Source organism: Apium graveolens, chromosome 4 (assembly GCF_009905375.1).
Source record: "Apium graveolens cultivar Ventura chromosome 4, ASM990537v1, whole genome shotgun sequence".
NCBI lineage: Eukaryota > Viridiplantae > Streptophyta > Magnoliopsida > Apiales > Apiaceae > Apium > Apium graveolens.
In genome coordinates this window covers 64,952,851-65,024,939 of record NC_133650.1, presented here as the reverse complement: position 1 = coordinate 65,024,939, position 72,089 = coordinate 64,952,851, and the positions used below count along the sequence as shown (strand labels likewise).

The 72,089-nt window shown below is 37.6% G+C and overlaps 2 protein-coding genes, 1 long non-coding RNA gene and 1 pseudogene across 3 annotated transcripts; 3 read left to right on the top strand and 1 right to left on the bottom strand.

Annotated features, from left to right (window-relative positions):
• Positions 1–27,610: 27,610 nt before the first annotated feature.
• LOC141716751 (uncharacterized) lies at positions 27,611–30,572 on the top strand. Its single transcript, XR_012573336.1, has 3 exons — positions 27,611–28,372; positions 28,455–29,689; positions 29,787–30,572. It is a non-coding gene; the product is annotated as an uncharacterized LOC141716751 (long non-coding RNA).
• A 479-nt stretch (positions 30,573–31,051) lies between these two features.
• Positions 31,052–43,392, top strand: LOC141716750 (cytosolic Fe-S cluster assembly factor NBP35-like; annotated as a pseudogene).
• A 691-nt stretch (positions 43,393–44,083) lies between these two features.
• Positions 44,084–47,035, top strand: LOC141718024 (glyceraldehyde-3-phosphate dehydrogenase, cytosolic-like). The gene is made up of 11 exons (XM_074520354.1): positions 44,084–44,223; positions 44,311–44,411; positions 44,546–44,661; positions 44,754–44,853; positions 45,072–45,218; positions 45,295–45,355; positions 45,445–45,542; positions 45,829–45,971; positions 46,263–46,346; positions 46,565–46,654; positions 46,748–47,035. The coding sequence occupies exons 1-11, from the start codon at positions 44,199–44,201 to the stop codon at positions 46,788–46,790; spliced, it is 1,008 nt and encodes a 335-aa protein (XP_074376455.1). The 5' UTR covers positions 44,084–44,198; the 3' UTR covers positions 46,791–47,035.
• Positions 47,036–47,321: 286 nt separating this feature from the next.
• Positions 47,322–51,185, bottom strand: LOC141718025 (prohibitin-3, mitochondrial). Its single transcript, XM_074520355.1, has 2 exons — positions 50,251–51,185; positions 47,322–47,579 (listed from the first exon to the last, which is right to left on the bottom strand). The coding sequence occupies exon 1, from the start codon at positions 51,096–51,098 to the stop codon at positions 50,256–50,258; it is 843 nt and encodes a 280-aa protein (XP_074376456.1). The 5' UTR covers positions 51,099–51,185; the 3' UTR covers positions 47,322–47,579; positions 50,251–50,255.
• Between the last annotated feature and the right edge of the window lie 20,904 nt (positions 51,186–72,089).

The following is a 72,089-nucleotide window of genomic DNA, read 5'->3' as shown; positions in this document are numbered from 1 at the left end:
AAAATCAAAGCACAAAGTAATAAAACACAAAGCTTTAAAACTTTCTGGTGGATTTGAATTTATCCACCAAAGAAATATATATAAAGATGAGAACTCTGTGATGCTTGAATAGCACACAGCTGCTTATAAGAGAACTTACAGAATTACCAAGAGATTCTTAACAAGTACTGCCTTTTTTATCTCTTTGAAAATTATGCTTACTCTGTTAGTTTATTCTACTTGCTACGCTTGGTTTATATGTTACCAAGTTACATGATAGTAAGACAAGATAATAAGACAAACTAAATCTAGTCTAACTTCATGCTGCTACATTACTCTATCCAGAATCTTTGAATATATTCATAATTGCATGGAAATGGTAATGCTTCTTTGTTCTCTAAATCCTGCAATTACGATGCCATATTCCATTTGCAAACACCCAACGCATGTGACTGTGTTGTCACTATCAACTGCTAATTTGAATATTATCATCCATCGGGACTGTGTTGATCATTCATCGGGAGCCTTGTTATTACCTGTCGGGAGTCTTTGTAGATCATCCGCCGGGAGTCTTTCTGTCACTTGATTCTGTTTCACTTATGCAGAATTACAAGAAATATTATATTTACAATTGGCCAACCTATTCTGCATATCAATCTAGTAGTCAACATGGCTTAAAGAATCCTACAGTGTCTACTCAACTAAAACATTGTTGTTTGCAGAAATGTGTTAAAATACTTATTGTTACATAAGCTACACTCTCGATGGATGTTTAGTTGACATCCATCGGGACTATAAAGTTCATCCGTCGGGACTACATTAGAACATCCGTCGAGAGCTATAAAAACACTAAGTTAAATCTACTAAGGTGTTTTGTTCAACCTATCATCAAGTTCACAACATATTCCTAACAATCTCCCCCAATTTATGTATACTAGAATTGTAGCCATAAATTAAGAGAAACTTGATAATAACCAAACACCCTAAATGTACAGATTGAATTATGGTAGATAAAACTATTAAGTGCTACAATTTATTTGAAAATTGAACAAAGTAAAGTGTATAAAGAGTTCTCACAATCATTATCAAGGTGCTCCTTTAGTCTGAGCAGATGTTTTCTATTTCCTTGATTTTCTTGATTTCTTCCCAAGCTTCCAGTTGTTTTCTTCTATTTGATTTTTGAGTTGTCTGTGAAATTCAAATTCTTCAGCATTTGATAGATCCAACTTTGCTAGTATTTCCAATAGAGTCTCATTGCTTGAGATGTTCAATTGGTCATCCAATCTGAAAAATCTTCTAACACCTTTGTCATCCATGAATTCCATCAGCCAGTAAGGTCTCAAGTGCATTGTATTTCCTGTGAAGGGAATGGATAGAGTTTTTGGAAGTACATTTGAGGCTTTTCTGCTCCTGAGTTCTTCTATCTTGTTTAGAACCAATTTCTTGGCTGTCACATTGAATCCAAAATTTTTCTTGAAGGATGAGAAGATCTTTATCAAAATAGAACAACTTTCTTGAAGAATTCTATGAAGGGGCCATATGATCTCTTTCCCACCTTTGTATTTGATCACCAGTCTTTCAGGGAGATTCCTGTGAGCATCAATTCCCCTCACTTCTTCTAATTCATCCATGTAGAGATTGATATCAGAAAATTCCTTGATATCACAGATGTATAGAAGATCTCCCTTCTTGACAGTTGGTTGAGCTTTTGTTAAGGTTTTGGTTCTGAGTTTCACAGGCTTGACCTTCTTGATTGCTCTTGTCTTTGTCTTCTTTAGCTTGTTGAGGATTGGAAAATTAAGCTCAGGAAGAGGAAAATTATTCCAGTCTATATGTAACACCCCCAAATCCGGGGTCGGGGATCCGGGTTGTCACGAGTTCCATTTCCCTTAATAACACCTAATTCTTAATAAACAATCATCTACTGCGTACTGTGACCCCACAATATACACACACACCATAAGTTATAGTCTCAGAGATGAATACCAAAAATAACACAAGTCATTTTATTCCACAATTATAAGTCATTACACCTCAAAAGGGTTTCTGAATAAATTTACATATTATTTTCCAATATTAGAATTCATAAATGTACATAAGTCTTGTACAACAAAAGTTGAAAGCCTAGCCTATTCGTAGTTCCTACCTCAGCTATAACGGCATCAATGCCTACAGGAAACTGCGGAACGTTTCCTATCCGCTCACGAATTGAGAGCTTGGTCATGTTCATCTTTTCTATCTGTTATTGTGTGATGAAAGAAGAAAGCAAGGGTGAGCAACAAGCCCACCAAAATAATATGTATAATAATTAACAATATATGAGCATTCTTATAGTACTCATGAAAGTCTTGGTCAAGAAGAAATGAACCAAGCTGATATCTTAACGCGACCAAGTCGCAAAATATTCAGTATATACATACATATATACTTTTCACAACCTTTGAAATCCTCTGACATGTATAATATACACAGAGTTCCAGTTTATAACTGTATAAAAATATCGTTGCAAGGTGATCTCATATATCTAACCTTGTCTCAATATTTTTCTGAAAATATTTGATATGCATAAGATAATCATTTACTAGATATAAGTTTAAAAGATGAAGTTACAAGATACTTTTATATACTTATATCTTTTCCAAATACTACTTGAACTACCACCGTTCAAGTTATAATCAGTTTCAAAAGTTCATCACACTGATAAGACTACAAGATAAGACTTGAATAGATTCAATCTTTGAAATATCATTTGAAAGAAATGAAGTTACGAGATACTTCATTAAGTCCCGATATATATATACACCTATATATATATATACATTTCATACACTCCTTAAAAACCTCTGTTATGAAAATTATAAACAGAGTTGCAATATCCAATGAATTTTGAAAGGAGAAAACCTTGGCATAAACCTGATATCTTGCTGATCAGGCAAAGATACCAATAAGTAACCTTTTCTACTGTAGATGGATGAATTCATCGCCGGTCATCACCCAGGCCGCATTAGGACCTCGCGCTAGACCGTTACCCGACCACTCACGCGTGGATGGACTGTCACCCAGCCTCTTACACCTTCATAGACCGTACCCCGGCCTGTCGCTTATGCCTACTCTATTAGATGGACTTACTTCCCGAACATTGGGCAAGTAATCAAATTGTTTTCTCAAAACAGCAAACTCGTTGCGAATATAAAATACACCACAGAGCCGGATCCCTAAGATTTTTGAGCGAATATTCAAATCTCCTTCGAAAGGAAGATCTTAAATCTGGAAACGAGTTTTTGGGATCCGCTCTAACTTTTAAAATCATTTTGAAGACTCGAAAATATTTTTAAGAATGTTTGGAGTAATGCTGATTTAATGAAATAAATCAATCCCGATATATTAGAAAATATCTGAATATTATTATTTAAATAATATTCCCATAAGGATAATCCTTATAAAAATAATTGAAGTAAAAGTTTTAAAACTCATACTTGAAATGAATAATAAATAACCAAAGATATACTTATACGAAAGTACGATCTTTATTTGAATAATCGAAAATGAGTTTGATTATCGAAACATTATTCTTTAATAAAATAAAGAATATTATTTAATAAATAAGCGGAGTCATAAGTCCTCGAATGAATATTCAAAATAATATTTATTAAATAAAATAAACGGAGTCATAAGTCCTCGAATGAATATTCAAAATAATATTCATTAAATAAAATAAACGGAGTCATAGGTCCTCGAATGAATATTCAAACTAATATTCATTAATTAAAATAAAGTTATCGAATAAACCTTATTCGATTAATAGTTTTGAAAACTATATCTATATATATATATATATATATTATACTCGGGAACATCGACTCCCGGTTTAGCAATATGTTCACCTTTGGGTCCCCTATAATAAGGGTATACGCAACTACTGCTTATCTCTAGCATAGGTATTATGCAACTTAAAGGCATTGAATCAACAATTAGATATCAAGATTACGAAACAAGCATGCATATAAATATCATATCACATGCTCCAATATATCGTAAGATTTGCTAATAACAATCATGCACTTATCACAAGATAATGCATATATATATATCACAATAACAGTATAACGGGTAGAAAACTTGCATGAGTGCTCCCGGATAGACTTAAGCTTAGAGTGGATCCGATAACCTATGAACAACAACATAAGTCGGAATTAAACCTCGGTCGCTTAAGAAACTAGACTTTAACCAATTGAACCCTAACGTTTGCTTTAGCGCTTAACGATTCACTTAAGTCGCTCGTGTACCCTCGGCTCCACTATTTTTAATAAATTAACCATTAAGAGTTTTAAGGCGATACTTTCGCGAGCACCTTACCAACTGCCTAATCCACTTTACATAAATGTTTCATACTCCAATTAGTCATTTAAGGGCCTTAACCAAGGTTTCAAAGTAAGGCGAGGGGAAATGGTTCGGTCGCGAAACGTCGTTACTTAAAACGGTCGTTTCTCCTAAACCGTACATCGGATTCAAATGAACCACATATCAAAACGAAGCTTGAAACATGAACTATCTAATTATGGCAATGGTCAAAACCTATAGTGAGTTCAAGGGTTCTGATGTTAAGAACAAAAACAGTCTACGGTAAATCGGGCATTACGACGGCTATGTTTACGCGATTACCCAAATTTATACCACTCCAAATCAACCCACAATCAACCCACAATCAACATCGCAACCAAAATCCATTCATACTTCACCATAACAGCCCCAACAACTCAATATTATCAACTTATACTACTTCCCAATCATGAACTAAAAGCTTACTTAAGTTCTTTAACTAATTATCAAGATTTATAACTCCAAACACATCATAACACCAACCCATCTCTAAATACACAATAACCAAGCATCTTATGAACCATACAAAACACAAAACTCTAAATATACAAAAGTAGGTCTAGGGTATGAGGTTATACCTTCCTTGGTGAGTAAAAGTAACTAAGGAGCTTGGAATCACCCTTGAATGTCCTTACCAAAGCTTAATCTAAACAAAAACTTAAGAACAAAATTTTAAGTTCTTGAAAAACACTATTCACCCTCTTCTTCCATGATTTTTAGGAAGAGATTGTGAAGGAAAATGAAGTTTAAACTTATAGGATATTTATATCTATACACAAGGAACCTTAGATAATTACCTTGCTAATTAACAAAGCTTGGATCTAGGATTTTGACTTTTTCTTTCTTTGAAGAAGAAGAAAGCCGAGAGCTTTGATGAAGAAAGTGAAATTTTGAAGAAGAAGAAAGCCGAGAGCTTTTATGATCCTCTCTTATAATCCTTGAATTTAAATCCTTTTAATCATGTTACCTTATACTCAATTCTTTCGATATCTGGTGGATTTTCGGGAAAAAATCAAAGTGTCCGGATTCGAATTCTGACGACCTTTACATACACTCATTTACTTTATGGAATACCAATACGATCTCAATCAGCATCTTGAAGAGCTTCTTCCACACACTGTAGAGGGGGTGAATACAGTGTATAGTACACTCTTCCTGCATTGCTTGCACCCAATCAGCATCTTGAAGAGCTTCTTCCACTTTCTTTGGCTCAGTCTGAGAGAGAAAAGAATTGTAAAGACATTCATTTGAAGTACCTGTTCTAGTTCTGACACCTGCATCAGGATTTCCAATTATCAAATCAGGTGTATGTGATTTTGTCCACTTCCTTGCAGATGGAAGGTTTTCTCTAGAACTGGATGCTCCCCCAAGATCCATGTTATTTTCATTTTCTGATGCTCCCCCTGAAACTGTGCTCTCTGTGTTGGATTCTTCAATATTTAGATTTTCAGCACTATCAGAACTTGGCTTATCAGAACTTGACGAATCAGAACTTGAAGAGCCAGATGTATGTTCTGATGTTTCTTAAGCTGTGGTAATATCTTGAGTATGCTCCCCCTGCATAGGTGCATCTTCCTTTGACGTAGTTACCATAGTTTCAATAACATCAGAGTTTAATCCATCAGAGTTTACAGTATCAGGATTTAGACTGTCAGGATTTTCAGTATCAGAATTTGAGTCTTCATTTTCAAATCTCAGCTGATCATGGTCAATGAAATCTTCAAGACCAGTAATCTTTTTGTCATCAAAAGAGACATTGATAGATTTCATGACCACTTTTGTTCTCAAATTATAGACTCTGAAGGCTTTTGTGGAAAGTGGATATCAAACAAAGATTCCTTCATCAGCTTTTAGATCAAACTTTGATAGCTGTTCAGGATGAGTCTTGAGAACAAAACACTTGCATCCAAATACATGAAAATATTTCAGATTTGGCTTCTTTTTCTTCACCATCTCATATGGTGTTTTTCCATGCTTGTTAATGAGTGTTGCATTTTGAGTAAAACTAGCAGTCTGCATAGCTTCAGCCCAGAAATAGGTTGGAAGCTTTGCTTCTTCAAGCATTGTACGTGCAGCTTCAATGAGAGTTCTATTCTTCCTTTCAACAACTCCATTTTGCTGTGGAGTTCCAGGAGCAGAAAATTCCTGCTTTATTCCATGGCTTTTGCAGAACTCTTCCATTATCAAATTCTTGAACTCAGTGCCATTATCACTCCTTAAAACTTTCACAGAGTCTTTGACCATTTTATCCAGATGTTTGATATGATCAATCAAGGTTAATGCAGTTTCACTTTTTTGTATGCAAGTAATACACCCATGTATATCTGGTGAACTCATCCACTATGACCAACGCATACTTCTTCTTTGCAATAGACATGACATTTACTGGACCAAATAGATCAACATGTAGTAGATGATAAGGCTCAAGAATTGATGATTCAGTCTTGCTCTTGAATGAAGATTTTCTTTGTTTGGCTTTCTGACATGAATCACAAAGACCATCAGGAGCAAATATTGTGTTTGGCAATCCTCTCACAAGATCTTTCTTGACCAGTTCATTTATATTGTTGAAATTTAAATGAGAGAGTTTCTTATGCCAATTCCAGCTTTCTTCAATTGATGCTCTACTCATTAGACAGATTGCAGAACCATCAGTACTTGTTGAAAGCTTAGCTTCATAAATGTTACCACGCCTGTATCCTTTCTAGAACAACTTTGCCTTTAGATTTATTCACAATTTCACAGTGTTCTTCAAAGAAATCAACATGATAACCTCTGTCACAGATTTGACTTATACTCAGTAGGTTGTGTTTAAGTCCTGAGACTAGAGCTACTTGTTTAATTATGACATTTCCAAGATTGATATTGCCATATCCCAATGTTTTTCCAATGTTGCCATCTCCATAAGAAACACTTGGGCCAGCTTTCTCCACAAAGTCTGATAGCAGGGCCTTATTTCCAGTCATATGTCCTGAACATCCACTGTCCAGAACTAGAATATTTTTCCTGTTGCCCTGCAATCACAAAGACCACTAATTATTGATTTTAAGGACCCAGACTTGCTTGGATCCTTTGGCCTTATTAAGTTTGTTAACATTTGCATCGGATTTAGCATCAGAGTTTATGTTAACATTTTTCTTATCAGAACTTACACTATCAGACTTTGAATCAGAATTTACACTAGAAGGAACAATGGAAACTTTCTTCAAAGAAGGTTTTATTTGATAATAATCATAGTACAAACTATGATATTCCTTACAAGTATAAATGGAATGCCATAAACTACCACAATGAAAACAAGGATTTTGTGGTTTGTATCTAACAGACTGACTCTTAACTCCTGATTTTGAAGGTAAGGAGTTAATATTCTTATTCTTCCTGCAAAAAGAAGCCAGATGGTTAGAACTTCCACAGTTATGACATGTTTTCCTAGGAGCATCAGGAACAGGTTTATAATCATTGCTTTTATGCACACCTTCCTTTCCATTCCTATTTTTCCTAGGTGATTTTACCTTGTTTGCATTCTTGACATCTTTCAGCTTATGCTTAAGCTGCTTCTTTGTCATTAAGCCTATGTTCACTTCAGCTGTCTTTTCTTGTTTTAGTTTGTCAGAAGTTGATTCCTTTGTAACTTCTGATTTTTCATTTTCAGACTTTACAGTTACAAACTTAACAGGTTTTAACTTTGGCTTTTGCTTATCAACAGACTTAATTTCTTCAGTTCCTTTATCTTTCTTATCTTCTCCATAACCTAAGCCCTCTTTCCAGTTTCCACTACTTAGCAAATTTTGAGTTGTTTTGCCAGAGTTAGTCCAAGTCCTGATAATCTCTCTTTCCTTTTCTAACTCAGTTTTTAGAGATTCATTTAATTTTAGCACTTCATTCCTAACATAAAAAGCATCATCTCTATCCTTCTGAGTTTGATGGAACATGACTAACTCTTTTTCTAAGAAATTATTTCTTTTCTTAAATGCAAGATTTTCAGAAGTTAATCTTTCACATGTTAAAGTTTGATCTCTATAGCTAACAAACATGGTTTTATGATATCTTCTCAACTCATTAATATCATCAGTATGAAAAGCATAAGTAGTCTGAGGTACCTTTGTTTCAGCAGCTTCAGAACTGCTCTCAGCACTTTCTTTATCAGCATTTGCCATCAATGCATAGTTTTCCTCACTTTCAGAGTCTGAGGTGTCTGTCCAGCTTTTCTGCTTTGTGACAAGAGCCTTGCCTTTGTCACCCTTTACCTTCTTGCAGTCAGGAGATATGTGGTCTTTCTCACCACAGTTATAGCATTTAACATTGGTGTAATCTCCTCTGTCAGACTTTCCTCCTCTGCCTTCAGATCTTCTGAAATTCTTTTTATCAGAACTTATGCCTTTCCTGGAAAACTTCTTTCCCTTCCTGAACTTCCTGTATGCAATCTTTGTGATTCCTTTCACCATAAGAGCACACAGCTTCATCATCTCCTCATCAGCATCAGTCTCAGGCAAGCTTTCAGAATCTGAGTCATCATCACTCTCAGAACTTGATGACTCAGTATCAGACTTTATGAAAAGAGCTTTACCCTTGTCTTTCTTTGAGGAAGCTGCTTTGGGGAATTCTTCTTCAGCCTTAAGAGCAACTGTCCTTGACTTTCCTCCTTTCCTCTTGCTTCTTTGTTCCATCTCCAGCTCATGAGTCTTGAGCATTCCATAGATTTCGTCAAGAGTTGTTTCATCAAGATTGTAGTTGTCTCTTATTGTCGTTGCCTTGAAATCCCAGCATTCAGGAAGAGCTAACAGGAACTTAAGGTTTGAATCTTCAAGATCATACTCTTTATCAACCAATGACAAATCATTCAAAAGTTTGACAAATCTATCATATAAATCATTCAGTGACTCATTAGTCTTTGAGTCAAAGTGTTCATACTCTTGAGTGAGTATTGTCTTCCTGTTCTTCTTAATTGTGTCAGTTCCCTGACACCTTATTTCCAGAGCATCCCATATCTCCTTAGCAGTCTTGCATTTGATTACCCTGTTTGACATTACATTATCAATGGCACTATGCAGTAAGTGTCGTACCTTAGCATCCTTAGCAATTGATGCTATGTCTTCAGCAGTATAATCACTCTTCTCCTTTGGTACGGTCTTTGCTGCTTCACCTGCAACTGCAACAGCGAGTTTGGTTGGTTTGTGAGGGCCTTCCTTGATTCTATCAAGGTATTCTGGATCTGTTGCTTCCAGGAACATGGTCATCCTTACCTTCCATATGGGATATTCAGATGGTCTCAGTATGGGAACTCTGATGGTCTCATACCGAATCTGAATTTGTGTCTTTGGTGGTTCCTCAGTTTTGGTAGGCTTAGTTAGAGTTTCTGTGTCCGACATGATTGTGTTTGGATCTTTAACTATATGTATGTTAACAGATAGGCTCTGATACCAATTGTTAGGTCACACACACACTGTAGAGGGGGTGAATACAGTGTATAGTACACTCAAATCGAACTTTAAGAACTTAAGTAACAGAAAACAAACTTTATTGAAACAATAAACTCTGTTACAGTATGGAACTGTTACCTCTCAGTGATGAACAAATATCACGAGAGCTGCTAGGGTTACAATGAATAATCTTCTCTAATAATGATAACACTTATAGTGTAAACCCTATATCTGTGTTTATATACTACACAGTTACAAGATAATCGCTAATTGATATGGAATATAATTCTGCTTCCTAAAATATATCAATCAGATATCTTTTCTTCCAAGTATTCCATTCTTTACAGAATTCCTTCTTCATGCATATCTCTTCTTATGTTTATCTTGATCTTTTTTCCTTTAATCAGCTACTGTCCTTATCTGATTGTCCTTCAGCACTTAAGTTCTGATATCTATCTGCTGACGATTATCTCCTGATAATATATGTATTGATATCCTTAAGTCCTGACTTCCAGTATAAGTACTGATCAACAGTTAAGTATTGATTTATCCTGTTCAAGTAAGATCTGAAAGTTAAACATAAAACATATTAGCCATGACATTATCAAATATATCTAACAGTTACTATTCATCATTGTTTCAAAAATTCCAAAAATTGGGGTTATTACACTATAGGCTCATCCTTGGGAACTATAGGCTCACCACGAAAGTTCTTTGTAGGATCTATCTTAAATTCATACTGCACTTCTGAGGGCTTGGATGTTTGAGTTGAAGTTGTAGACTATTTGGGAATGTAATCTTCCATTTCCTCATCACTGAGTCCAATTTTCTCTTGATTCTTTGTGTATATCTTGGTTTCTTGTCTATTGAGGTTCCTTGAGCATTTTCTAATCCTGAGTTTCAGATACCACAGGTTGTTTCTCAGAAATGTCAGTTGCAGTTTTCACAGCTTGAAGTTTGGCTACAATAGCAGCTTGCTTTTTCTTCTATTTCAGTTTCTTAGCATCTAAAGTAGCCTGCTTCTTTTCTTGCTTGATTCTCCCTTTTTCTTCCTTCTTAGCTTCTGCAAACTGAGGGTGTCCAGCCACCACACAGATTTCCTTCCCATTCCTATAGATCTTAGTTATTCTTCTTTTTAGCACTGAGTCAGTTGGACCTTTGAAGAATGCAATGGACCTTGCCAACAGCTTCTTTCCATCTGGACTTGGAGTCTCAAACATAAGATCCAAAGGATTTTTGTCAGATGACTTTGGATAATTCCTTTTGGGCTTCAAAACCAAGTTGGATTTTGGAAACTTTATGCATGAAGGTTGGCCCTTTTCCAGATTATCTAGACTCGTGTCATTCACAGAAATTTGCTTGACTTGAGAGAAGTGATGAAAGGTCTTGTTTGGTTTCTCAATTGGACCAAATTTCTTTATGATTTCTTCATCAATCTTTCTCCATTTGTCATCCAATTCCTTCTCAACTGCTGCAACATCAAGCTTCTTGAAATTAGTCTTTGAATCCAACTTAGCAGCTGCTATCTGGATCAGATCAATGTTGTCCAAAACTGGTAGCTTAGGATAAGCAATTTCTAGAACAAGTACTTGACTAACCTGTATGTTTAGCACATTATCCCCCTCACTGATTGGCTCTCCTTGACTAACTGGGATAAGTGAATTATTATCCCCCTTTTTGTTAGCATCAAGTTGAGTGGAGGTAAAAGTTTGTGCAACCACTAACTTTTGAAGCAACTGAGTTTGTTGGGCTTGATGTAAATGAATTACAGTGAGAGAAGCTTCTAGTGCTTTTAGTCTTGTATCCAGGGAGTCTACCTTCATGGTTAGATCAATATTTTTCCTGAGTTGTCTCTGTATGTCAAGCATGGTTGTGTTTGGAAACTTGGAATCCAATATGTCAGAAACAGCCTGCTTGACTTGATCTATTTCAGTTTTAATGGTAGTGACATCCTGATTATATTGAAGAGACTGGATTTTGTACAGTTGGAGAGAGTTGAGATGTGCTTGTAGAAGTTTCTTGGTGTTCGAATTGGTGGTGGCTTGAAGAGCTGTCCGTGTTTGTTGAATGATGTAGAAGAAGGTAGACTTGAAGTGCTGCTCATCACATTCCTTGGAAAACACCCAAGATGGAGTATTTGAACTGGAGCTAGGGCCTGCTTCTCCCCCTATATCCATAAACTCTTCTTCATCACCATCTTCATCCCCAAAAAGATCTTCAGAACCACCAGTTCCATAGTCAACATCATCACTAGCTGGGGCTGGCATGGCTGTGATGGCATTTTTAGCCCTCTACATTGAAGATGTAGTATACACCAAGTTTAGTAGCTTCTCAGCCTCCTCATTGCCCTTTCCAGCCAAAATTTGATATGTTGTAATAGGATGAGTAAATGTCTCACCATCCAAAGAGATGGAATCAATTACAGCTTGATATTCTTGCTGAAATAGTTTCTCTTTTTCTGCATCACTGACATTCATTGACTCATTAGTAATGGATTCCATCATTATCTCTCCTGTACATGCCTTTCTCTCATTTTCTCTCTCTTTTTGAATCAAGGGCTCCCCTTGGCTCACCACCCTCACCTTCACCTACTAAGGTGGAACTCCCCTCACTCACTTTTGTCAGGCTGGAAGAAATAGCCTGCATATTTTCTCTCATTTCCTCTCCTTTTTCTTAAGAGCAACTCAGCCTCTCACTCTGTTCACTCCCTTCCCTCAAACCTTAGAGTGATTGTACAATACTAACTCATCTACACTTGTAACAATTGTTGAAAAATTAGCTTGTGTAGTGAGTACCGACAGATGAGAAACATCCATCGGGGTAGTAGTTAGGATAGCCGACGGATGACTGCTGTTAGGCACATCCTTCGGGATAATATCATTGGCCGACGGATGAACAATATCCACCGAAATAGAGGAAATGATAGAGTTTGGAGTTGAAACTATTGTGGACTCTGTGCAGATTGATGATAGTTTAGGCACAGAAGTCTCAACGGTTCCTGAAAGAATTGGCAAGTGAGCCAACAAATCATCGAGAAGATGATGCTCACCTGCACTAAATTTTGGCTTCTCCAACAAAGTTAAAGAAGGAGAATTAGGGATTAATGTGTGTATCATATCCACATCCAGAAAATTGGTGGGAGAGTTTTGTGTGATTGGTGCTTCAATTATTAAAGATTTTGGAAATGACTCCACATTTATTGGAGCCACATCAAACTGACTTTGAGAAGGTGCAGTGACTGAGTCTTTAGCTGCAGTTTGCACTGTGTGTGATCCCTGTGTATCCCTGAGTTTTCTAGCTTTCTTCTTTCTTGTATAAATTTGGGGTGAATCTATGTCCCTTACCCTTTTGGCCTATGCTCCTGGTTGGGAGCTTGTTTCAATAGTAGCATCCTTTTAGGATGATGAAACCAGAGATGTGCTAATTTCCTTATTAAGCACCACAGTTTGTTGGGAAACTGTGTTATGGCTAGGTTTGGGTACACTCACCTCTCCATCCTTATTCTTAGGGTTTCTTTTATATTCACCCTGTCCCTCACCAACCTTACCACCCTTCACACTCCCCTCTTTGGTTTTGGTAGATTTTGAAACTGGCATCTTTTGAGAGACACCAGAGTGTGGTTTCTTTGATTTTGATTTTGAAACTTTGGATTTTGTGGCTTGGGTAGACATATGTTGGGTCATTGACACAGATGTCATAGCCACAGTCAATGGGAAAGAAATTTGAGAGGTAGGATGAGTAGAGATAGAAGAATTTACCTCACTTACCTGAGGACCCTCCATGACAGGCAGATAAACAAGAGGCACATCCTTGTGGTGATTGGATATATTTAAATCTGCAATAATTCTTCTTTCTTGAAACCAACAATCCAGTTTATTGGTTAGGTTCTCAATCTCAAGATTCCCACAAAGATTATTAGCAATAATCATATAGAATCTAGCATAATAGACACTTCTAGGTCTTTTCTTAATCTCCCCTAACTTATAGCCTAACTCAAACATGACAGCATCACTAAAATTATAGTGATTATCAGTAACTAGCATGTAGAGCATGTTAAGCATGGCAGTATTGATAGAATCAAAGTTACTTATCTTACCAGAAAACACCTTTGTAACTACATCACAGAGAAAACTCCACTATTTCCTACGACCTAGCCTTCTAATTTCACTCAAGTTAGAAGTAGAAATAGCATAGCCAATAGAATTAAGCAAGTTAACTAAATCAGCATCTGTGTGTGGTTTAGTAGTATATTCAGGAATTTTAAAGCATGCTTGGATAGTATCACTGTTAATGCAGAATTCCTTACCTTTAATGGAGAGAGTTATGGTTTTGTCAGATGCATGATATATTGCAGTAGTCCACATCTCCTCCATAACTTCACAGTAGATTGTGGGTGATTCCAGCATGGCATAGCTAAGTTTGCATCCCTTCACAAAATCCATCATTTTGTGATAATCCTCAGAGGCAGGAATCTTTGTTCACAAGAGATACGAAATTGTTCTTCTCATAACTGAATCATGAATGAGACATGATCTTGACTACTTGTGCCATTGTTAAAGCAAGCAAATTTGCAAAAAGAAAGGGATTTTGCTTTGAGAGAGAAGAAAGCAGTTAATTGTAATAGAGAAAGATAAAAGCTAAAATAAACTTGAAGTAAGGCTTTTATGTATTCTCAGATAAAAATTAAAGGTAAAAATTAAAGACCCAATAAGAATTTCCCAAAATAGCCGTTTAAAAGTAAAATAAACTGTCAAAATTCTGTCAATTATCCGTCGTGATATACTTACAGAGTGTAAGTAAATCCAATGGATAATGTTCAGAATTTTAACGGCTAAGATGTAGACAACTCGACGGATGAGAATAAGGCAATTATCCGTCGGGTTTTAAAATAATCCAGAAAAATAATTGATTTTTACCATGTTATTTTATTTCGACAGATTATCAAACTCGATGGATAATGAAGCATACCTAACTCACTTACCAACCTAGAGAAGGTGGATTCATCAAGTGGCTTGGTAAAGATATCTGCAAGTTGCTTCTCACATGGAACAAAATAAAGTTCCATAATACCATTCATCACATGTTCCCTAATGAAGTGGTACTTGATATATGTGCTTTGTTCTTGAATGATGTAATTGATTTTCAGTGATGGCAATTGCACTTGTGTTATCACAAAAAATAGGAATTTTATTCACATGTAGACCATATTCCAACAGTTGATTTTTCATCCATAAAATCTGTGCACAACAACTACCAGCAATAATATATTCAACTTCAGCTGTAGAGGTAGAAACTGAATTTTGCTTTTTACTGAACCATAATACTAGCTTGTCTCCTAGAAATTGACAGGTTCCTGTTGTACTTTTTCTATCAATTACACAACCTGCATAATCTGCATCTGAATAACCAGTTAGATCAAAACCAGAATCTCTAGGATACCAAATGCCAAGTTTTGGTGTCCCTTTGAGATATCTAAAAATTCTCTTAATAGCTACTAAATGAGATTCTCTAGGATCAGCTTGAAATCTAGCACAAAGACATGTAGCAAATATTATATCTGGTTTACTAGCTGTTAAGTATAAAAGTGAGCCAACCATGCCTCTATAGCTTGAATTATCCACAGACTTTTCAGTAGTGTTTAATTCAAGTTTAGTTGCAGTGGCCATGAGAGTTTTTGCAGATGTGCAATCCATTAGATCAAAATTCTTTAAAAGATCATAAATATATTTGGTTTGACTAATGAATATTCCATCACTAACTTGCTTAACTTCTAAATCAAGAAAGTAAGTTAGTTCTCCCATCATGCTCATTTCATACTTACTTTGCATCAATTTGGTAAAATTTTTGCAAAGTTTTTCATCTGTAGAGCCAAATATAATATCATCTACATAAATCTGAACAAGTATGCTAGAGCCATTAACACTTCTAAAGAATAAAGTTTTGTCAATAGTACCTCTTGTGAAATGATTTTCTAAGAGAAACTTTGACAAAGTATCATACCAGGCTCTAGGTGCTTGCTTCAATCCATAAAGTGCTTTCAATAAATAGTAGACATATTCTGGAAAATTTGGATCTTCAAAACCAGGAGGCTGACTTACATATGCTTCCTCCTCCAAATCTCCACTCAGAAAGGCACTTTTGACATCCATTTGATAGACTTTGAAATTGGAATGGGCTGCATAGACTAAGAAATTTTGATGGCTTCAAGTCTTGCAACTGGAGAAAAAGTCTCATCAAAATATATTCCTTCTTGTTGATAGTAGCCCTTAGCAACCAATTTAGCTTTGTTCCTGACAACTATGCCATTTTCATCCATCTTGTTTCTGAATACCCACTTGGTGTCAATTGGATTCTTTCCTTTAGGCTTGGGTACCGGCTTCCATACCTTGTTCCTCTCAAATTGGTTTAGCTCCTCTTGTATATCTAAAACTCAATCAGGATCCAACAGAGTTTCTTCTACCTTTTTAGGCTCTTCCTGAGATAGAAAGCTGCTATATAAACAATCTTCTTGAGTTGCTTTTCTTGTTTGAACTCTAGAAGATACATCACCAATAATTAGCTCAAATGGGTGATCTCTAGTCCATTTTCTCTGTTGAGGTAGATTAGCTCTAGATGAAGAGGCCTCATTATTGTCATGATGTGTGACTGAGTTTTGATTAGAAGAAACTCCCCCTGAGTTTGTGGATCTTTGATTTAAAGAAGGGGTTCTTTCTGTAAGTCATCTACTTTGACTCTCAGCTTCCCTAATTGTTCTGACAGATGATGTACTTTGTATCTCGACGGATGAAGCTAATTGTCTTCTGATGGATGATGCATTTTGTAACTCGACTGATTCTGAATTTTGTGCATCATTAGAGATGATTTTTCTGCATTATCCTTAGCCACTATTTCTTGACCACTATCATCATCACTGTCATCACAAATAATCTCAACATTGTCAAATTTGAGGCTATCATGGAAACCTTCATCTTTTAGTCCTTCAATCTCCTTATCATCAAACACAACATGTACAGATTCCATAACAATATTTGTTCTAAGATTGTAGACTCTATATGCTTTCCCAACAGCATTTCCAACAAAAATTCATTCATCTGCTTTGTCATCAAATTTTCCATGATGTTTAGTTTGATTCCTTAATATGTAGCATTTGCATCCAAAGACATGAAGATAATTTAGAGTTGGCTTCATATTCTTGAACATTTGGTAGGGAGTCATGCATTTTGCTTGATTGATCAAAGAAATATTCTGAGTGTAGCATGCAGTATTCACAGTTTCAGCCCAAAAATATGGTGGTAACTTTGATTCTTCCAGCATTGTCCTTGCAGCTTCAATAAGAGATATGTTTTTCCTTTCCACCACTCCATTTTATTGTGGAGTTCTAGTTACAGAAAACTCATGCATAATTCCATTCTCTTTACAAAATAATCTCATCACAGAATTCTTGAACTCAGTTCCATTGTCACTCCTGATTCTTCTTACTTTGAAGTCGGGATGATTGTTGACTTGCCTTATATGATTGATGATGATTTCACTAGCTTCATCTTAGGATTTTAGAAAATATGTCCAAGAGAACTTTGAGAAATCATCTACAATTACTAGGCAATATATTTTCCTTGAGATGGAAAATACATTGACTGGTCCAAACAAATCCATGTGCAAAGGTTCTTCAATTATTGAATCAAGCTTCTTTTTGAATGATGCTTTAATCTGCTTTCCTTTTTGGCAGGCATCACACAAACCATCCTTTCAAAACTACACTTGAAGAATCCCTCTAACCGATTCTTTCTTGACTAGCTCATTCATGGTCTTGAAGTGTAGATGGGACAGCTTCTTGTGTCATAGCCGACTTTCATCTTGACTTGCTTTACTGAGAAGACAAGTTACAGATTCTGCATTTGTTGAGTTGAAGTCAGCTAGATACACATTGCCTTTTCTCACTCCAGTGAGAACCAATTTGTTGCTTTTCTTGTTAGTCACAACACAGGCTTCTGCATCAAAAGTAATTGAGTTGCCCCTATCACAAAGCTGGCTGATACTCAACAGATTGTGCTTGAGTCCATCCACTAGGGAAACCTCTTCAATGATGACATTATCTTTTGAAATCAAGCCATATCCCACAGTATAACCATTGTTGTCATCTCCAAAGGTGATACTTGGGCCAGCTCTTTCCTTGAACTCAGCGAACTGGGTAGAATCTCCAGTCATGTGCCTTGAGCAACCACTATCCAGATACCAAATATTCTTTCTGTTTCCCTGCACATATCAAAATCAAATCAAGTTGATTTTTGTACCCAAGTTTCCTTATATCCCGCCTTGTTAGCCTTTTTCTTTGGTTTCTTAGGTTTGACCTCATTTGACTTGGGTATTTCAGATCCATCCTTTGTCATTTGAGTTGGACCTTTGAAACCATTCACAGAAGCAGAATTGTCATGCATATTTTGATTAACATGAAAAGGCATATTATGTGGAAACATGTTATTCCAGTAAGGCATTCTAAATGGCATTTGAGGCATACTAAATGCAGCATAATAAGGATTAGGTGCAAATGGCATATTAGCAAATTGAGCATTTAGATTCTGTGCAGGAAAAACATTAACAGGCATTGCAAGCATCTTTTAGTCCTTCAATCTTCTTATCATTAAACACAACATGTACAGATTCCATAACAATGTTTGTTCTAAGATTTTAGACTCTATATGCTTTTCCAACAGCATATCCAACAAAAATTCCTTCATCTGCTTTAGCATCAAACTTTCTATGCTGTTCAGTTTGATTCCTTAGAATGTAGCATTTGCATCCAAGGACATGAAGAAAATTTAGAGTTGGCTTCCTATTCTTGAACAATTGGTAGGGTGTCATGCATTTTACTTGATTAACCAAAGAAATATTTTGAATGTAGCATGCAGTATTCACAGCTTCAGCCCAAAAATATGTTGGTAACTTTGATTATTTTAGCATTGTTCTTGCAGCTTCAATAAGAGATCTGTTTTTCATTTCCACCACTCCATTTTGCTGTGGAGTTCTAGCTGCAGAAAACTCATGCAAAATCCCATTCTCTTCACAAAGTAATCTCATCATAGAATTCTTGAACTCAGTTCCATTGTCACTCCTGATTCTTCCTACTTTGAAATCAGGATGATTGTTGACTTGCCTTATATGATTGATGATGATTTCACTAGCTTCATCTTTAGATTTTAGAAAATATGTCCAATAGAACTTAGAGAAATCATCTACAATTACTAGGCAATATCTTTTCCATGAGATAGACAACACATTGACTGGTCCAAAAAATTCCATGTTCAATAGTTGCAAAGGTTCTTCAATTTTTGATTCAAGTTTCTTTTTGAATGATGCTTTAATCTGCTTTCCTTTATAACAGGCATAACATAAACCATCCTTTGAAAACTCCACTTGAGAAATACCTCTAACCAATTCTTTTTGACTAGCTCATTCATGGTCTTGAAGTTTAGATGAGACAGCTTCTTGTGCCATAGCCAACTTTCATCTTGACTTGCTTTACTGAGAAGACAAGTTACATATTCTGCATTAGTTGAGTTGAAGTCAGCTATATACACATTGCCTTTCCTCACTCCAATGAGAACCACTTTATTGCTTTTCTTGTTAGTCACAACACAGGCTTCTGAATTAAAAGAAACTGAGTTGCCCTTATCACAAAGCTAACTGATACTCAACAGATTGTGCTTGAGACCATCCACTAGGACAACTTCCTCAATGATGACATTATCTTTTGAAATCAAGTATATCCCACAGTATAACCCTTGTTGTCATCTCCAAAAGGAATACTTGGGTCAGCTCTTTCCTTGAACTCAGTGAGCAGGGTAGAATCTTCATTCATGTGCCTTCAGCAACAACTATCCAGATACCAAAGATTCTTTCTATTTCGCTGCACACATCAAAATCAAATCAAGTTGATTTTGGTACCCAAGTTTCCTTGGGTCCTGCCTTGTTAGCCTTTTTCTTTGGTTTCTTAGGTTTGACCTCATTTGACTTGGGTATTTCAGATTCATCCTTTGTCATTTGAGTTGGACCTTTAAAACCATTCACAGAAGCAGAATTGTTATGCACATTTGGATTAACATGAAAAGGCATGTTATGTGCAAACATGTTATTCCAGTAAGGCATGTTAAATGGCATTTGAGGCATACTAAATGCAGCATAATAAGGATTAGGTGCAAATGGCATATTAGCAAATTGAGCATTTAGATTCAGTGCAGGAAAAACATTAACAGGAATTGCAGGCATGTTGGGAAATGAAGGTGGTGCAGACATAGGAGCAGGCATAGCAAGTTTGCAATTAACAGACAAATGATTGACACTACCACACTTAACATAGATTTTTCTTGGTGAATATTTATCAGGTGTGTAGTTGTTATGTTTGTTAATTCCTATTTTCCCATTTCTATTATTTTTCCTTTTTGATTCTGCTTTCACTTCAATTTTCTCCAATCTGTCATTCAATTGCTTGATAGACAGATGACCTACATTCACTCTTTTGTTCTTATTCACTTGACTTGTTTCTCCTGGAACAAAGTTCTTAGAAACTGATCCATACTTATCATTTAACTTAGCTAGTTTAGCTTTGCTAACAGGTTTTCTTATACTCGACGGATGTGGCTCATTGTCTCTCGACGGATAATCCTTTTAATTATTCGATGGATAATTTTCGTCATCCATCGAGTCCACATTAGTTAACAATCCTTCAATCAAATTGGCATCAAGCTTCTCCTTGTTATTTTTCCAGGCTGCATCATAGAAAGATTCTATACCTTAACTTTAGTGATTTGAGCATGGACGCCTCTAGATGATTCCATGCCTTAATCACTTTATGTTCTCGTTCAAGTTGCTTTCTTAAAATCTCCTCTTTCTTTAAGGATTCTGTTAGTTCATCCTTAGCAACCTTGCATTCTAATTTCAATTTTTTAAACTCAATGAATTGAGTCTCTAGCACATTATTCCTCTCACTTAAAAACATATTGTTCTCCTTAATTTTACTATTTTCTTTGGTGAGAGACTTAAGTGGAAAGCGTAGGTGATATAGTTCAGTAGACATGTCATTTATGGCATCATTACACTCAGCTTTAGATAAATGTGCTAGGTTTGTTGTGATTACCTGATTGCTTGATGAACTGGTTTCTGTTTCATCTGATTTGGCCATAAGTGCTAGATTGACATAGCTTGTATCTTCATCCTCTTCCAATCCATCTGCAGCCTAGTCATTTTCTTGTATAATGAAAGACCTTTACTTTTGCTTGAGCAACTCAAAGTATTTCTGTTTTTAGTCAACAACCTCAAACTTCTTTTTACCAGAATCAGGCTTTCTGCACTCACTAGAAAAATGACCTGCCAAGCCACACTTGAGACACTTGAATTTAGACTTATCAACCATATTTCTGTTTGGCTTAGCTGCTCCAAAATTCTTCTTGAATTTGAGCTTGGCAAATCTCCTGGATAGAAAGGCAAGATGCTCATCTATGTCATCCATGTCATCTTGGCTCAACTGTTCTTCATTTTCAGCTACTAGCCCTTTACCTTTGCTTTCACAGACCCTTGAGTTTGATACAGATTCCACAGTTTCAACCTTTATCTCCTTTTCCTTTTCTTGCTCAGCAACCAATGCAATGGATCCTCCCTTCTTTCTTCCTTTCTTTATCTTATCATCTTGCTCTATTTCAAGCTCATAGGTTTTTAAAATACCATACATTCTATCCAAGGTGAACTCCTTGTAATCTTGAGAATTTTTCAATGAGACTGTCATAGCATTCCATTCCTTTGGTAGAGATCTAAGGAATTTGAAGTTTGAGTCTTTTGTTTGATATACCCTTCCATGCAATTTTAGAGCATTCAGCAGTTTTTGGAATCTACTGAAAATGTTAGTGAGTGACTCACCTTCTTCACTATGGAAATGCTATATTGTTGAATCAAGAGTTACATCTTGTTCTTTCTTACTTGTTCAGTTCCATCACATATAACTTGAATTGTATCCCAGACATCCTTAGCAGTCTTGCAGTTTATGATGTTGTCAAACATGTCACTGTCAACACCATTGAATAGAATGTTCATGGACTTTTTATCCTTTTGAACTTGTTCTTTATATGGATCTGACCATTCTGCTTGTGGTTTTAGAAATGATGCTTCATTTCCTGTAGCAGCTCTCATAGGGATGTGTGGACCTTTCTCAATGTAGTCCATATAAGCTTCATCTTGAGATAGGAGATGCAAGTGCATTTTCACCTTCCAATGGTGATAGTTGTCTTTGTCCAGAAATGGAATCTTTACTCCAATATCTTTTCTGTTCATCTTGTTGATTGTTGTGATCTTTACACTCTTTGTACTTCAAGAGCTTGCTCTGATACCAATTGTTATTCCCAAACAATGCAACAAGAATTACAGAAGGGGGGGTTGAATGTAATCATGGCTTCTTTTTCTGATTTTAAGAATGTTCTTACTTAATATATAACTGTGTTTGATTTTGCAAGAAGTGCGGAATAAAAGTGAAATGAAAATCAAAGCACAAAGTAATAAAAGACAAATCTTTAAAACTTTCTGGTGGATTTGAATTTATCCACCATAAATATATGTATAAAGATGAGAACTATGTGATGCTTGAATAGCACACAACTGCTTACAAGAGAACTTACATAATTACCAAGAGATTCTTAATATATATAGCCTTTTTTCATCTCTATGAAAATTATGCTTACGCAGTTAGTTTAGTCTACTTGCTACACTTGGTTTATATATTACCAAGTTACATGATAGTAAGACAAGACAATAAGACAAACTAAATCTAGTCTAACTTCATGCTGCTACATTACTCTATCCAGCATCTTTGAATATCTTCATAATTGCATGGAAATGGTAATGCTTCTTTGTTCTCTAAATCCTGTAATTAGGCTGCCACATTCCATTTGCAAACACCCGACGCATGTGACTGTGTTGTCACTGTCAATTGCTAATTTGAATATTATCATACGTCGAGACTGTGTTGATCATCCGTCGGGAGCTTTGTTAATTATCTATCGGGAGTCTTTGTAGATCATCTGTCAAGAGTTTTTCTGTCACTTGATTCTATTTCACTTATGCAGAATTACAAGACATCTTATATTTACAATTAGCCGACCTATTCTGCATATCAATCTAGTAGTCAACATGACTTAAAGAATCCTACAGTGTCTACTCAACTAAAATATTGTTGTTTACAGAAATATGTTATAATACTTATTGTTACATAAGCTACACTCTCGATGGATGTTCAGTTGACATCCGTCGGGACTTTAAAGTTCATCCGTCGGGACTATATTAGAACATCTGTGACGGCCTCAACCCCGGGGTCTGGAGTTTAAGTCACTAACAATGTCAAACTACGAATATAATACAATCAACTCATTTTTGTTTCAATATAAACAACCCCTTCCCAAGATCTTTACCAGGTTCAAGTATAATTTAGGTTACACACTTATTACAAGCCAACTTATTTAAACAGCCTAACATTTCTAACTCTCTACAGCAACTCACGGACCAAACCTGGTCTGACATAACACACTCAGAGGAGCTCAACACAGGAGGAACTGGAAACTGGCCCTTACCAAGACAGCAACATCTCCTAGGCATCTGTAATGCGAAAATATACAAAAATATTTGCAAGAGTGAGCGATAAATTGCTCAGCAGTACTACTATATGAATATTAATCAAAACAGTTTATGATAAACAATTGTAGGAACAGAATTCACAACTTGTTAGTAGAAAACAAGTAAAAAAAGTGTAAACAGATGAAAACTGATGAAACTGATGAAAACTGGATATCAATAGCTAGCATGCTCTATAAAATATCTCATTAATTATGTTGTGTAAATAACAGAATTCAATTTTTAGCATGCTACTTTCATTTTCAAATCTTCCGTTCCATTACAGGAATCATAAAACCATTTATCCCATTACGGGGACCCAAAACCATTTGTTTCGTTACGGGAACCACAAAATCTCGCTCAGATATAATAGTATTGGATGATCCCTGGTGAGACAGCTGATCAAGCTATCTCTATAGGACAACTCTATCTTGGCTATCCTATGAAATTTGTTCCGGAACTCAGAGACTAGCTAGTTCTTTGTCACGCTGGGCTGGTGGTTATAATAGGGTACGCAACCACTTCGCCTCTTACACTATCTTCCTGGCCGTTACGGACCCTTGCGCACGCTCATCCAATTATCTGATCAATTTTTATCCAGTTTTCCAAATCACTTACCTATCTCTTGTCAAAACAATTCTATCACAGCACACTTTCCAAAACATTTTCATTTTATTCAAAATTTAGAGATAGGTACTTTCAGAAGTTACTTTTCCCCCAAAACACAAGTTAACAAAACAATTTGAACACAGGGGATACGTAACTTAAATCGTTCTGTTCCAGTACGTAAATTTAAATCAACAATTATTCATATATTACCGATCCATAAAGATATGGTCAGGGGTACTTGCATCAATAAGCCTTAACAACTATTACTGGCTAGCTTCGTACCAACCGGGATGCGCGGGATTTCGACTGGAACCTACAGAACCGAAATACCCTAAATTAGACGTCCGAATATGCTTGACTATCCTCGCAAACAATCTACTCATACGTTAACAAACCCGACTCGTAATATACTCAATATTATAATACATGTATCAATTAGGGTTCATGTCCTTGAAATTCGGTTCGGTGTTTGTTTCCAGAAAATAAGTGTACTCGTCATTTTATGAAATTAGGGTTACCGATTTTGGCAAATATTTCATCACAACACATAATCAGATTTCGTATAATGTATTTATATATAATTGCTCGACGTTCCGATAGTCACTGGATACACCCCCGTATTTCCGTAATTTGATTTTTCGGTAATCGGGCAGCACCTCCTTTATTTATTGGACTATCCCATCGAACACTCGACGTCAAACCAATCAACAACAACCAATCACAATCCAATTCCCAACCACCGATTTCAATCAACGATGTCAATTCACCAATTCTCAAACACCAATTAAATACACTTATTAATTATTAGTCGTGTTTTTTTTATATATATAAATCCGTATTTTTATAATTTTATTCGTAGTTTTTTACTTTAAATCGTAGGACTCAGAAATATTCATCATAGTCCACCTTCGGCTCGCCGAAGCTCATCGCCGACGGCGATAAAATTTACGGGTTCCCGTTATATCAGGCATCCAACGTAAATTCCATTGATTAATATATAATTCTTGCACATAAATTATTTATTTCACGAAATCAATCAAATAATCTTTCCTGCAAAGAAAATTAAAACAACAAAAATTTTAATCAGAACTGTTCGAATCGAGGCAACACAGGGCAACACACTCACATGCCAGGCACACGCCACCACAACAGAAACGAAGCAAATACGGCCAGAGCTGACCAGAAAATATCGCACAACACACACAAGTTCACGACTTGAAACACACAAACACAACACGATACACACACATGATTTCGCACACACACAGAAACGTATACATACAACAAGTATGTATATATATAATAACACGAAGCAATCGATGAATAAATAAGAGGAAGGGCGGCAATTTTGCCGGAAAAAGAACAGAGCAGCGGCGGCTTACCAGAGCCGGAGGAGTACAGAAGCGGGAAAAGAAGAAATCGAGGAGGATGTGTAATATCTGGGATATCGCGTGTAATTATTTTATCAATAAATGATTTTTATGTATTTATTATGTGAAATTTGGTGAATTATCTGCTGATTGATAATAATATTTAGATGTATATATGTGATAAAATGTGAGTGTGTTAATTTTATTATGACCAGAATAAAATATAGATAATTAAGGTATTTTTCTGGTAATTTCTGGAGTATTATATGATTTTATATTGATTTATGAATTTATTAATTATTTTCTGAATAATTACAAAAATATTTTATAAAGCCGGGAATCGCCCAACCTCAACCGTTTTTATGTTTTTACAACCCGAAACTCTTCTGAAAACTCCTTCCTAATCTAATATGATCGTTCCAGACATTTTCCATGTTTTGACTTTTTCGATCCGGATTACGGTTTAACCCGTGCGCGACCCGACGCAAGATTTTTGATACGATAATCATTTTGGTGAATCAACAAAACCCGTATCCTCGAAAGACGGGATAATATTACATTATTTCCGTATAAAGTGTTTTATAAAAAGCCTGGTTGGGATAATTATCCAATACAGGTATTAAATCGGATCATTTTTGCAGTTACTTAGCGGCTAAGTAACTAATTTAACGATCCAACACGAACCAATATTCCATAAATATATATATAGCCCTTTTATTATTTCATTTTATTCGTAATAATCATAACCGGTCAGTAAACAATAAGAAATACAGAGAAAAATCCTAAAATGATACGTTCTTGAGAATTAAACGTACGATCGAAGGCGTTATCGAACTCTGATTCGGGCGTGCAGCATATCAAAACGAAGCTCTCGAAAAACTCTACCTTAATCCACCATCTGTTTTTGCCCAGAAATAAAGGTATTTTTCTAAATTAATCATTTTATTTTAGGAATTAATTATAAATTAAATTAGGAATTTTTGTTCTTGATGTTTTTGATATGATTTGATGATTCCATCATGTAAATAATCTTTTTGTGGTCATTTTGGTATATTATACTTCAAATTTGGAGTTCAATAACATATAGAAATTGATGTTTAATTCGGGGAAATCAAAATTAGGGTTCTAATTCGATGAATGTTCTTAATCAAAATTGGGAACTTTTAATTCGTTGATGTTGGGTAGATTTGAAGGTTGTAGATGTGTAAATCGTTTCATTGGCAATCGAATCGTGTAAAAAATTAGGTGTTGATAGTCGATTTAGTCTCGCCGGAATTCTTAAGCTTTCACCGGTAAAAATGGCCTTTCGGTCGGAATCGACGAGTTTTAACTCGTCTGAAGGTTCTGGCTGCTGGATTGAATACGTGATTCGAAGTGCAACTTTCTTGGGGGGAGATGGGATCGTAATCATGCAGATTGGTCACCGATTGAACCGTGCCGGAAACGGCAGTTCATCAGATTCTGGGCGGATAATCTGGCGGGTCGTCGACCCGGTGGCCGACCCGTTTACCTGACTGTCAAAATTCGGGTTCGATCCTTATTTCCCCTAAATCAAAACTCAAAAACTGATTTTGATTTATTATATTTTACAAATAATTTTAAATTATGTTTAATTCGAAAATTCATTTTTAAAAATTCTAAAAATCTAAATTTTAATTCTGGAAAATTATTTTAAATTCAGAAAAATGGTTTTTAATTATTTAAAAATAAATCTAATTTATTTTCATTAATTTTAATTAGTTTTAAATAATTTTAATTAATCGATTAATTTGATATTAATTGATTAATTAATTTAATTAATTATTAATTAATTTTAATTGATTTAATAATTAGATTTAATTATTTAAAATTAATTTAAAAACTTCGAAAAATAATTTTGAGCTTTAAAATATTATTCTAAATTATTTTCAAGGCTCGATAATTGTTATAAAATTATTTTAGCCCCTGTTTGGTTGGAAGAAAATAGAGGGGAGAGGAGGGTTCCTAAAATAAAAAAATGTGTTTGGTTCATATTTTTAGAGGGGAGGGGAGGGAAATGAAGGGGCCCAAAATTCCTTTTGGGTCTTTTTTTGTTTACTCCCGATTTGGGGTTTTTTGGAGGGAAGAAATTTTATTGACAAAAATGATCTTACAGCTTTTCAATACTTGTATATATCATAAAGCATCAATCAATTATCACCTCTCACCTATTCATCTCCTCTGCCTTCTACTTCTCATTTCCAGGTAAAAAATCAAGTATATATTCTGCATATTTACTATCTATTTCAAATCCATCTATTTTTATCTTGCTGTGATGTGCCAAATTCATTGCGATTAGCTTCATTGTTTATTATCTGTGATTAGTTCCATCTTTTATTATGAACAATCCATTATCGATATGAGTTTTTTAGTACTATCTTTTTATTGTTCTATTATTGTGTTATGAACTTATATAGATTTTTGTCATAATAGATGGATTCTGAAGATTGGAAATTAACAGTCACTAGATGGTCTGATTTGCGCCGAAGAGCTATAACTCAAATCATATGCTTTGTTGCTTATTGTCTTGTCTTACGTAAATCTCGTAAAAGAAAAATTAGTTATAGTATGAGCTCTGAGAGAGAAAGAGTGCGAGAAGAAATATTGGCTAGAATTAGTAAGAGCGAAACAAGCAGAAACATATTAAGAATGGGTCCCCAAACCTTCTTGACATTATGTGATATGTTGGAAAGAGATGGTGGCTTACAACCCACAAGATGGTCTAGTGTAGAAGAACAGGTTGCCAAATCAATTTACATATTAACACATAATGCTAAAAATCATGAAGTAAATTTTTGGTTATGTCGTTCCGGTGAGACAATTAGTCATCATCTTCATCAAGTGTTAAGAGCTCTCCTCAGTTTGGAAGCAAAATTTCTCGTACAACCTGATGGCTCCACAATTTCCCATGAAATTTATGAAAATGGCAGATTTTACCCATATTTTAAGGTAACATTTCAACATTGAATTAAAATTTATTTAAATATTTAAATAATAAACTAAACTATTTTTATATAATATATTATATCAGGATTGCGTTGGTGCAATAGACGACATACATATACGTGTCAAAGTATCTCCTAGAGATGCTCCCCGTTATCGTGGAAGGAAAGATTATCCAACCCAAAATATTTTAGCAGCATGTACATTTAATTTAAAGTTCACATATGTACTCCCTGGATGGGAAGGCACGGCTTCAGACTCTAGAATTATAAAGAATGCATTAAGACGAGAAGATAATCTTAAAAAATTTCAAGGTAAAACCAAGAATTAATACATTAAAATTATAATTTACTTGATTTTGAAACTATCAAATTGATTGTTTATATTATTTATAGGCAAGTATTACCTTGTTGATGCTGGTTTCATGTTGACAAGTGGGCTTATTACCCCTTATAGAGGAGTTCGCTATCACTTGAAAGAATATTCTACAAGAAATCCTCCACAAAATGCTAAAGAATTGTTTAATCTTCGACACGCGTCATTACGCAATGCAATTGAGAGAGCCTTTGGTTTCCTGAAAAAAAGATTTGAGATTTTATCTAGTTCAACGGAGACAAATTATAGTATTAGAGCTCAAAAACTCATTATTGTTGCTTGTTGCATTTTACATAATTACTTAATGAACACAGATCCAGATGAAGAACTTATAGCTGAAGTAGATGCTGAGCTTGCTAATCAGAATGTTTCATATGATAATTATCGAGCTACAAGAAGTGATAATGAGAAGGCTGTTCAAGGGGAGCTTATTAGAGATAATTTAGCAACTCAAATGTGGACAGATTATCAAAATGATATTTTGAGCTAAACTAATCATATTTATACTTGTGTTCTTTATTGTAATGTTGTGTGATTATATTAATTATGTTCATGATCTGTGTTTATTAATTGTGTCATGTTATAATTGATATAAATTACAGTATGGCACCCAAAAAGCAGTCATTGAGTAACGGTGCAAAAGAAGTGTTGACTTGGACTAGACCTATGGATGATGCCCTTGTCAATGCTTTCATGCACGAGTTTGAACAAGGTAATAAAGTAAATGGTACTTTCACCCCCAAAGCATATGAAAACATAGTAAATGAATTGAGTGTACTGCTTGGGAAGAAAATTGATAAGGACAAGGTTAAAAATCGTTGGAAAACATTAAAGACCAAGTTTTCTGAATTTTATGATATTTTTAAAAATGGTATGAGTGGATTTTCCTGGAACCCAAGTACTCAATTATGGGATGCTGAGCCAGAAGTTTGGAATTCTCTGATTGAGGTAACAATTGTAAATTTATATAATATATATAAATATGCTACAATAGTCGACTAACTTTTATAAAATTTATATTATTTCCAGTCAAAACCTAAAGCAGCATATTGTAGAAATACTCCAATTCCAAACTATGAGAAGATGGTGATACTTTATGGAAATGATCGAGCTACTGGAGAGGAAGCTGAAACTGCATCAGAAATGAGAAAGTGAGCACATTCATCGACTGAATTTGAATTTGTTGACTCCATTGATGATCTTGATGATCGTATACAGAGGAATGATGTGATATTGGAGAACTTTGATGATTTTTCTTTTGATGGTACTGATAATTTTTCTACTCAGAGTATGCCGCCTCAAGATCCTTCACCTACAGCAAGCTCTAGCAGTATAAGAAAGAAATCAAAAGCTGTTGCTAGTAAAGAGAAATCTGATGAAATACTTGAAATTAAAGGAGCAATGCAGGAGGTTGCGGAAGCATTAAAAGATGGAACTGCCACAATAAGAGAAGGAAATGCTATAATGAAAGAACATCACAATTTAAAACTACCTCCACTTTCTGGCGAAGAAGTTTGGAAGTTAATTAAAGAATGTTGTTGTGATGCAAATTTATTGCCTATGATCTTCTGCTCTTTGATGCAAGATATTGATAAATTTAGAACAATTCTTCAGTTTCCAGCACGCAAGGATGTGATCATGCATATGGTGCTTGGGTCCTCAAATCCTCCTTCCAGTTGATGCCTTGATTAGATAATTGAACTAAGAAAACTTTATGATTATGTTATCAAATTTCCAGTACTCGAATTTGAGCAATTTTTCCTCTTAAATATGCTAAGTATAAGGTATGAAATCAGTGGATTCTTTTGTAGCCACCTGATATCATTCATCATTAACAGACCCATTATTTTTGGTTTTTGGTTTTAGATATCTATTTACATGTATAGCGGCTTACAGACTGTAGTTTACTATAAACCTTAACATGAAGTACATTTACAATATGAATTATTGGTGCATGTTGTTGCATATGCAGAAAGTCAGAAATGGAACTGTGAAGTGCATATAAAGGACTTTCATGTAATTTTAATTATAAACCCCTCCCTTTACCTCCTGTACCAAACATAAAAATGAGTTAATTCCCCTCCCCTTCCTTCCTTCAACCAAACAGAATTAATACTATATCCCTCCCCTCCCCTCCCCTCTATTAAAATCCCTCCCCTTCCTTCCCCTCCGTTGAACCAAACATAGCGTAAAAGTGTCTCCAGTCAAAAGGTTTATGGTTTGAATGGTATAGGGTTGCACAGAGCGAGTTGGTGGTGAAGCGAGCGAAGATTTGCTAAAGACGTAAAATATACACACACTGACACATATATGGACAACGGTAACAAAGAAATCCTTGAAGACGCAAATGAACGTAATATATAATATACTCCTAATAAAGAAATCCTTGAAGACGCAAATGAACGTAATATATAATATACTCCTCTTCTATCAACTCTGTGTGTGTTTCTTGAATTTCAGTTTGATGACTTTGTGCATGTTTTGTGATTGCTCTCTGTACATTTTATTTGGGTTTTGTTTGATACTATGTAAACTACTACAGATTGCCCAGGTCCACAATCAGAGTCTGCTGGAAAATCTGATGCTTGTGCTGGTTGCCCTAATCAAGATGCCTGTACTTCTGCCCCTAAAGGCCCTGATTCAGGTCCTCTCTTCGGTGTCTCGTGTTTCGATAATTCTATAATATGTTAATACTCGTATCTTAGTTTGATGGAATTATATATGACTTTATCAATTTTTGTTTGTCGTCCATTTGTAATTAATTGAATGCGAATATGATACACAACACAAAAAATAGTTAATATATATGCAACTTAATCTAACAATTTGTTTAGGTTGAAGGTTTTTCTAGCTTAATTTTACCTGGCATGGAGGTACTCTCCCCGCCCTGGCATGCCTAGCGATTTCTGGAACACTCCTCGCACAAAGCTTGTCAAATAGCCCGCTAGAGTCTTCAAGCCTTTTTCAAGGCTATAGATCAAGATAAATCGAAATTTTGTTTAATTTTGGTTGCCAAGTAAACTGTGAAGTCTTGTACATTTCCAGTTTTTCTTATACAATCTTTTACCTTTTAAAAGTCGTACAACAAGAATGAAACTTATGATCAGAAGAGGACTGTGCATGCTGAGTGAATATATGGAACAGTAGCTTTTAAAGGAAGATATTACCTGTATTGTTTCTTGGCATGCCTTTGGTGCTTCATACTCTCATTTGTCAAGTTTTTCATTGGAGGACCTTAGATTTATGTTGAAGGAGTATTGACCTCTGTACTTGCAACATTTGTCAGAACTATATAGGGAACAAAATTATTTCCTTCGCCTGTCCTTTCCTTAATAAGTGGACTAGTTATGTAATTTATTCCCCTACCCTTCGAGGGGAATATATATATATATATATATATATATATATGTGTGTGTGTGATAGGCCATAAATAATCAAGCCTAAATAAAAAAGCAAAAACCCAGATAGAGAATACCCCATGCCCAAATTTGGGTGGTCCCCGGAGCCACGTGGCACTGGACAAAAATGTCAACTGTCTCATGTTACCCAAAATGGAACAATTGCATCCCAGCCATCCACATGTAAAGATCCCAAGACAACACTGGTGGAAGAAGGGCACCCGACCCCACAGTCGATCCAAACCGTCCAACCACTCACCAACCAAGTATGATCAAAGGCTAGGATGAAGAGGTACAAACCCCCAAAACCCTAAATCTTGGGACCTATAAAAGGCCCCAAAAAGAGGGTTTTAGGGTTTGAAAAATATTTGACTGCTACACACCTATAAACACACCATTATACATATTTTGAATAGCTCCTTCTTCCCTCTTTTTCTTCTTCTTCAAGAAACCTCATTCTTATTCTCAAACCGGAGTTGCCGCGGGAAGCAGCCCCCCTCCGGTTATATTTTGCAGAGTCCCCTACCTAACAGGTTAGCCTCACACCAATTGCCACGTGGACAAGGCTCTAGCTTACGTGAGTGAGGAGAAGACCCAGGAAGAAACAGAGTTATCATTGGCGTTAGAAGGAGGGCTCGAACCTTCTGTGGTGTGGTGTCATCTCCAGTTACGTTACACAGCTCCAAGAGTCAAGAAAACCCTCTCCCAAGTTAGAACAATACCCTCACTCTCTTCACAACTCATTTTTCGTATCTTTCCTTCCAAAACAGTCACACACCCTGTTGCACCTCTGCTATTGTTTCCCATACTCTGTTCTGAAAAAATGGCCACAAGAAAGAGCAAAACTTCGGTCTCGGGAACTATTCAACCCGCCGTAGTCCCGCCCAGGGATGGAGAGATGGAGGAAATAGAAGAGGAGCCCCCCATAACTCGTGCTTCATCTCAACTCCAGCCTGGAGACCAGAGAATAACTATAGAGAAAGCAGCCCACAAGTATGCAGAAACCTCTACAAACCCTTGGGGAAGCATGACTCCGGAGCAAATTCAAGCGGCTATGGACCTATGGAAGGAAAAGAACCACAAGGCTCCTGAAACCCGTCCCGGAGACCAGGACGAACACTCTGAAGAATCTCGGGGCTCAGTCTTAGACCGGATTGGCAAAACCAAGAGGCCATCAGAAGACGCCCGGGACGAAATCAAAATAGTTACACTACGGGACCGCATCCGGAAGGAAGAGGAGGCCAAGGCCAAGGCCAACATTGAAAAAAGGATCCAAGAGGAGGAGGCGAAACAAAAGAAGAAGGCACGCAGAATTCATGTCTCCTCAGATTCCAAGCAGGAGAAAGAATCTAAACAGGAGCAGATGGCTCGGGTTCTCCGGGATCTCAAAAGAAAAGTTGAGGGAGACGTGGAAGTCGGAGCGGCGGCCACACCCTTCACCAGAAAACTGGAATCCACCCCTAGGGAACCCACCCTCAAACACTTCAACTTTGATTCTTTTGACGGGCTTGCCAACCCCGAAGAGCATATAAACTACTTTGAACAGATCTCAAACATATACGATTACAACAACCTCACCAAGTGTCGTTTCTTTGCTTCAACACTAAAGGGAGGAGCATAAAAATGGTTCAGAAGAATCTCCTCCATGAGCATCGACTCTTGGAAAGACTTCCGGGAAATATTTTTAAAGAGGTTTCGGGCAAACCGCATGAACGAGCTTCAGATGTGCCACTTGGAAACCATCCAACAAAGGAGCAGAGAAACTCTACCCGAATTCATCAAAAGGTTTCAAGAAGCGGTCAACCAGCTCTCCAACCTTGAGGAGAAGGAAGCCGTAAATATTTTTCGGAGAAACCTCCACCCGGTTTCATGCGAAGGTTACGTAAAAGACCTGATCCATAGAGAGCCCCAAAGCCTTGCTTCTGCTTATGCGATGGCTTCAAAGTTCATCAAGGAAAATGACTTCCTCACCTCCATGAAGATGAACAGGCGAATCCGGGATGATGATGAGTCCCCGGAACGTCGCTCCTCCTATAGAAAGGAAAAGAGGTACAAGCCAGACAGGCAGACCAATTATGTACAGTAGTCTCGGGGAACCCCACCCTGGGACAATGACTCCAGATCTCAGAGGACTGAAAGGAAGCCCAAGCCTAAGAGAGAGCCCAAGCCAGAGCCCGAATGGATGCCACTCAACAGACCCCGGGCTGACATCTTAAGAGAGCTCAAAGGAAAACCCTTTTATTACCCTCTGAAGCCATTGCTAGCACCTCCCGAGAATAGGGTGAGGGATAAACATTGTGGATATCACGAGGATCACAGCCATACCACGGAAAACTGCTTTTCTTTCAAAATGTTCATTGAAGACCAGATCAAGAAGGGAAATATGAACCAGTACCTGCAAAGGAGACTCAATGAGTGGCGGCAAGCACATGGTCAACGTGATCTTCGGGGGAACCTCCTCCCCGCCCCGGAGCCCAAATATGGACAGTGATATCATGATGATTCAGCCTGCTGAAGATGAACCCATATACTTCTCTAATTCCAATTATGAAGGCCTGGATCCTGAACACAACCAAGCCCTAGTCGTGACTCTCGACATCGCCGACAACGAGGTACAAAGAATTTTGGTTGATAATGGTTCCTCGGCTAATATTGTCTTTGAGCACACACTTAACAGGATGAAGCTGGCACACCTTCGTATGGACCCATGCCTCGAAGACCCCCTTTATGGATTTGAAAATAATATGATCCCGATCCGTGGGGTAATATACCTACCCATGGTCTTCGGAATCGCACCCCAACAAGTCTCTAATATCATGAAATTCTACGTGATAAGTGCCACATCCTCTTATAACATGATTTTGGGGAGGCCTAGCATCACCAAGCTCCGGGCCATCCCTTCAACAATTCACTTAAAGCTAAAGTTTCCCACCCCGGGAGGAATCAGAGAACTTAAAGGAGACTCAGGCGTATTCGGGAAATGCTATTGGCAGGCCCTAGTGATGGAAGAAACCGATCCTGAGAACAGGAGGAAGGCAATGGCCTTACCCAAAGGTCAAAGCCGGAAGAAACACTGTGAATATCTCAGCAAAAAGCCAAGATTAGATGTCAACATGATAGAGGATTCGGGCTACGGCGTGACCAATGCCGATGCCCGGATACAAAAATTTGTGGAAGTAAAGGAAAAGACCAAGGTAGAACCTACTGCACAAACTACGGAGATAGAGTTGGAGCCTGGGAACCCCACCCGCAAGTTGAAAATTGGAAAAGGCTTAGAGACATCCTTCCAGAAAGAACTCATCCTGCTGCTAAAGGAATATGCAGACATGTTCGCATGGGCACCGGAGGATATGCCCGGGTTTGACCAGTATGTGGCGATGCACAGTCTGGATGTAGACCCACATAAGAGGCCAATCAAACAAAAGAGGAGAAACTTCGCCCCGGAGCGACAGCTGGCCATAGACGAAGAAGTAGAGAAATTGCTCAAGGCCGACATCATCTGCGAAATCAAGTACCCCGACTGGCTCGCCAGTATGGTGTTAGTCAAGAAGCCGAATGGAAAGTGGAGAATGTGTATCGATTACACGAGCCTCAACGCCGCATGTCCAAAAGATTCCTATCCCCTCCCCAACATCGATCAGCTAATCGACGCGACTTCGGGCCACACCATGCTCAGCTTTATGGATGCCTTCTCAGGGTATAACCAAGTCCGTATGAATCCCGAAGATATCGCCAAAACATCCTTCATTACTCATCGGGTTGTTTACGTATTTATCATGATGCCCTTCGGGCTCATCAATGTCGGGGCCACCTACCAGAAAATAATGAACACAATCTTCAAAAGCCAACTGGGGAGGAATATGGATTTCTATATAGACGATATGATCTCCAAGTCACTCACGATCTCGGATCAAATCAAGGACCTCAAGGAATGTTTTGACAACTTGAGGAGGTACAACATGAAGTTAAACCCGGAGAAATGCGCGTTCGGGGTACCTTCAGGCAAATTCCTGGGCTTTCTAGTCAGCGAAAGAGGATTCGAAGCAAACCCGGAAAAAATAAATGCCATAATGGAAATAAAAATACCCCACACTCAGAAGGACATCCAGAAGTTGGCAAGATGCTTGGAGGCCCTACGCAGGTTCATCCCGAAGCTTGCGAAAAGATGTCTCATATTCTTCGAGTTGTTGAAAGGCGCCTGGAACAAGAAGTTGGTAGATTGGACTCCGGAATGCCACACAGCTTTTGAAGAAGTCAAACAACACCTGATGAACCGCCCGGTGCTATCAAAAGCCAAGCCCGGTGAGCCTGTGTCTCTCTACATCGCCGCTGGCCCCAAGGCTGTCTCTTCTGTCTTAATCCGGGAGGAAGGAGGAATCCAGAGCCCCATCTACTATATCAGCCAAGTCCTCAAAGAGGCCGAGACTCGGTACCCAAACTTGGAAAAATTTGCCTTGGCCCTCGTACACTCCAACAGGAAGTTAAGGCCATATTTCCAAGGCCGAGAAATTAGAGTTGTCACAGATCAGCAGCTCAGGAAGATCATCCACAAACCAGATGCGTCTGGAAGGTTGGTCAACTGGGCCATCGAATTAAGCCAGTACAACTTCAAGTTTGTGCCACAAACGGCGATAAAGGCCCAGGACCTAGCAGAATTCGTTATGGAATGCACCTTCCCCGAGCAACAACCACCCGCCCCCAGCGTGATGGACTATGAAGAGACCAACTCGGACATAGACTCTTGGAAGCTCTATGTGGACGGATCATCAACGATCGAAAGGTCCGAAGCTAGCCTCATTCTCATTAGCCCAGAAGGCTTCACCATTCAACAAGCAATAATCTTTACCTTCAAAGCAACGAACAATCAAGCCGAATATGTGGCACTCCTCTCCGGGCTCAGGTTAGCAAAGTCTCTCGGAATTATGAAGATGATCATCTATAGCGATTCCCAGATTGTGGTCAAGCAAACCAGTGGAGAGTATATTACAAAAGATCCCAAATTGGCACAATATCAAGCAATGGTATGAAGTATCCTGAAAACTATCCCCGATACCACCGTTCTCCAGATAAACATGGAAGAAAACTCCAAGGCAGATGAGTTATCCAAGCTCGTGCAGAATACTTCGGATCTCACCAGCTCGGTATACTTCGAAGAACTCAAGGCACCTAGAAAAAATTTACTCAGTTAAAATTTTAAACCCCATCTCGGGGACTAATACACAAACCATGTGTACTTAGAAAAATTTTACTCAGTTAAACTTTTAAACCCAATCCCGGGGACCAATACACAAACCATGTGTACTTAGAAAAATTTTACTCAGTTAAAATTTTAAACTCCATCCCGGGGACCAATACACAAACCATGTGTACAGAAATTTCTTTATATTGTTAAAAGTTCTAAGCACGTCCCGGGGACGACACACACCCAAGTGTACTTACAAAAATTTTAACGAAGAATAGCAAAAACCAAATACAGAAAGGGAAATATATTTACATGCTTACCCAGGGCAAAACAAGCCCCGGACCAAACCCAAGCCAGAGTCATACGAAATTTAAATAACAAGTTTAAAAGCCACAAGGGCTAAGTCTGGAACGATAACAAACTAAGAAAACAAATTACATGGCACGAAGCCTGGATCTTGATTCTTCAGTTCTCGGGAGGGGGAGGAGTCTTCTCGCGGACATCTTCGGGAGGAGGAGGTGGTTGCACCCCGTAGATGCCCTCTCCAGCAGTTTTGGCTTCCTCACGACGGAGCTCTTCTGCGAGGTACAGCTCTATGAACCCGTCCATATCACCGCCCGGATTCTCAGCCAGGTAAGAACAAACAATGTCCCAGCAGATGTTGACCTTCTCAAAGATCTTGTTATTGAGATCCTCGTAGTAGGCCAGAGTACCCCGGAAGGATTCAAGGACCTCCTCTGCCCGGGGCCTGGAAGCAAGCGCTTTCTTCAAGTTCTCCACCTCCTCCCGGAGGGATCCAACCACCTGCTCAGCAGCCTCCCGGGCTTTCATCGCTTCAGCAACAGCCTGCTTATGCTTCCGGGATTCTCTCTCTTTCACCTCCCGGTACTTGGTGAATCTTTCCTTCTCACCAGCCAGCTCCTTCACCGCAGCCTTATTCTTAGCCTACCTTATACGGTAATTATGAAGGATGGTAGAACAGCCGCTGATCCGAGCGTTAGCTTGAAAAAAAATAAAAAAGACTCAGTTGGTACAAAGGGAAAAAGAGAAAAGACGATAAGGGAACACTCTTACCTCTGAAACATCCCAAACAAGGTGATCAAGGAAAGTATCCAGATCCTCCTTGGCATAGCACTCGAAATCAGCAGGGGAGGCATAGTTGTCAAATATCTCGTTCCAGCGATCGTTAAGAGTCATCCGGGCCAAGAGGTTATTCAGAGCATCCTCCTCCACCAGTTTTTGGCTCTCCTCCTCAGTATGGCCCGAAGTAGAAACCCTCCTACACTGTGGGGTTCCGGAGCCACCAGCAGCATCTTTCGCGGCCTTCCTCTTGTGAGGGTTCAATGCTCCAACCTCCTCTTCCTCCAGCTCCAACACCTCAATCTCCTCGGGTTCCGAGATAATAGGCGTAGTAACCACCGGAGCACTTTGCCTTACGCCGTTCCCCGAGGAACCAGCATCCCGGGCCTGCGAGCCACTACCAACACCAACCTTCTTCTTCCCCGAGTCCAGCTGCACAGCACAACCGATCTTCTTGAACCTACCAGCCAAATCTTTGAATTGCTGCGACATGGCGTGATGGAATGGATTGAGCAACGGGAGACCTGCACAAGGGAACAACAGTTTAGAAAGGAGACATTGGGGCATATATATATAATAAAGAAAAATACAGGGAAAAAACTACAGAGTAAAACACTTACAGCCAACATTATACAATGTTTGGTTATCTAAAAAAGTATCCCGTGTCCACTGGGCACCCAGAGCCACCACAAAATCGTACATCTTCGCCAGGGTAGCTCCACCGAGCCGCTCGGTCGGAAACCTATTATTTTTTAAAGCAGTTTTATACACAAGCACAAACTCCAGGTCCCCACCCCGGACGAAGATGAATTCCTGGTGTCAGCCCAGGAGCGAATTCAACATAAAGACAGGTGCACTCTTGGCATCAGCAGGAAACCCGCAGCCATCTATGTTGAATGTGAACTCAAACATGGGAGGTAGGGTGGATTTCTTAATCTTAAAGAGGTAGTGGAAAAGCTTGAAGGTAGGCAGGTACTTTTTCACATGACAATAGGCAAGGAACCAAGAAACCCACTTAATAGAATTCAGGGCCAACTGAGTAAAGGATATCCTGTAGACATCACGGCATAGAGACTTGGTGAATTGGTGAAGGTTTGGCCTCATGCTACGAAGATGCTCTAGAGGAATAGCTACCCAACCACCCACAGGACGGTGATAAACCCTCTCGTGAGGCTCGGGCCACCTCCACTCCATACCCTCCCCGAAGTAGAAAATGGCTTTCACTAAGTCATCTATTTGCTCGAAGGTATATTCGGAATGGTCGGGGTGCCGGGGAGCTGGAACATAACCAATCCCGGGAGCGTTATAGAAAAGATGATCCATAAGTTCCCCCATTGTAAAGCTCCTTCCCCCGGGCCTATAAACAGCAAAAAGATCCCTAAAATAGTAATCATGTGGGGGACTATTCTCTCGGGTCTGAACAAAATAGTGATCTATGTCTACCCAAGACCCGTCTCTTCTACCCAAAGTCTGCCCGGGTTTTAGAAGGAAAGTGGGCAACTCCTCAACTACAGGCTGGCGACGGGGAGGCATGTTCTCAGGTTCCGGGGAAGAATCACTACAAGAATGATCGGGAAATCCGAAGTGGGGACGGTCGGGCCTACGTTTAAGGTTAGCTAGTCATTTCACTCTTCCTCTCCTAACCATATAACCCCGGAGTCTATGCCATTTCGGAAAAGAAAAGAAAAGGAGAAAAAGAAAAACAGAAAGCCACTCAGAAATAGTTAACCCTCAAATCGAAACACCAAGTTATACCCTACAGTCTATAAATACATATATATGCTTACAAGTACAAGTCATGAACAGTCACGAACAACAAAAACAAACCCAGTTTCTTGCATAAATTAAACCCCTTATTCGTACATATACAAAAGCCAAAAATCAAACCCAGATTCACTATAAACATCAATTGTTCTTATGCAAACAAAGCCCAAAAATCTAAACAATGAACAACATCACATTCAATTCATAAAAACTCGACACAACAAAAGTAAACTCACTCGGATGATTGGGTACGCATGCATTCGAAGAACTCATACTAAAAATATTCATTAACAATCACGAGAAAGCAAAAAGGCGAAGAAAAGTTTGAAAACTTACAAGAAAGTAGGAGAAATAAGGCGGCTTCAAAGAGAAAAGCTCCCAAATCTGCCTCGAAGAAAAGTTGTAGAGAGTGTTTGGTGTTTGTAATTGCGTAAAGAAAAAAGAAATGGCAAAGCATGAGTATTTATATGCACAAATGAGATAGTAACCCACTCAACTGCCACACAATCGTGCTCGTCGGATAAAGACACGTGGCACAATCCTGAGCGTCCAGAAAATAACCACCGCAGTTAATGATTATATCGCTGTAATTATTTAACAGGAGCGGCTTTTGAGGAGAAAAAGGGGGGGAAACTGCAACGTTTCGTATATATACATATATTCCTACAGGAAGCTCAACCGTCACCTGACACTCCGGGGAAAAGGCCAAAATACTGTGCACCAATCACATCTGTACCCAACAACCCAATTAAAAGGCCTACCCAAACACAACCCCGGGGACTTGTATCCAACAACACCCCGGGGTTAGGAACTTGTATAATCAAAGGAAAAATATAAAAAAATTCCAAGTGACAAAACCAAAAGGCCTACCCAAACACAACCCCGAGGACTTGTATCCAACAACACCCTCCGGGGTTAGGGGCCACAAATCAAAGAAAAACCGCATAATTTTTTCAAGTGGCAAAACCAAAAGGCATACCCAAACACAACCCCGGAGACTTTTATCCAACAACCCCCCGGGGTTAGGGGCCACAAATCAAAGGAAAAACGTAAAATTTTCCAAATGACAAAACCAAAAGGCTTACCCAAACACAACCCCGGGGACTTGTATCCAACAACCCCCCAGGGTTAGGGGTCACAAATCAAAGAAAAACGCGAAGTGGCAAAACCAAAAGGCGTACCCAAACACAACCCCGGAGACTTGTACCCAACAACACCCCGGGGTTAGGGGCCACCAATCAAAGGAAAAACGCAAAATCTTTCCAAGTGATAAAACCAAAAGGCTTACCCAAACACAACCCCGGGGACTTGCATCCAACAACACGCCGAGGCTAGGGGTCACAAATCAAAGGAAAAATGCACAAAATTTTCTAAATCACGCAGCTCATAAGACACGCTCCGAGAAAGAAGACTACTCCCCCAATCCGGGAAAACCCGCATAAGGGAGTGGGAGGCAAATGATAGGCCATAAATAATCAAGCCCAAATAAAGAAGCAAAAGCCCAGATAGAGAACACCCCAGGCTCAAACTGGGGTGGTCCCCGGGGCCACGTGGCACATGACAAAAATGTCAACTGTCTCATGTTACCCAAAATGGAACAATTGCATTCCAGCCAACCATATGTAAAGATCCCAAGACAGCACTGGTGGAAAAATGGCACCGGCCCCACAGTCGATTCAAACCGTCCAACCACTCACCAACGAAGAATGATCAAAGGCTAGGATGAACAGGTACAAACCCCCAAAACCCTAAATCTTGTGACCTATAAAAGGCCCCAAAAAGAGGGTTTTAGGGGTTGAAAAATATTTGACTGCTACACCTATATACACACCACTATACATATTTTGAATAGCTCCTTCTTCCCTCTTCTTCTTCTTCAAAAAACCTCAATCTTATTCTCACACCGGAGTTGCCGCGGGAAGCAGCCCTCTCCGGTTCTGTTTTGCAGAGTCCCCTACCTAACAGGTTAGCCTCACACCAGCTGCCACGTGGACAAGACTCTAGCTTACGTGAGTGAGGAGAAGACGCGGAAAGAAACAGAGTTATCAATATGTATGTATGTATATATATATATATAAATCTCTGTCAATTTATTTGAAAAGAAGAATAATCTCTGAATTTCAGTTTAAAACTTATTTATCAGTAGATTCACATTGGATGATATATTCTCATATTATAATGCACCTGTTTGGCAGATTTGGTTGCAATTGCAGAAAGAATGGCTAGTGTGAAACATAAGATTCTAGTTTTATCCGGTAAGGGTGGAGTTGGCAAGAGCACATTCTGTGCTCAACTTTCATATGCATTGGCAGCTATGGATATTCAAGTTGGTCTTCTTGATATTGATATATGTGGTCCAAGCGTTCCAAAGATGCTTGGTCTCGAGGGCCAAGAGATTCACCAGAGTAATCTCGGGTGGTCTCCTGTCTACGTGGAGTCCAATCTGGGGGTCATGTCAATTGGATTTATGCTCCCCAATCCAGATGATGCTGTGATATGGAGAGGCCCACGCAAGAATGGTATTATTAAGCAATTCTTAAAGGACGTGTACTGGGGGAGCTTGATTTTCTGGTGGTTGATGCACCACCAGGGACCTCAGATGAGCATATATCAATTGTTCAGTTACTTCAAGAAACCGGAATTGATGGTGCTATTATAGTCACTACGCCACAACAGGTGTCGCTGATAGATGTCAGGAAAGAAGTTAGTTTCTGCAAGAAAGTCGGAATAAATGTTCTTGGGGTAGTTGAGAACATGAGCAGATTGTCCCAGTCAGTTCCAGGTTTTAAATTCTCACGGATGACAAAAACAGGTGAACAAGAAGACGTGACAGAGTGGGCAATAAATCTCATGAAAGAGAGAGCACCTGAACTTTTGAATCTGGTTGCTTGCAGTGAAGTTTTTGATAGCAGTGGTGGCGGTGCTGCAAAAAATGGGTGTAGCTTTTCTCGGAAAGGTACCATTAGACCCACAGTTATGTAAAGCAGCTGAAGAAGGCAGGTGCTGCTTTTCAGATAGTAAATGTGCAGCAAGTGCGCCTGCATTGAAGGGTATTATGGAGAAACTAGTAGCAACCCAAATGCCAGATATGATAAATGATGCATAAGATATCAGACACTTGCCTTGTCCTTTCTCTGTAGGCAGATATATGCCAGAGCAAAGCCACTATGCAATTAACTGTAGTATCTTGATATGTAAAATCATGAATAACTATTTCTACCTTTACTTGCACCAAAACATGAAATTGTGGTGATAGTTTCCTCGTTAATAATCTTGGAGAAACATAGTACTACTACATTGTTATGGTAATCACTAATCATGTTCAGTAATTTATACTTCATATATCATATTATACGTCCACGGACATATCTCAGCTTGATCATCATCGGAATCCAAATGCAAGTACATGAAGCCTTTAAAGCTGATGCTCCAGTCAAACAGTGTTATGTTTGTTGTCCAGCTCAAGTCATGAACACCACCATACGACAACCACCGAAGGGAGTACGTTATGCTTCTTCGATCAGAAAGCTTTGGTCCTCTTCAAGAATCAAGATGGGGGACCTATCTTTCATCTTCAATAAGGTTCTAGTTCCTACAGTAAAATTTTGAGGCACAATTTATGGCATAGCATATAACAATCCAAAAGATACTTATCAAATAAAAAAAAAAACCAATCCAAAAGATTGACTTAATGAAATAATAACAAATTATGAGTTGTGAACATATGAACAATACAAAAAATCTACAAACAACTAAAATAAAAAAATATAATTATTTGTAAAAAAAACCCCGGAGATGTCGTGAAGAAAGAGGAAGCGGTAGGAAGTGGATCAAGTATAGTTAATGTCCCATGAAAAACGGCTCCATTCCACAAACAAACTGCAAAGTGGTTGGTTATTCTTCATTCATCTCTCGAGAATACCTCCCCCTTCTCTTCCCCCATATCATATATAAGCTCACTCTCATCTCGCTCCTGTAATCTGGAAATATTACACTTTGCATGCACATTTTTCACTGGTAAACACACCTAATCATGGCCATCAAGATTGGAATTAATGGTACGTACATTAACATATCATGCTTATATTTCTAATTTTTCTTCTTATCGTTTGGTGATTAATAAAATTGTGTATTATTGTGTACAGGATTTGGAAGAATAGGTCGTTTGGTTGCAAGGGTGATTCTGCAGAGTGATGATGTCGAACTCGTCGCTGTTAATGACCCCTTTATCACCACTGATTACATGGTTATTCATTTTCCTAGCCTTTGCTTAAATGACAAAAAAAAAATTCAAAGATGCTGTATTTTGGTCATTTTTTTCGTATATGCTTTAGGACACCCGTGTGTTTACTGTGACTCTATATTTACATGTGATGGCAGACCTATATGTTCAAGTATGATACTGTTCATGGCATCTGGAAAAAAAATGAAATCACGGTTAAAGATGAAAAAACTCTTTTATTTGGTGACAAACCCGTCTCAGTCTTTGGCATGAGGTACTTATCTATCGATTAATGCTGCCTTAATCTTCATTGTGAAGTCTTATTTTCAGGCTTTACTTAGTTCATTTTGAAACGTTAAATTGAAGGAATCCGGAGGAGATCCCATGGGGCGAGGCTGGAGCAGACTATGTTGTTGAGTCCACTGGGGTTTTTACTGATAAGGATAAAGCTGCTGCTCATATGAAGGTTTTGCAGATTTTCCTCTTTGTCTTTATTTTTACATCTCAAGTGGCACCAATTCTTAATTATAGCAGGTATTTGGTATTTGATCTTCGAATATTATCTCAAGCATGCTCTATATAACAAAAGAAGAAGCTGTTCTGTAGTATCAAATTTTCATGGTCATGAGTGTGCTATGAGCAATCATGATTTCAATAAATGTAATGCTGTTTTATTATTACTAGGGTGGTGCAAAGAAGGTCATAATTTCAGCTCCAAGTGCCAATGCTCCAATGTTTGTTGTGGGTGTCAATGAGAAGGACTACAAGCCAGATATCGACATTGTTTCTAATGCTAGTTGTACTACAAACTGCCTAGCTCCTTTGGCAAAGGTTAAATATCTCCACCATTTACCTGTTTAAGAGTAAAAAAACTCGTGAATTTTCATCAGAGTGTAAATTTGTTCAGGTTATTCACGACAGATTTGGTATTGTTGAGGGTCTAATGACAACTGTGCATGCTATGACTGGTGAGAATATCTTGCTTATCTATCCTTTTGCTGTTTCTGGAAATATATATGTGCTCTGCAACCTGATTTTATTGCTAAATGTCATTTAGCAACACAAAAGACTGTGGATGGTCCTTCAATGAAGGACTGGAGAGGTGGAAGAGGTGCTTCCTTCAACATAATTCCCAGCAGCACTGGGGCTGCCAAGGTAAAACATAGAGTCTTGTGAATCTTTAGCACATGACCCTACATTTATATGTCTGTAGAGGTTAACCTAACAAGCAGTTAGCTTTGTGCATGTCTTTATCTCCTTGAATAGTTTTCAGCTCAATAATTATTAGACTATTACAAAGCAAGCAACTGATTGCGTTTGCTTGTGATATTAACAAGACCAGATTTTTTAAGAACACGATTAATCCAATTTTGTTAAGGGTAACAAAGAAAAGAGTTTTATGTATTTGTAATATATTGATCATGACTATGTTTTGTTGAAGGCCGTGGGTAAAGTTCTGCCCTCACTAAATGGAAAGTTGACTGGAATGGCATTCCGTGTTCCCACTTCTGATGTCTCAGTGGTTGATCTCACTGTCAGACTTGAAAAGGCTGCCAAATATGATGAAATCAAGGCTGCTATCAAGTAAGCATCATGCAGCCAATCTATTGTGAGAAATCATGTTTCTTCTATCCTAGCTAGTGATTCTAATCGTGTTTCTTCTATGCTACATAGTGATTCTAATTGTATTTCTTTTATTCGACATAGTGATTCTCAGCAGATACAGCCATACAGGGTTGAGTAGATAGGAAACAATAGGGGAAATAAATAGACACGATACAACTTAATTAAAGAGAACTGTAGAATTGTTGTTCGTCTATTAGATGTACTCGAGCACCTGGAGCTCATGCTGTCTTCATATCAATTGTTTTACAGGGAGGAAGCTAGCGGCAGTCTGAAAGGAATACTTGGCTACACCGAGGATGATGTAGTCTCAAGCGACCTTGTGGGTGACTGTAGGTGCGGATCCGTCTTAAGTTTAAAGCTAGTTATATGTATTCCCCTCTTCATTCCAATATGGGAAGTCTTCATTTTAATTTTTCCTTGTTCTCATCATTCTTGAATAAGGTTTATAGTACTAACTACTAAGATCATCGAATCAATAAAAATCCTTTCCGTCACAGAGAACTTCCTTAGGTACACTACATGTTTACAACAAATATTTTGTGCATTTTCAGATCAAGCATATTTGACGCAAAGGCTGGTATTGCTTTGAGTGATAACTTTGTGAAGGTTGTCTCTTGGTATGATAATGAATGGGGTTACAGGTAAGTTTTTAAATATACAAAGTTTTTTAGGATACTTTTTGTACAGTTCTACCAGAAATGCACTCTATTAATAAAACATACTGTGTATTGCAGTAACCGAGTGGTAGACTTGATCCGGCATATGGCGTCCTGCTAATTTAAGCACAGTGATCTGATTCCGTCAAATGGCCCAGAAGTATCATTTCTCTTGCAAGAGAGATTTTATCAAGGAATAATTAATCTATTGTTGCTTTTATGTTAAACTGTTTGTTTTTGTAGCGGGACTGATTAGGTCTCAGCATGTTTATTTATGTTCCAAAGACGTACATTTCTATGAACTCAATTAGGAGTACACTACTATGCTGTTTTCTACTATCCTAATGACATTTCTTGTTCTAAACATGACTTCAGAATGTTAACCCTGATGCTGCTTATAAATGTCAACAACTTAATGTCAATGTTAGAATTTGCACCTGAAACAAGGTAAGTGCTTCTGTCTTGACTATTCACAAAATAACTTTGCTTTCAAACATTGTGTTATCAAGACTGCCCCAACGTGAAACCTCAATATCCCTATCATTTGTAAATGTAATTCTGAAAAATGCACTCCCATATTTGCAGTACCGTTTTGAATGTTGTTTGTCAAGTTTAGTTTAATTGCTTCAACAAAATAAAAAGATGGAGGCAGTAACGCATAAACAAAGGAGTACAAAATAAATTTTTAAGAAACTTCTGTTTGCAAGCAACCAGAGGACATCATTTAACTGCAAAGCAGTAATATATATTTGCATTACAAAATCCATGAAACACTGTTCTTTCATTCCTAATAATTAGTGCTCATTAATGAGAAGCGGTGAGAAGTTGATAGCGAAAACAACTGGCAGATACATATATCACCGGCATCAAGATTTCTTTATTACTGTCGCACCACACATGCATCATATTCCTGACAACAATGAAAGTAGAGGTTAGTTGAGAATTGAACGAACAAAAAAAATGTGCAAAGATAATAACACTGAAATTTCATTGATACTAAGTTTCTCAATTACCCGATCTTCAATCTTTTTGCATCCTCTAATCCACTCTCCAATACTACACCATTCTAACATAGTATTTTTCTACCAAGTTTTATATGTCCATTTTACATATGTTTGTGCATTTATCTGTGAAGCACATGCGCGGTACGGGGACACGGGAATTCGGTAAATTTCAAAAAATGGGGATTCGGGTGGAGGGGTGCGGGTGCGTGAGTGCCCGGTACGGGGACACGGGAATTCGGTAAATTTCAAAAAATGGGGATTCGGGTTGGGGGGGTACGGATAATTTTAAATATTAAAAAAAATATTATATATATTTATTTAACAATTTTTTATAAACATAATTACAAAAATGACAGCAAAGTAAATATAAGGCTGAGTGTAGTAAAAATTGAAGTTGGTGCCTTAGTGGGCTGAACCAGTCAAAGAGTTGACATACCCAGGCCCAAATAACAGGCCCAACTAATATATTAACACATGCATACACACACAGTCACGCATATATACACACATATCAGCACATCAACGACTGATTGAACACGTTAACTAAAGAATAACAGATCTCTCTCTCCCTCCCTTCCTCCTGATCTCTCTCTCTCCCTCCCGACGTTTCTCTCTCCTAGTGGGCTGGTTTTCGTTGTTTTACAACAGCTAAAAATGACCATAAATAACCCTCCCGCACTCCCCTGAATTCCAGCCAGGTAACACGGTGATATGTCAGGTGGCTCACCCCGTACATACGTATGACGCCGCACCCCGCGCACCGCCGCATCAGTCCGCACCCGGTGCGCAGTGCAGCAACTAAGTGCCGCACCCCTGCTTTCGAGGCATTTATCCTTCCAACACAAAAATCTTCACTCCTATTTGAGGGTCTTTCTTCAAAACATGGCAAACCAATTTGCGTACTTATGCACATGTAATCCATTTTGATGTTTCCACAAGTTTGTATACTCAAAGTGCATGCAGGTTTGTAGTGTATTTATCCACACTCCACACACAGAAACACATTAAGAAAAGTATACTCAAACAAGAACTAAGAGCTATAGGCCATAACTGACTCATAATCAAAAATTATATTTCCTTAATCCTAAAAAACTATGTAAAATTGTGGATTACAAATTTACAATGGAAGCATATTGCTCAGCTACTAGGGGTGCACATGGGTCGGGTTGGCTGGGTTAGAGCCATTTTAGCAACTCGACCCAATTAAATCGGTTTGAAAATTTACAACCCGACCCATAAAAAATAAAAATACAACCCAACCCTACCCTTTACTCATCGGTTTGGTTCGGTTTGGGTTGGGTTGAACAGTTTGTTAAAAGTTATTCAAAATATATAGTTGATAAAAAATATATTTATGATATGAGACTACATGTGGAGACATACGAACTAATCTATACCCTCAAAAGTGTTACGAGGGTTAATATGTATATCTATTTATTTATTACATCACTCACTCGAAATCCCAACATTTAGATTTAAAAGTGAATCATCAGGATCCCTTATTTTAGGGCAAAAATCAACATTGGAATCCAAATTATTATGTTTTGTAATATTGACAGTCACGAGGTTTGAACTAAATACATCCCAATAATACAAAATCTGATACCCTATCAATTTGCCAACTATGCTAAAACATTAGGGGGTCAACATGTATATCATGCTCAAGTATTAATGATGTTTTACTCAAGGAAACAAAAATTACACACGTACAAAATATCCAGTGGAATATTTTCAACTTTAAATACATTCCATAAAATGGATGAAAACAACAAGGACAACGACGTTGAAAGGTAATCTCACAAGTTATGCAGCAGAGACCTACATCAATCATCAATCTATAACAATGAGATTGAGTATACTTCCTAGATTCACAAAGCTTGCAGTTATCAAAAGATTAAATTATCATTTGCCTTACCCAGGGGCGTAGCCAATATATAGCCGGCGGGGGCCGCGGCTGACCCCACTAAACTTATAATTTTTCTAAAATATATGTATAAAAATAATATTTCCGTAAAAAAATATAGTGGAAAACTTATTTTTGACCCCACTCGAAAATAATAATTGTTGTAGTGTATTTAATTTTGACCCTGGAATTTGGAATTCCTGGCTACGCCCCTGGCCTTACCAATCTACATAATTCGAATACTACAATAGTGTGGTTCCTTAAAATTAACATTGTACTATAATACTTTAAGACTATGCAGTTATTTTGCTAGCTATTAAAATTTATACACTCACATGAAAGGAACTCTCTAATGAAAAAACATTTAGTAAACATCAGCAAAGAACAATTTTTACATTAACATCCTTCCAATTCTGTCAAATCATTTGAACACTAAAACTGTCTCTTACAAAAACAAGTGAATGGGATACTTCAAGTTAATTAATACACTTTTAATCCACCTGCACAGTTAACGCCTCTAAATCTAGAACTCAGCTTCCTGATCAAACAAAATTCAACCTAAATGGAAGGGTCACAAAAACAGCCATGTAGCAGAGAAATATAAGTAAACTCATATTGAAACATAATTTATAATGTGACTTGTAAATCTTAAAACCCTAAATTAAAATTCATACCGCATTCAACGACCAGCAGCATTGAGACCAAGAAGCAAATTGCTGTTCCCATTGGGCAAGTAAGCCACATTAGGATTCCTAGACATAGTCGCAGCCACCTCCCTCAACGCCTCAATCTTCCTGAGCTCAATCAACCCCATTCCAGCTTCCTTAGTCGCATCAGAAATCAGCTTAGCACTCTCACTCTCACCTTCAGCCCTAATAATCGCCGCCCTCCTCTCCTGCTCCGCTTTGGCCACAACATACTTAGACCTCTCGGCCTCCTGCTGCGCCACCTGCTTCTGCTCAACCGCCTTGGAAAACTCATTACCATACGACAAATGCGTAATCGCCACATCATCAAGCACAATATTGAAATCCTTAGCCCTAGTAGTCAAACTATCGCGCACAAGTGCAGACACCTTAGGCCTCTCAGTCAACAACTGATCCGCATTGAATTGCGCAACAACAGACTTCAAAATCTCGTTTCCAATAGAAGGAAGCACTTTCTCATCGTATTCGAGACCTAGTTCCTTATAAATAGTAGGCAATTTAGCCTCGTCGGGTCTCGATAAGACCCGAAGAGTGAGATTTACCATCTGGAGATCTTTAGTGCCGGAAACAGAGGAAAAAGTGTGTGGTTTGGTGCGAATATCGAAGATATTAGGGGTTTGAAGGAAGGGAATGAGGAAATGAGTGCCTTCGCCGACGGGAACGTCGAGAACTCCGCGGAGACGGTCCATGAGGACGGCGCGTTGGCCGCCGTCAACAGTGTAGAGAGAGGCGTTGACGGCGGAGGCAGCGACTCCGAGACCGAAGGCGGCGCGGGCGATGTTGGATAGAAACGACATCGCTGCTTGGTTTGCCATTTGGGGATTTTTAGAGAGAGAAAAGTTGTTAGAGAGAAAAAATAAATGAGGGTTTTGGGTAGAGAGAAGAGGGGGGTTTTGATTAGGTGGAGGTTAGAGTGGTGTGTTGCTGGGTCGGGTTAGTGAAACCCTACGCTTGGATTATTTTGCAAGTCACATTAGGTAGTTGGGCTTGTTGAGGCCTTTTTTGGTTTTTTGTTTTGGTTCAGTCTTGGCCCAATAAGCTTAAATTAGAACGAGAGCTAGCTCATAATTATTTACCATACTTTTTCTCTTCTTTTTTAAAACATTACTTGAAAAAATGAGTATTTTTGGTAATTTAATGAAAATGAATACGAGTTTGATCTGTGTGAAACTTGTAATCAAATTTAAATTTTAAAATATTAATGATTATAATGGGATAAAAAAATTATAAATCTGATTATAAATTTATAAATAAATATTATATTGAAAGTTGCTCTAAATAAGATAAACTTTTAACAAATTTAGTTTGATTTTGATTACTTTAAGCCGGGTTAGTAAACATACATGTTTAACTCAGATTAATAATATATTTACTAATTTGTTTTAGCTAGTTGAATTTAATCTCGATTATAGTTTTGTTTTATCGTGGATGGGCTTTTTAAATTTTTTCGCCTCGATGAATAATATATATTATTTTATTTTAAATTGACGGTATTATACCGATTGACGAATTAACAGTTTAATAACATAATATTTTTATCCGAATAAATAGTATTTGCTATTTTGTTTTAGTCTTAAATGCATCATACCGACCAAATCCAATAAATTATATTTATTTTGATTGTAAATTTAAATTTACTTCAACCTCGATCAATAGAATACTATAAAAAAATTTAGACAATATAAATAGTGTATATTATTTTGTCGCATTTCAAGGGCATTACATCGTCGAATGAATTATTTCTATTTAGGTTTCGAAAAAAAATAACACGAAAAGCAAAGATACAAAATTAATCTCGTGTATTATATATATACATGAATAAAATATCTCAAGTTTTATTTCAAGGGCATTACACCGGCGTGCAATACACGAATATTTTATTTTTTATTTTACAGATGTTTATTAATTTTAAATAATTAAAATAAAAATCAAATTAAAGTTCAAACAAATAAAAATATTATTGAGTTTCGTTTGATCTTATTTCGATTATATCTTAAATTTTACAAATCAGATTTTGATGATTTTACAACTCATGTCAAACTCACGAATTAATGTTTAATTCAGTGATGTTTTTGTCCATCACATGTTATCCAGAAATTGAATGAAAAAAATTACAAATTTTTCGTTATTATTATATTCAGTTTAGGGTTCTTACTTCTCTTTTATTTAAATCATTGAAAATGTAGGATATTCTATTCAATTTAGAATACCTATTTATCGTTGGTTATAGATTTTTTTTTATTTTAGATCCAACGACTATGATTAATTTTTTTAAAGATCTAAGGGTCCTTCTTATTAAATTGGTAGTACAAGGACCATGACTAATAAAAATTTGGATAAGATCCTCTTTATGCATATTATATAAGAGGGATATAATTCATATTATCACTATATAAAAGAATCATCTTTATTAGATTTCAAGAATTAAAGTAAAAGGAAAAAAATGAAAAACAAATGCTCTTAAAAGTACATGAAGATTTTACGGGTATAACCGGATTGCATCCTAAAAAAATTGAAATATTTTATTTCTCCTGTAAAAAAATGTGTAATATTTATTTCAAAAACTTGAAGAAGAAATTTACACGCGTGTGATAATTCAGTATTTTGACGTAAATTCTGGAACATGAAAGTGTCGTCTAAAATCAAACATATTTTATGGAGGGCAACATCACGGTGGCTCTCAATCAATGATTAACTACGAATTAGAAAGGTAGTTAACGAGTTATGTCCAATTTGTAATATTGAGGTAAAAATAGTAGGACATGTTATTTTTTTTATATATAATAACTTAGTAGTACATGTTATTGCTCCATGTTCTATTACAAAAATTTGCTGACAAATGATAGAAGGTATGGTCATAAAAAAATATCTTCAAAACGTTATCAAAATGGTTGGTATGGGTTTCTCAACAATGGAAAGAGCTGATCTCATTTTAATAGCTCTCACATGTTGGTCATTATGAAAGTCCACAAATGGGTTAGTCTAAATTTGGGGTTAGTGTTAGTGTTAGTGTTAGTGTTAGTGTTAGTGTTTGTACCCTAAAATTAAGTTTGGCGAGATTTATTAGATAAATATGAACAAATGTTGTTCCACCAAGTAATTTAAGAGTTGTGTAGTTGATATAATTGACAAAGGTTGTTTACCTAAATAATCATGTTTTAGGAGAAAAGCCAAAAATGACCTAACGCATGGTGAAATATGGATCTTGACTCACTAGAAAGGATATAGAAGATATTATTTTTAAATTAATATTTAGGGCTATTGATTTGATAAAAATAGTGGGAGATATAGATTGTGAATATGTATGAATAATCACTTGAACATAATTTAATTATCATCTGTAGACTAGTTCATTTTATGCACATTAAATATTATGAATATCAATTAATAAATAACATAAATAACTTCTATATGCAATAGTCCTTGAGAAGGACAAGCTGACACGAAATAATATTCTTGACTGAAATGGGAACTTGGGGATCGTCCTTAGGTTCAAGAATGTCACTCAAACTCCTCCCTTATTTCTTCTAGCTGAAAATGAAACATGTGCTGAATAAAATGCATAACAGAAGCAAATTGATTATGCAACTGATGTTTCATGTCTCATGCTTGCAATTATAAGTGCTGAGTTTTGGAAGCAACAAGAGCATAATGATATTTTTGATGTGTGTTAGGTCCAAAAGGTACATACAGAGGGGGGGTGAATGTATGTTCTTCGTTTTTTGTTAATTAATTGCAGCGAAAAATAAAACTCGAAAATTAAATAAACAAACATAAGGAGATTCACGGAATAATTCTTGTTATTAAGAAATTAAACATTAATGGATTGCTTACAACTCCAAATACAAATATTTGGAGCAACAAATATAGAGAGAACCAAAAGCAATAACTATCATTCTAGGGTTCTATCTATCAGTCTAAGAATTTAAAACTCTCATCAAAAGGTATTAAATACAATCAAGGGAGCTTTAAATAATGAGTGCTAAAAGTTTGTAAGGCTTTAAATGGTGTGGAACAAATTGGACCTGACCTCCCCTTGTAAAATGAAGCTTTTAAAGAGTGCTAAGATAAAACTTCAAGAGCTTCGCACTTTGTAAAAATGGAGGAGATATAGATCCAATTGCTGCTGATTTGATTATATAGATTGGTAAGGTGGAGAGAGAAGAGAGACACGTGGCTGATTTTAGTCTATATATTTTGAATTCACAGCCTTGCAAATTGTATCATGCGACTTAGAAAACCATAACCTGCAACGCATAAAATACAACTGCATTTGGCGACTTGTAAAAACAGATCACCAACCTGGCTTAAATAAAATAGGAGGCAGCCTTTTTTACTTTAATAACTTGCGACTGGATTTTCAAATGCTCAACCTGCGACCTGTTTGATTCACAAGTTGCGACTACCATTTTATTTTATCAACTTGCGATGTCGCTCAACAGGGTACGCATGCTCTGTTCTCTTCTGCTTTATGTGTTGTACAAATAAATAAACAATTCAGTGATGTCTTTCTTTGTTGAACAAACACAAGCAGGAGGGTCATATGCTACATCTTGCATGTATCTCCTTCTGTTTTTCCTTGTCCGCTCAAACGAAGCGCACGCCAGGAGGTTGAAGTGTGTTGCACGCGCGGAACCAGATAGAGAGGATAGTTGCTCGTGTCCGCCACGCGCGCGGAGGAAACAGGAAGAAAAACACTGACATATTTTCTGTTGTACTGATTTATTCATTTCGTTTTTCTCTTCTCTGTTGAATATAGATGGGTCCCGCTCTTTGCTTGAGATCAACAGAATAATACAGATTTCCTTCACTTCGCTTGCACAAAAGTCAGTCTGTGTTTAATTTATTTTGTTTTGGCACCCAATTCACATGTACACCTGATTTTGTCAATTTATTTTAGACAACACCTGCCCGAGCTAGCTGGCAATTAAAAAGAAGAAAATAAACATTTGACATTTAAAATAAATAAATATATAAATAAATAAACTTTAAATTTATTTATTTATTTAAATAAAATTCAAACATTAATTTTATTTTCTAAAATTAAATATTGATATTAAATTAAATAAATAAATGTTTTGAGATTCATTTATTCATTTAATAAAAATTAATTTTTAATTTATTTATTTTAAAATCAAATGTGATATTAAATTAAATAAATAAATGGTTAATTTTTCATGTATTCATTCAATAAAATTCAGTCATTGATTAAAAAATAAATCTAGTAAATCCTTGAGATATACTTATCTGTATCTGCAGGCTTTCTAATCTCCGTGATTTTGTACCTCAAAATATTTCCAGTCTCCGCAAGAACAAAAACAACTTAACAGTATTTCTAAAAATAATACTCTATTTCCTTTCACGGATCACTGGCGTCTCGTGCACGGGTCTGGTTCACAGACGACTAGTTCCGCTCTCAGGCCTCGTATTATACTCGTACAAACCAATGTTAAGTCTTCTACCAAATATAACCAACTACAATTGTGGCGCCCCAAAACCCGGGGTCAGGAGTCTCGGAAGCCACGCTATCTAAACTCACACAACTCACACTACAATATGTAAATACTCACGCTTCACGACCCCACACTTAACACACACACACTACAGGTTATTGTCTTGGAAACGAACCATCATTACTAGAGAAATTTTATTACAACCCAAATGTAATTAGTCTTACCGGGGGTGACCTTTAAGTAAGGTTAATCCGCCGGCCGAATATACATTTCTTATTTCTTATTTTACATAACCCATACTTATAAATAAGTCGAACTATAAACAACTGAAAACTAATCCAGCTTATTCCGACTACCTGAGGTACTGCACCAAATAATTTACGGAACATCTAGCCATTTTCTACCCGTTTCCTGGCTGTGGTTCTCATGGCAGGCATCTTGATTCACTGTTGTGTTGTGTCAATTTAAGAAAACAAGTGTGAGCTAAGATGCTCAGCATAATAATGTACAGTATGAAAATGACTGTATAATAACATCATATATTATATATATGTTTTATTTAAAAGTAGATTTCTTGGTGTCCCACACCTTCTTATGAAAAAAATTCTTTTAAGGGGGTTTTATAACCTGCGAATACCTTAATAGTAATCCCAGCACCTAGGCTTGGGTTACGGTATTGTATATCAATTCCAATTGGAAGATTTTGGACATCTCACAGGAGCCACCGCATACGATGATCAGTCGTCCTACGGAAAGTAACCTTCTTTACTAGTAAAAGGACGAATACCGTCATCTCTCGGGTATCACCCTGGCCGTATTCGGGCTACGTGTCCCATTTTCGGGTATACACATACTTCACAAGTTCCTGAGTACACAAAGTACCTTCGCCTGCGGTACCTTTGGTAGCCCATCCAGCACACGTAGTACCAGAGTCTACCCCTCCATTGTCCTTCAACAAAAATTCTATCAATCTTGGGAACTTGAACCACATCGAAGTTCTCCAAGCATTTTGCTTGTTGATAGAGATAGTTTATCTTTTTAAATATAAGTGTATATATATGTATATACGTACTTCCGAGAATTTCGGAGGAAGTACTAGGGATGTGAGTTGACCGTTGTCAATAGATAATTAATAAGGGGAAAAGTTTCTTCTCGAAACTATATTCAATATAATAATAAGTCGGGATAATATTCACCGATGATCTGAAATTATTCGAATGATACTTCTAAATCAGAAGGTATATCAAGATCTATGATCTTTCAATCAATAACCATCCTTTAACAAATAATCATTACTTAAATAGTAGTCTATAAATAATTAAATGATAATCGATATTAATCATACCTCGAATGAGTTATTCTTTAAAAGATTTATTTAAATAGTATTCCTCAACTAGTTTGTGTTTACATAATTAATAACCTATAATGATTAATCGGGTTTGAAATCAATAACATTGAAGTATACTACTCCTATAATAAAGGAATACGTATATAATATTTAATATCTGAATCAATAAAATATAGTTGAGGGAATATGCTCATTGGGAAATCGTTTTAAAAGTTCGAGGTGTTTTAATGTTTCGTAAGTGGACGATGAGTCCCTTTAAAATGTACCACTATGGACGTATAACCGTCCTATAATATCTCCGGAACGATTCCCGGGTTTTATCTTAATCCCCGACCGACCCTCGGTCTTATATAATACGTCACGCTTAAAGCGAAATAATCATTTCACGATATATACTTATCGTACAACATCGCTATATTATGCGAAAATTCAACAACTACGTATCATGGCAAACATGGTATTTATGCGATGATAGTAAAACAATCCTTTCACAACACAACAGTAAAATGGAGTTGGGTTTGTAAACTTGCCTGGGTATCTCGAGGTGGAGGATGCTCTAGGTTCCGCTCAGAAATCTATAACCATAAACACATTTCATTTCGTTAGGTTCCGTCCTAATTCACGGTAACTCGCACTCATGCGCTACTCATTATACACCCTCTCAACGCATACTACCCTTAACATTTCTTTTAAGTCATAAACACTTTATGGTCACTTCATTTTCCTAAGTATCTTGAGTTCATTCTCATTATCGTTGCCGGCTCCGCTCAAGGATTTTTACGGTTTCTACTCGCGCAGTCTCGGCTCCGACATTTTTATAAAATTGAGAAATCATTATTTTCACTTGAAATTTTTATGACAGTTAGGTAACTCCACATGTTACTCTCTGTAAAAATTTCATGATTTATGAATACTTTTAAGTCTATTTTTTATATTTTCAAAATTCGTGATTCGTAGCAGTTTTTTTGTCACATAAAACACTTTTACTAAAACGAACATAACTTTTGATCCGTAAATTGGAATTAAGCGATTCAAGCGCCTAAACGATCCTTATAACATTTTATATCTTAAACAAAGGTTATTTCTCAAGAATATACAGTTTACAACTTCGAGACCTTCTGCAGAAACTTAAGGTTACGGTTTATTAGTTTTAACGAAGTTACGTTTACGATCGGGGTTTCGTTTACACCTTAACTATCAACACAACCACCAACAATCATCATATCATCATCGACACACAAAATCCTCTCAAGAACATCATGTTCTTGAGGCAACAACAACCAACCTTAAATCTACTTAACTTAATCATCAAGATTTCATCAGCAACACTTAGTAAGCTAGGTTTCCTAACACCCACTAAATGGATCTTAAACATGAACCTTAAATAAATTTAGGCCAAAGAGTTTTACCTTTCTTGAAAGCTTGAGATGTGTTCTTGAGGATGGTGGAGGCTTGGAAGTGCTTGGTATGATTTTTGGAACCTAAAACCACCATTAAAATCAAGAAACCAAAGAGAGGTTACTATTCACAATATTCACTAGTGAGTTTCTTGAATTTATTCCACCCATCAAACCTTGATAAAAAGAGATGAAAGATTTTTCTTACCTTAGTTTAGTTGCTAGGAGGCTTGGGAAATAATTGTGTGATTTTACAAGAACTAGAGCTTGGAGTTTTGAATTGCAATTCCTCTTTTTTCTTCAAAATAGCCGAATGAGAGCTTTGTGAGGGGGGGTATTTATAGCACTTGGTTGCTTCTCTTGGATGATTTGTAGGTTGCTTCTTGGAAGGTGACTTAATATCTTTGCAAGTTGATCTTTATTCTTCCTAGGATAGCTTAGGTTTATTCCTTGTCTCCAAATCCATGGACAAATCTTTGTAGCTTGCTAGCTTACAAGCTAAACTACAAGGTTAGCTCCTTAGCACACTATTTGCTAGCTAGCTTGGTCATCCTAGGGTTAGCTCACTATTTGATGAAGTAACCATGGTTAATTCCTTACCATGGTTTAGTTAGTGCATTACGTTTAATTAATCGTTTACGCGTTCGCTCGGTTACTTAAACGTTCTCCGTAATACTTATTCGTAAACGGTTCGCAATGTAATTCTTTTCGTTTCTATTCCTTATATTTTTATTTATCCTAATTGAATATAAATCCGTAGGATTTTAATCTCGTAATTATATTGTGATTCCCGTAGTCCTTGATAAGTCGTAATTACGGTCATTTTTCAAAGTTCATTTTCTTCGAAAACTAATAACGTTTACATACACTTATTTGGTATGCATAGTCGTAATATCGATTCTGAAACTCATTTTCTTATGCACTATATAGTGTGGGCTCAAAAGTTTTTCCCGTCTATCAGGGTTACTATTCATTAAACATTTTACAGGGTCTCAAAAATTCGAGTTATTACAGTCTTCACCTCTAACAAGGATTCCGTCCCGGAATCAATTATAAAATAAGTGGGGATATCTATTCCTCATGGTGTCTTCAAGTTCCCAAGTTGATTCCTCAACATTTTGATTTCTCCACAAGATCCTAACTAGCTTCACCATTTTGTTCCTCAGCACTTGTTCTTTCTGGTCCTTTATTCTTATTGGTTGTTCGATGTAGGTAAGGTCTGGTTGTAAATCTACCTGCTCATACTCTATTACATGACGGGCATCGGCATGGTACTTTCTCAACATGGATACGTGAAACACGTTGTGTACTTGTTGCAAATTAGGAGGCAAGGCGAGCTCGTAAGCTAGAGGTCCTATCCTCCTCAAAATTTCAAAGGGTCCTATGAATCTGGGACTCAGCTTCCCTTTCTTTCCAAATCTCATCACTCCTTTCCACGGAGATACCTTCAATAACACAGAATCTCCTACTTCATATTCCCTATCCTTCCTGGTCTGATCGGCGTACCTCTTTTGTCTGTCCTGGGCTGCTACCAGTCTCTTCTTGATGAGTTTTACCATTTCTCTGGTCTGCTGAACTAACTCTGGTCCTAATAGCTTGTGTTCTCCAACTTCATCCCAACACAGGGGAGAGCGACATCTTCTCCCGTAAAGAGCTTCATACGGGGGCATTACTATGCTAGCGTGATAGCTATTGTTGTAAGAAAATTCTATCAGGGGTAAGTGATCATCCCAATTTCCTTTGAAGTCGATGGCACATACTCGCAGCATATCTTCTAGGGTATGTATAGTCCTTTCGCTTTGTCCATCCGTCTGGGGGTGGTAAGCGGTACTCATGTTTAGTCTGGTGCCTACACATTCCTGGAAGCTTCTCCAAAATCGGGAATTAAACCTCGAGTCTCTATCTGACCCTATGGCTACAGGAACACCGTGTCTTATTACAATTTCCTTCAAGTAAATATCTACCAACTTGTCTACGGTGTACCTTTCGTTGATTGGTAGGAAGTGTGCGGACTTGGTCAGTCTATCAATGATAACCCATATAGCATCGTGATTAGTCTTTGTCCTAGGTAAGCCTGTCACAAAATCCATGGCTATGTGTTCCCATTTCCATTCCGGAATTTCTAGGGGTCGTAACAGTCCACTAGGTCGCTAGTGTTCCGCCTTCACTCTTTGGCATGTTAAGCACTTGCTAACCCACTCCGCTACTTCTCTCTTCATGTTAGGCCACCAATAATATTCCTTAAGGTCACGGTACATTTTCGTACTTCCTGGGTGGATTGAATATCTAGAGTTGTGCCCTTCATGCAACAGCTCGTCCTTTAATTCTTGCACATTCGGAATCCAAATCCGGGATGCATACCTCATGATCCCTTCCTCATCCTTCTCGCATCTCACTTCTTCACCGGTCAATGTCCCTTTTTCCTCACTCATCTTCTTTTCCTGACATACTCGTATCTTTGCAATCAGTTCTGGTACTAGCTTAATCTCAAATAATCCTTTCGTTCCCTCACCGGTCATTCTTACGTCGATTTCCATCTTCTCAAATTCCTTAACTAATTCCTCCGATGTCATTATCATCTTGAGTCTTTCCTTCCTACTAAGGGCGTCAGCCACCACATTGGCTTTACCCGGGTGATACAAAATTTCACAGTCGTAGTCCTTTATCAACTCTAACCATCTCCTCTGTCTCATGTTCAGTTCCTTCTGAGTAAAAATATATTTGAGGCTTTTATGGTCAGTGTAGATCTCGCATTTCTCACCGTATAGGTAGTGTCTCCAAATTTTTAGGGCAAATACTATGGCTGCTAATTCTAGGTCATGCATAGGGTATCGGCTCTCATATTCCTTCAATTGTCGAGAGGCATACGCTATAACCTTGCCATGCTGCATTAGTACACATCCTAATCCTTTAAGTGATGCATCGCTGTATATCACAAACTCTCCCTTTCCATCGGGAAGAGCGAGCACTGGTGCTGACACCAGCCTCTTTTTCAGTTCTTGAAAACTCTCCTCGCACTTTTCCGTCCATACGAACTTTTCTGCCTTCCGGGTAAGTCTAGTCAGTGGACCGGCTATCTTAGCGAAGTCTTGCACGAATCTCCGGTAATATCCTGCTAAACCTACGAAACTCCTAACCTCTGTTGGGGTTGCTGGTCTTTCCCAATTGGATACCACCTCTATCTTGGCAGGGTCAACTAAAACTCCTTTGCTACTCACCACATGTCCTAAAAACTGAACTTCTCTCAACCAAAATTCGCGCTTCGAAAATTTGGCATACAATTTCTCATTCCTCAAGATTTCTAAGACTATCCTCAAATATTCTGCATGTTCTTGCTCTGTCCTTGAGTAGATCAGAATATCATCTATAAAAACTATCACACATATGTCCAGGTACTTTTTGAACACTCTGTTCATCAAATCCATAAAGGTTGCGGGTGCATTGGTTAATCCAAACGACATGACTAAGAACTCATAGTGTCCATACCTAGTGTGAAAAGCAGTCTTTGGTATATCTTCCGGTTTGATTTTCAACTAGTGGTATCCTGTCCTTAAATCTATTTTGGAAAAATGTACAACTCCTTTGAGTTGGTCGAATAGGTCGTCAATTCTGGGAAGAGGGTACCTATTCTTTATAGTCAGCTTATTCAGCTCTCGATAGTCTATACATAATCTCATGCTGCCGTCCTTTTTCTTTACGAATAGTACTGGTGCTCCCCATGGTGACACACTGGGCCTTATCATTCCATTATCTAATAATTCTTGCAGTTGAGAAGCTAGTTCTTTCATCTCAACTGGGGCTAACCTATATGGGGCCTTGGATACTGGTGTCGTCCCTAGTGCTAACTCTATAGCGAACTCTATTCCTCTATCAGGTGGCAATCCTGGTAAGTTTTCTGGAAATACATCCTCGAATTCGTTTACTATGGGTATGTCCTGTATGTTGGGGACCTCCTTCTGGGTATCTATCACATAAGCCAAATAGGCCTCGTTACCTTTCCTCAACAATCTTTTTGTGTGAAGCATGGTCAAAAATTTCTGGTTCTGTCGTTGACCTTTAAACACTACCTCTTTATCATTCTGCACTCTTATCTTAACTTTCTTCTGTTCACAATCTATTTGCGCTCCATTACTGGATAACCAATCCATTCCTAAGATCACATCAAATTCTCCTAACGCGGATGGTATTAAGTCAACCTCGAAGATCTTCTCTTCTAATTTCAGCTTGCACTTAGGGTATATTTGATTTACAGGGATTATTTCTTTGTTTTCTATCTCCACTCGTAATACCTCACGTAAGGGTATGGCATTAGTTTTAACTTGCTAGCAAAATCTTGAGATATAAAAGACTTGGTTGCTCCAGAATCAAATAGGACATTTGCATGCTCGGAATTTAACAAAAGGGTACCTGCTATCACGTCAGTATTTCGGACAACATCCTGAACAGTCATGTTGAAGGTCCTAGCGGCTGGAGGTCGGTTAGATGCAACTCTACTCATTCCTGAGGCTGGGGGCTTCAACGTTGGGCAATCCCGTTTCATGTGTCCTACCTTCCCACATTGGAAACACGTTACTTTGGGCCGGGTGCAACTGTTGGCAAGGTGCCCGATTTGGTCACACAGGAAACATCTCAGAGGGGCTCTTGTCTGGTTACACACTCCAAGGTGCCTCTTCTTACAGGTTTGACATTCTGGTATTGGGGCACGTGGTTGGCTATGAAATGTTGCCCTAGATTGTCCGCCGCCCTGGCCAACGCTCTCACTTGGGGCCTTTCTGAATCCGGGGCCTCTTGTAGGTTGGGACACCGCTCCCCTGACGAACCTACTTGGAAGGCTCCTATTCCCGGTTCCTATTCCTTGGCTTCCTATCTTCCTCTTCATATTCTCCTTTTCTTTCACAGTCTGCTCACTACCAGCTTCAACAATTGAGGCTTTCTGTACTAAGGTGGCATAGTCTGTCAGCTCTAACACTGCTACTCGGTTCTGTATCCATTGTTTTAGACCAAGCTGGAACCTTCGCGCTTTCTTTTCTTCAGTATTCACAAACTCAGGCACAAATCTAGACGACTTAGTAAATTTGGCCTCATATTCTGCCACGGTCATCTTATCCTGTTTCAACTCCAGAAACCTAATCTCCATCTGGGTTTCCATAATCCTAGGGAAGTACTTGTCTAAGAACAGTCGGGTAAATCTATCCCATGGGATCACAGCATCAGTTTCTAGGTTTCGTTTGGACTCCCACCAATAGTTAGATCTCCTTTCAGCATGTAAGAAGCGAAAATGGTCTTATGTCGTTCCTCAACTCCTAGTATCTCGAAGGACTTTTCTATCTCTTTGAGCCAGGCCCGTGCTTCAACGGGGTCAGCAGATCCTAGAAACTCTGGGGGTTTGAGGGATTTGAAGGCTCTAAAGGCAGTAGCTGCAGTCTGTTGGGCAGCAGGGGGCTGTGGTGGAATATGCTGTTGGTTCAGATTTGCTCTCAGCAGTTCCATAAATTCATTTACGGGGTTCCCTCCGTGATGGGTATCCTCAGCCTCTTTTTATACATATTCTTCCTCATCATATTCATTATAGTCTAAGTCTTCTTCACTTTCCTCATTTACTACTGGGTCACCTCGTTGTTGGTTAACAGACTCTGCGGGCTGTGCCCTGGTTCCTCTTCTACGGGGTGGCATTATTCTGATAAGGAAAATTGGTCACATGATTATAACAGTTAGGTTATTTTATTCATATATAAGCATGTCATTTATTACTTAACAGGTTTTATAAAGTGCATTAATATAGACATCAATTCTTTAATAACTGCTTAGATATATATTCATAAGATCTCCCAGTTATATCCTTGGGATGAAACAACTAGCCGAGTTCATATATGCCTGGTTACAATCTATCACTGCTAGTTCTAAATACTGAAATGAAAATACATAAGTCGTGTACCCTGAAAGGCTAGGAACGCTATCTACTACTAGAAATCCTATCAAAATTGGTGAAAAGTCACTCAGCCTTCTTCAAGGTCTACATCTAGTCACTAATCTCTCAGTCACTATCACTACGAGTGAGGTCACGCACCCTCCTCACCGCTCCTGCAATCATCATCTCTGTATCGACTACTGGGATGTATCCTCCCACTGATGTCATCCTCATCTAAACCCTGGTACGGAGCTCGATCCCATCGATCTCTCTACAGGCTATGGCTGGGGAAGCAGCTCTGAAATCTCTGGGGTATCCTAGTCGGGTAGCTCTCTCAGCTGTCAGTGCCTGGCGTAACTCAGAAATGCGGGCATATGCCGCTGTGATCTCAGCGTTAAGCTGACTCACTACCCAGTCGTGTACGGCTACATGCATGGTTGTCGGTGGTGGTAGAGGTGAGTCTGGGTCACTAGAGGATATGTCATGGACCTCATGGAACTGTGCGTGTATCGCCTCCTCATTATCGTTATCAGTATAGGACATAGGGCTCCGGATCCCCGTGGGTGGTGTAGGAGAGCGAATAGCCTGGTGTGGGTACATCTCTACATCTCTCCATACTACGCCATTAGCTACGGGGACAGGAAGCTTAGTCTCCTCCTCTAGGACATCCTCAGTAGGGTCATCGTCTGAATCATCAATGGGTGGGCTCTCTGGCTCGGAAATAGGGTTATGCTTAGGAATCATCAAATCATCAACATGGTCAACCTCCCTCCTAGGCTCCATTGGTACCTGACACAATAGGCAACGTGTTACTAACTTAGAGTTGGAATTCCCTTGAGGGTAAAACAGTCAAGACTACCCGTGTAGCCCGACGACGAACACGACTTGAGCTCTAATTGATTGTTTTATTATTCTTAGGTCTACATATTTTATATCCTATCGTTTCCAAGATTTGATAACTTAAGGCTCTGATACCATTTCTGTGGCGCCCCAAAACCCGGGGTCAGGAGTCTCGGAAGCCACGCTATCTAAACTCACACAACTCACACTACAATATGTAAATACTCACGCTTCACGACCCCACACTTAACACACACACACTACAGGTTATTGTCTTGGAAACGAACCATCATTACTTATAAATAAGCCGAACTATAAAGAACTGAAAACTAATCCAGTTTATTCCGACTACCTGAGGTACTGCACCAAACAATCTACGGAACATCTGGCCATTTCCTACCCATTTCCTGGCTGTGGTTCTCATGGCAGGCATCTTGATTCACTGTTGTGTTGTGTCAATTTAAGAAAACAAGTGTGAGCTAAGATGCTCAGCATAATAATGTACAGTATGAAAATGACTGTATAATAACATCATATACACAAGTTCTTGAGTACACAAAGTACCTTCGCCTACGGTACCTTTGGTAGCCCATCCAGCACACGTAGTACCAGAGTCTACCCCTCCACTGTCCTTCAACAGAATTCTATCAATCTCAGGAACTTGAACCACATCGAAGTTCCCCAAGCGTTTTGCTTGTTGATAGAGATAGTTTATCTTTTTAAATATAAGTGTATATATATGTATATACGTACTTCCGAGAATTTCGGAGGAAGTACTAGGGATGTGAGTTGATCGTTGTCAATAGATAATTAATAAGGGGAAAAGTTTCTTCTCGAAACTATATTCAATATAATAATAAGTCGGGATAATATTCACCGATGATCTGAAATTATTCGAATGATACTTCTAAATTAGAAGGTATATCAGGATCTATGATCTTTCAATCAATAACCATCCTTTAACAAATAATCATTACTTAAATAGTAGTCTATAAATAATTAAATGATAATCGATATTAATCATACCTCGAATGAGTTATTCTTTAAAAGATTTATTTAAATAGTATTCCTCAACTAGTTTGTGTTTACATAATTAATAATCTATAATGATTAATCGGGTTTGAAATCAATAACGTTGAAGTATACTACTCCTATAATAAAGGAATACGTATATAATATTTAATATCCGAATCAATAAAATATAGTTGAGGGAATATGCTCATTGGGAAATCGTTTTAAAAGTTCGAGGTGTTTTAATGTTTCGTAAGTGGACGATGAGTCCCTTTAAAACGTACCACTATGGACGTATAACCGTCCTATAATATCTTCGGAATGATTCCCGGGTTTTATCTTAATCCCCGACCGACCCTCGGTCTTATATAATACGTCACGCTTAAAGCGAAATAATCATTTCACGATATATACTTATCGTACAACATCGCTATATTATGCGAAAATTCAACAACTACGTATCATGGCAAACATGGTATTTATGCGATGATAGTAAAATAATCCTTTCACAACACAACAGTAAAATGGAGTTGGTTTGTAAACTTGCCTGGGTATCTCGAGGTGGAGGATGCTCTAGGTTCCGCTCGGAAATCTATAACCATAAACACATTTCATTTCGTTAGGTTCCGTCCTAATTCACGATAATTCGCACTCATGCGCTACTCATTATACACCCTCTCAGCTCATACTACCCTTAACATTTCTTTTAAGTCATAAACACTTTATGGTCACTTCATTTTCCTAAGTATCTTGAGTTCATTCTCATTATCGTTGTCGGCTCCGCTTAAGGATTTTTACGGTTTCTACTCGCGCGGTCTCGGCTCCGACATTTTTATAAAATTGAGAAATCATTATTTTCACTTGAAATTTTTATGAAAGTTAGGTAGCTCAACATGTTACTCTCTGTAAAAATTTCATGATTTATGAATACTTTTAAGTCTATTTTTTATATTTTCAAAATTCGTGATTCGTAGCAGTTTTTTTGTCACGTAAAACACTTTTACTAAAACGATCATAACTTTTGATCCGTAAATTGGAATTAAGCAATTCAAGCGCCTAAACGATCCTTATAACATTTTATATCTTAAAAAAAGGTTATTTCTCAAGAATCAACAGTTTACAACTTCGAGACTTTCTGCAGAAACTTAAAGTTACGGTTTGTTGGTTTTAACGAATTTACGTTTACGATCGGGGTTTCGTTTATGCCTTAACTATCAACACAACCACCAACAATCATCATATCATCATCAACACACAAAATCCTCTCAATAACATCATGTTCTTGAGGCAACAACAACCATACTTAAATCTACTTAACTTAATCATCAAGATTTCATCAACAACACTTAGTAAGCTAGGTTTACTAACACCCACTAAATGGATCTTAAACATGAACCTTAAATAAATTTAGGCCAAAGATTTTTACCTTTCTTGAAAGCTTGAGATGTGTTCTTGAGGATGGTGGAGGCTTGGAAGTGCTTGGTATGATTTTTGGAACTTAAAACCACCATTAAAATCAAGAAACCAAAGAGAGGTTACTATTCACAATATTCACTAGTGAGTTTCTTGAATTTATTCCACCCATCAAACCTTGATAAAAAAGAGATGAAAGATTTTTATTACCTTAGTTTAGTTTCTAGGAGGCTTGGGAAATAATTGTGTGATTTTACAAGAACTAGAGCTTGGAGTTTTGAATTGCAATTCCCCTTTTTTCTTCAAAATAGCCGAATGGGAGCTTTGTGAGGGGGGGGGGGGTATTTATAGCACTTGGTTGCTTCTCTTGGATGATTTCTAGGTTGCTTCTTGGAAGGTGACTTGATATCTTTGCAAGTTGATCTTTATTCTTCCTAGGATAGCTTAGGTTTATTCCTTGTCTCCAAATCCATGGACAAATCTTTGTAGCTTGCTAGCTTACAAGCTAAACTACAAGGTTAGCTCCTTAGCACACTATTTGCTAGCTAGCTTGGTCATCCTAGGGTTAGCTCACTATTTGATGAAGTAACCATGGTTACTTCCTTATCATGGTTTAGTTAGTGCGTTACGTTTAATTAATCGTTTACGCGTTCGCTCGGTTACTTAAACGTTCTCCGCAATACTTATTCGTAAACGGTTCGCAATGTAATTCTTTTCGTTTCTATTCCTTATATTTTTATTTATCCTAATTGAATAAAATCCGTAGGATTTTAATCTCGTAATTATATTGTGATTCCCGTAGTCCTTGATAAGTCGTAATTACGGTCATTTTTCAAAGTTCGTTTTTTTCGAAAACTAATAGCATTTACATATACTTATTTGGTACGCATAGTCGTAATATCGATTCCGAAACTCATTTTCTTATGCACTATATAGTGTGGGCTCAAAAGTTTTTCCCGTGTGTCAGGGTTACTATTCATTAAACGTTTTACAGGGTCTCAAAAATTTGAGTTATTACAACAATAGGAATCCTTGAGGTCTTCATACTAATTCTGATAATTGCTTCGAATGACTCCAACCTTATTCCTCCGATGCCTGAACATATTAATGAACTTCATACGGATCACTTTTGACATCTTCTTCACTGCAGCTAACAAAACCTTTTATGCATATACCCAATGAATAATCTGTACTGATCCTAGTGGAACATAGATTATTTCAAAGTCCTTATTCTATGTTGAGTTATCCAAACCAGTATTGTTGAGTTATACATACAGCTCCAATCTTTCTCAACAATCTCCCCCTATTTGACTGTTATACCTGACGGTCAAATAATAATGGAGACGCAACAGTTTGGAGGATAACTCAACTAACCTTATCCAAAAATCTTCAATCAACTTTCAACTTTCAATCCTGGAGTTGGAAATAATACTATCTTATATCTATCACATCTTCTATATGCATTCAGCTCCAGCAGAGAATAGATTCTTCTTTCCCTTATGTAAAGTTGCAAATAGATACGTGTCTTCCAAATACTGTCTTCAATAGCCTTCAGATCTTCCCATAAGGCACACATAAAACATTTTGGAATCTAGGAACGAAACTCAATAATCTCACCCCCAAGATGAAGAACCCTTTCCTTAGTACAATAAAGTTAGAAATCCTTCTTCTTAATTTCAGAAAGACTATCAGTTCATAATTTCTTTATAATATCTCTCCCTTAGTTGAGTAATCCTTCAAAATATATTCAGAGGAAAACCTTAGGATCAACCAACCAAGTGAAGAGATTATTTGGTAACCATTCATCACAGTGCAAGTGTGTGATTTCTGTTTAGTGATCTCATATTGTGTTCCACTCCACTCTACACTCAAGTGTTTGTCACTCAGTCTCACAGTGTGTCACTCACTCAAAGCTCCAAACATCCAAGTGTACCTGCGAGAAAATTCTTTTAATAGAAAAGTTTCCTTCCACCTTCAAGGATGGAAACTCTCAGTCAAGAGATTCAGAAATGTTCCTTCTGAGAGGGGAAATTAGGATTCTTTTAAGTGGCAGAATTCCTTATATCCCTCAATTTCCATGAAAAAGTATACCTCATAAACTCGTTAGATGATATCTGAATCCTTATTTACGAGCTGCAATTTTGTTAAAGTCAAAATCATTTCCAGATTTGAATTCTGGGAAGATAACCAATGATCAATAATAAGCCATTAGGGATCAAAGATTTCTTCTGAGGTCTGTGAGGACTTATCAAAGTAACTAACCAGGATCATATGTTCTCATTCAAGATCAAAGATAAAGAGTAGAACATGATCCAGGATTTCAACCTATTGCCATTGACCTTGATATGGTTTGACAATGATTGTTGCGTCAATACCTTCCTTGTGTGTGTGAATCTCACATGTGCATTGAAAACATTTTAATCAAGGGGTAGTGACTCTTATATAGATGTCTTGGCTGACAGGAGAATTTTCAATAGATAACATCCTATTGGGAGAATGTACCTATTAACTGTTTATATGCCTTTTTCAGCTATATATTCTTTTGAGAGAGCTTACAGATATCTCAGGTTATAGATACTCCACTACTTTATGAGAGACAGAGTTGTAGGGTTGACCTTTCCTTCCTTATGTGGTGCTCCTTGGCACTATCTCCCTCATTCTCAAACAACTCCAAAACCAAATGGTAATTTTGTCTGATCACTGAGTTGATATCCCAAAAAAATTAAGTGAATCAGAGCAAAATCTGGGGGATGTATCAGAGTAAGGTAATGGAATACTGTTTGAGAAGTGTCTGGTTCTAATGACTTGGGCTAGAACTTATGAGGTTTGATAGGCTCTTAGTCAGTTCCTAAAACCACTGAGGGTGTTGAAGATCACAAACATCTGAAGTACAATATCAGAGAGTTTGATGATCAAGAACAAAGTGACTTCAGAATCAGAGATTTACTACCTTTGCTTACCAAAATATGGATTCATGAAGGATGTCTCAAATGATCATGCTTTCTGATTCTTTTGACAGTACTATTCAGTCAAATCTCATTAGCTCAAAACAGTTCAAGTTAGTCCAATATAGTGTAATACTATAGATTTTAACTCAACTATGTGACTCCTACAAACAACATCTAAATCTTCACTAGCTTTGACCATGTTCTCTAGGCATTCATTACGTTTCTTAAGATTATCTAATTCAACAGTAATTAGGCATAGTTCTTCTTGTCTAGTGAGCAACAATCTATTTTTAGATTTTATTCTATCTATTTCCTCTTTAAAGCTGATCACACTAGCATGAATTTGAAACAATGCTACTCTTCTATCCTTATCATAATATTTGCAATCATGCCAGGATATATTAGTAGTGGTCTCAAAAGATACCTGCGATGAAGAGGTTTCCATTGATGTTGGATCATTGCATTTTTCTTCCTCTACATCTATACCATTCCAGTGCTTTTTATCAGTGACTAATTCTTTGTCATGATGTTTCTTCTGACTATCTTCATTCCTTCTCAGACAAGCTTCTTTCTCATTTTCTTGTGTGGACTCTTCCATTTCACTGTTAGAGTGTCCCTTTTCTTCACCATCACACAGTTCATGTGTGCTTCCTTCAATCAACTGTTCCTTGCAGCATTCACTGGATACTGACTCTGTAGATTCTTCATTTTCAAGATCTTGACTGTTTCCACTCGATGACTTCACCTTATATTTGGAATTTCTTCTGAATTTAACTGCACTACATTTATAAGCCATCCCAAACATAGTTTGATCTTCTAATTTCTCAAGCTCTTCCAAAGTATAATAGTCATCTGTAGCTTCTTCATTTCCAGTCAAATTTGATCCACTTGTTGAAGCTTCCGAAGTCAGTGATCCGTCAACATTTTCTTTAGGAATTCTGTATTCCTCTACTACAGGACATATTGATTCATTTATGGTCTTGTTCTTGTTGTTCACTGTCTCAGACCTGTGGTTGATATTTTTCTGCTTTTCCTCAGCTTCATAGGTCTTCAACCTGTCATAAAGCTCATCCAATGACATTGTGTTGAAGTCTAGTCCTTCTCTGTTGAATGACATTTTATTTTTCAAATAATTGGGCAAGGTAAGAATAAACTTTATATTTATCAGTTTCTGTGAGTATTTCTTCCCAAGTGTACTCATTTCATTCAGGAGTTGGGTGTACCTTCCAAGCAACTGTTTGATACTTTCATCGGCAAGAGATTTAAACTCCTTGTACTCAGGCATCAGAAAATTTAATATGTTCTTATCTTCAGTTCCCTCCACTATAGCTTTAATGGTTTCCCACATGTGTTTAGCACTAACACAATCCTTAATCCGATGACGCATGTTGGAATCCATTGACTCAACTAATATTGATCGAAGATTTGCATTCAAAGAAACTAATTCCTTATCCCTATCAGTGTATTCAAACGGATCCTTTGGGACAA

Bases quoted from the DNA above. Each gene is read 5' to 3' on its own strand.
- LOC141718024 (XM_074520354.1), top strand. From the start codon at position 44,199: ATGGCCATCAAGATTGGAATTAATG. The intron at 44,662-44,753 runs GTACTTATCTAT...GTTAAATTGAAG, and splicing joins GTCTCAGTCTTTGGCATGAG to GAATCCGGAGGAGATCCCAT. The intron at 45,356-45,444 runs GTGAGAATATCT...AATGTCATTTAG, and splicing joins AACTGTGCATGCTATGACTG to CAACACAAAAGACTGTGGAT.
- LOC141718025 (XM_074520355.1), bottom strand. From the start codon at position 51,098: ATGGCAAACCAAGCAGCGATGTCGTTTCTATCCAACATCGCCCGCGCC.